Below are 72089 nucleotides of genomic sequence, written 5' to 3'. Positions count from 1 at the left end.
CCTCGCAAATGACGTTGCGCAATCAAATTTTATTGATGTGGTGTTGTCACAACATATCGATCCTGTCATGGATGGTCATTAACAAATCCGGTCTGCATGTACCGTTGTTCAAGAACAATTAATGAGATGACTTTCTGACGTGAAATTGTCTAGCAACAGCTTGTTTAGTTTATGCATTCCTATCATCAATATTCTTTTGGCCTGATTCAGATATTTATTGCTCCGTCTCGGCATACTTTTGATGTTTTATGACTAATGTTTTCTTCTGGTTTTGTTTGTAAAATGTATTTTGTGTATGTGTTTATGATTTGTCACAAACTTATTGTTCAAAATTTATATGACAATAAATATTTGAATTGAATTGAATTTAAATTTTTGAAATCTAACATTTATTACTGATAGTGTGGGTATGGTTTGACAGAAATGTTTCAGGAAGAAACAAAAACGTAAAGAAAAACGTTTATGGGTTTTCACAAATTCGCGCGACTGCAATAACCACAGGTATTGATTTTTCTAAACAGAAACAAGAATTACAATTAAACAGGAATATTATTTATACATGTATGAGGATAAATGATTAATCATGATTTGGTAAACAAAAAAATCACCAAAAGGTATGTTGCGGTTATATTTATTTTTTAGCTTAAATGGCCAATACATCCTAAATGAATCGAACTATTGCTACATGTATTTCATTCACTATTGCTATTTCATTCTGTCAGTTTGATGTGTCTGTTTGGTACCTTGAGATCACTCCCTGCTTTTTGGTTGGTAATGTGGTTTTTATATATATATATATATATATATATATATATATATATAGATTAGACCGTTTTCCTGTTTTAATGGAGATTCCGTATATCGTTAAGTTATTGGAATTCCAATGGGGACTAACTGTGCACCACTTATTGCGGACCTGTTTTTATATTGTTATGAGTTACAATTTATGACTAAAATTAGCAAAGACCCATCGAAACAACATTTGATACAAAAATCTAACTATACTTTTAGATATTTGGATGATATATTGGCTCTCAATAATGACGACTTCAGTAGGTATACTAAAGAATTTTATCCTGTTAAACTTACTTTAAATAAAGCTACTAACAATGACCACTGTCCTTTCCTCGATTTTGATATTTATATCATTACGGGAAGCTTAATACAAAAATATATGATAACAAAGATGATTTTTCATTTCCCATCGTTAATTATCCATTTTTAGATGGTGACGTTCCCTTGTCACCATCTTATGGTGTTTATATAGCTTAACTTGTACGATTCACTCGTGTATGTAACAACGTATTAGATTTTAGCGAGAGAAATTTATTTATCCTGATTTAGAGTAATTTCTCGCAATTTGATTGGCTGATATTGTCTCTAATAAATTTCAGTACAATTTTTTATTACGTCAATAGGAATTATCTCCCTTATTTATTACGTCTTTTGGGATTATCTCCCTTATACCATTGACCGAATAAAAAAAGAAAAAAAAAATGAGTTGCTTTTTAGTCGTAATATATTAAATTTTTCACAGTTTTAGATTAAATATCTAAAATATATTTGGTTGATATTGTCCTTGAATTTGAATATAATAATATGTAATATAACAAAATCAGGATAAATTCGTTACACAGTGTTCAATTGTCCTAATACGGAATTTATCGGGTCAATAAAATTCATATCGGGTTTGGCTTCGCCTCACCCGATATGAATTTGATTGACCCGATAATTCTCGTATTAGGACAATTGTACACTGTGTAACTAATAGTATTACTGAAAAATTATTACACCAGGGTTTTCGATATCACAAACTAGTCAAAACATTTACTAAATTCTATCATCGGTATAAGGAAATAATTCGTGAATATAACTCAACATGCAGATATCTTATACGTTCAGGTATTTCACATCCAATCTTTTATGGTAATATTCTTTACAAATCACAAACATGTCAGTATTCACCTCAAAAGCTTACAAAACCTTTAAAAAGACTTATTAAGAAGGGATATAGTTACGATACTGTTGTCAGGTCATTAAAGATTGCATATTTTGGCTTTAATATTGATTCACTTATAGGGTCTTTGCATCAGAACTAAACACATTTTTTTTACACAGTTGTTGGCATGGCACGGGTTATGTTCTTCTCATATATTTTATGATAGTATGATACTAAACCCCTAACGGGAGGGATTGTGCCTGATATTCATATGATGAAGACATAATATTTCAATCAGTTTAATTGAGGTCAGTTAACTGCTAGTAGTCTGTTGTTATTTATGTATTATTATCATTTTATTTATTTTCTTTTGTTACATCTTCTGACATCGAACTTGGACTTCTCTTGAACTGAATTTTAATGTGCATATTGTTATGCGTTTACTTTTCTACATTGGCTAGAGGTATAGGGGGAGGGTTGAGATCTCATAAACATGTTTAACCCCGACGCAATTTTGCGCCTGTCCCTAGTCAGGAGCCTCGGGCCTTTGTTAGTCTTGTATGATTTTTAATTTTAGTTTCTTGTGTATAATTCGGAGTTTAGTATGTCGTTCATTATCACTGTACTAGTATACATTTTTTAAGGGGCCAGCTGAAGGACGCCTACGGGTGCGGGAGTTTCTCACTACATTGAAGACCCATTGGTGGCCTTCGACTGTTGTCTGCTGTATGGTCGGGTTGTTGTCGCTTTGACACATTTCCCATTTCCTTTCTCAATTTTATCAAACATTCAAATTAGTCATTTTTTGGGTCCCTGAAATAGCTTGCTGTTCGGTGTGAGTCAAGGCTCTGTGTTGTAGGATGTACTTTAATCTATAATGATTTACTTTTTACTAATTGTAACTTTGACAGAGAGTTGTCTCATTTGCACTCATACCTCATCTTATCATATCTTATTATGGTCTACTATTCACTAAGCACGGGTTATAACCAAAGGAAGTGTGAGGTGCTAGTCATTCCAATAAAAGAACATTACAAACACTTTACTATTCCTTTATCTAGTAGACGAAAAGATTGATTGGTTGATTATTGCTTGTATAACGTCCAGTGGCAATTATCAAGTTAAGATTTAGGACAAATAAATATTAACAATTAGTACAAAAGGTAAGTTCTGCAATATGGGACGACAGGCATGGAGGGCAGGGTCCTTGATATGTCAATGGATAAACACTGGTATTTTGATAAGGGCCGACATTTCGAATCAAGCCACACACACCTCAACATCTAGGAGTTATTACATGGATACTGAAAAATGTAGAAACCATCTCATTCTCTATACAGGTTGCACAGATCGTAATGTCCAGTTTCTAACCGAACTTAATTGACCGAGTAATAACAACACCCCCACACAGCCAAATGGACACACTACTCTGGCAAGGGGTTTCCTGCCCATGGGACGAAGACCAAGATGATTATATTTCCATTCTCCAGTCACCTTTTTCTAAAAATAAAAGTGAAAATAGAAACTAGCAATACAACAACACAACAACTAAGTTATCTTGATCTTAACATACGGCGATTAGTTAAATTTTATACATTATAACAGGAGATGTTGTATGATTGCTTTTGGCGACTAAAGTAAAATTACAAAATAAAAAGAGAAACAAAGTTAAATAAAAATATTTATAACAAAGTAATTACAACATCGTTTTTCTGTCCTTTTAAGTTAAACAATGGCAGAGAACGGAAAAATGCAACGATTCTTGATCCAACTGACTTCTTATCCTCGGTTTTCTTGAACTCTTTCTTTGTTTTTATTTTCTTTTCATCTTTGTGTCCTTCTTTGTCATTATCTGTAAATTTCATGTTCTTCTTTGTGTCATCTTTATCCTTCTTTGTTGCTTTTCTATTCATTTCTGTAAATTTAAAGAATAAAGCATGTTGACATCTACTACTTTATCATACAGACTTCAGCATGGTAAAATGTTTACTTTTCCTAAATATGAAATTTGTATAGGTAACCGCTGACCCAGTACCAGTAGGTAACACACATCATAGAAAGTACTTCGAGCACAGCAACTTTGATGTGCTTGGTTCATATCAACTGTTACTAGGTCGGTACTATTATCGCAGAAGTTTGGTCTTTAAGGTGTCTCATGCCTCGTTCACACGTACGTTTAATTCGAATTCAATCGCATGCGAATCGAATTCGTTTATCACGTTCACACACTCTTCTTTTTTTAATTAGAAATACGTTTTTGTTGTTGATACGAATTAAAACTTAACGTCGTTTGGACAGTAAAGCGAATTTGACGCGCATTGCAATTCGAATTAGATTTGACGTTTGGACGTTAAACGTTTCGAATGCGGATTAAACTAATTCGAATTAGTTAATGCGAATCGAATTCGAATTACGTGTGAACTCAGCATCATATAACCATATATACTACGTTTGAAAAAAACTTTCAGCGCTCATTAGGATACATTATTAAGGAGCACGTGGGATTAAAGAGAATAAAATTGAAAATGGAAATGGGGAATGTGCCAAACAGACAATAACCCGACCATAGGAAAAAAACAACAGCAGAAGGTCACCAACAGGTCTTCAATGTATCGAGAAATTCCCGCACCCGGAGGCGTCCTTCAGCTGGCCCCTAAACAAATATATACTAGTTCAGTGATAATGAACGCAATATAAACCTCCAAATTGTACACAAGAAACTAAAATTAAAATAGTACAAGACTAACAAAGGCCAGAGGCTCCTGACTTGGGACAGGCGCAAAATTGCGGCGGGGTTAAACATGTTTGTGAGATCTCAACCCTCCCCCTATACCTCTAGTCAATGTAGAAAAGTAAACGCATAACAATACGCCCATTAAAATTCAGTCCAAGAGATGTCCGAGTCTGATGTCAGAAGATGTAACCAAAGAAAATAAATACCTTTTTCTAATTTCATTTTTTGTTTCCTCTCCATCTTTGTCACTTCTGTTCTCCTGTGCATTTCTTTCTCTACCTGCGTCTTCACATCTTTGGTGTGTTTTTTCAACATCCTTTCAACTGTTTGGAAATGCTTTTTAATCATTTTCTTATTTTCTTTAGCATCTTCTTCTATCTTTTTCTCTTCCTTCTTTTTTTCTCTTTTTGTCTTCCTTTTCTTGTTGTTATAGTCTTGTTCTCTAAGTACCCTCTCTACTTCAGCGTTCTTGACTGAATTCTAAAAAAAAAACACCATTCAGTTACGTTTGAAGTTGTAAATAAACCCAACAAAGACTTGAAAAATAATAATATATAAAAAAGAAGATGTGGTATGATTGCCAATGACACAACTATCCACAAAAGACCAAAATGACACAGATATTAACAACTATAGGTCACCGTACGGCCTTCAACAATGAGCAAAGCCCATATTTCATGTTTGAACAACAACTGCAAAATATATAAGGTACTGCTTTAGAAATATTTAAAAGTTCTAAATTCTGGCTACAGAAAAAAAAAATTATTTAGCGTCTGCGGCATATGAAAACGAAGAAATATTTAACAATTTTGCTTTGCTGCTATCAATGTGTTGCAGAAAGAAGAAAAAACTGCTGTAGGTAACCTCATATTATCATTAGCATTATTATTTTTTTACCTTGTTTGTTTTTTAACCATTTGATGTAACAAGCTTAGAGCTTGTGTTGTATATTTTAACTCAAAATAATGTTTCCTTATCTGATCTTAAAATGCCTTTTATAGGCATATGACTTGTTTTATAAAGTATTCGTATTTGTATATTTTTTTGTACCCGATCGACATTCTCCATTCCCTGACTATAGAAAAGGTTAAAAACGAATTATCATCCTAATTTCTTTTTAAATACGCTTAGAAGAGTCGTTGGCACTATTTTTTATACCCTTTCATTTTTTTTGTAATAATTTTGTAGTATGTATAATAGGCTTATCTCTGTGGAGATAAAACATGTAATTTCCTTAAACTGTATTGCGCATACCATATATTTACATTTTTTGTAATTTGTTACATGTTTCTGAATATAAGCTCCTTTTGTCTTTTGTCTTTTTTTGTTTTTGCCAGGTATTTGGAAGCATCTAGTTTTATCCATGAAGTGACATTAAAAAAGTTCGAGCTAACATCTACTTTTGTTTTGAGAATTTTGGTACATTATTTTTTTTTTAAAGCAGTATCTGAACTCCTTTATAAAAAAAACCCAAGAATTTTAACGAATTTTTCAAAGATAGCTTTTTGAATCTATAAAGACAGTGGCGTATCCAGAACTTTTCATAAGGTGGGAGGGGGGGGGGGGGGGGCTGACTGACCTAAGGTGGGCGCGCTCTCGTCATGCGTCAATGATTCCCTATATAATCAACCAAAATTTCCCCACCAAAAGGAGGGGGCGGGCCTCACAGGCCTCCTCCTGGATCCGCCTATGCTTGATCATTTCCCGACAACCGACCTTACGAGGGCTGTATAGCCAGTCAAGATCGCTAAAAACTCCAATCACCATTTCTTTACAAATGTTCAATTTTCATATCGCAAAAACTGACACACGAACCCTTCATTTTTTTCTACTTTTTCTTTACTATCAATTTATATCAGTCTTTTAAAAAGCTTGTTATTTTTAAACACAGTAGCGGTCATCCTGGATCATACTTTTTTTTTTTTTTACCTTACATCCAACTGCATCCTTGAGTTGATTATCTAGCAATTTCTCACCATGTGTCTTTGCATTTTCTATTTCTATAAAAGAAAAAAAAAAGATGACATGTGAATAACAATGGTAACACATAAGGTATATAGTTGTTTTCCTTAAGCAATTATATTGATTTTTTAAATGAATATAAGGCCGTTAGTTTTCTCGTTTGAATTGTTTTACATTGTCATATCGGGGCCTTTTATAGCTTAATATGCGATATGGTCTTTGCTCATTGTTTAAGGCCGTACGGTGACCTTCAAATGTATAGTTGCTAATGTCTGTGTCATTTGGTCTCTTGTGGACAGTTGTCTTATTGGCAATAATACCACATCTTCTTTTTTTATATTTACACATATTTCTATGGCCAATGTGTTTTTCAGCCTCGTGAAATAAATTGCGGTCTGTCGAGGTGATTAGTTGGAAACCATTTATATAATGCCTAAAGAAATATGTGGTATTTATGTTTTCTTCAAATAGAAGCGGTTCAAACACAAACTTAAATGTTATGCATATGATTGAGAACATCAGAAAGCAACATTGTTTGTTACGCGAGTATTTTGTTTCTATCAGTGACAGTGTTGCTATCTTTGGAGGACACAAAAGATTTCACAAAACTGTGATTTAAATGGATCAACAGACAATCTATAAAAAAAAACAAAAAAACAAAAAAACGAACACGATAAAAATTAAAATAAAAGGATTTTTTTATTATTATCAAATTTCAAAAACAAAAACTCAAACACATCTGTCGAATAGAAATAACTATCATAATTCTGACTTGTTAAAGACATTTTTCTTATGTAAAAATGGTGGATTCAACCTGTTTTGAAGCTCGATTCTATAATTAAATGACCTTCCGACATCATAATAAAAACAAATTTAAAGTAGAGTACATAATGGTTATGTTTAAAACAAATGGTGATTTTTCAAATCTATTTTTTGATTCAATGTATGTGTACCTTTATCTTTCATTAGAGTTTCATCTCCATGAGTTGCATCTGACTGAGTTGCATCTGCCTGAGTTGCATCTGCCTGAGTTGCATCTGCCTGAGTTGCATCTGCCTGAGTTGCATCTGACTGAGTTGCATCTGACTGAGTTACATCTGACTGAGTTGCATCTGACTGAGTTGCATTTGACTGAGTTGCATCTGACTGAGTTGCATCTGACTGAGTTGCATCTGACTGAGTTGCATCTGACTGAGATGCATCTGCCTGAGTTGCATCTGACTGAGTTGCATTTGACTGAGTTGCATCTGACTGAGTTGCATCTGCCTGAGTTGCATCTGCCTGAGTTGCATCTGCCTGTGATGCATCTGCCTGAGTTGCATCTGACTGAGTTGCATCTGACTGAGTTGCATCTGACTGAGTTGCATTTGACTGAGTTGCATCTGACTGAGTTGCATCTGACTGAGTTGCATCTGACTGAGATGCATCTGCCTGAGTTGCATCTGACTGAGTTGCATTTGACTGAGTTGCATCTGACTGAGTTGCATCTGACTGAGTTGCATCTGACTGAGTTGCATCTGACTGAGATGCATCTGCCTGAGTTGCATCTGACTGAGTTGCATTTGACTGAGTTGCATCTGACTGAGTTGCATCTGCCTGAGTTGCATCTGCCTGAGTTGCATCTGACTGAGTTGCATCTGCCTGAGTTGCATCTGACTGAGTTAAATCTGACTGAGTTGCATCTGCCTGAGTTGCATCTGACTGAGTTGCATCTGCCTGAGTTGCATCTGACTGAGTTGCATCTGACTGAGTTGCATCTGACTGAGTTGCATTTGACTGAGTTGCATCTGACTGAGTTAAATCTGACTGAGTTAAATCTGACTGAGTTGCATCTGCCTGAGTTGCATCTGCCTGAGTTGCATCTGCCTGAGTTGCATCTGACTGAGTTGCATCTGACTGAGTTGCATTTGACTGAGTTGCATCTGACTGAGTTGCATCTGACTGAGTTGCATCTGCCTGTGATGCATCTGACTGAGTTGCATTTGACTGAGTTGCATCTGCCTGAGTTGCATCTGCCTGAGTTGCATCTGACTGAGTTGCATTTGACTGAGTTGCATCTGACTGAGTTGCATCTGCCTGAGTTGCATCTGCCTGAGTTGCATCTGCCTGTGATGCATCTGACTGAGTTGCATCTGACTGTGATGCATCTGACTGAGTTGCATCTGCCTGAGTTGCATTTGCCTGTGATGCATCTGACTGAGTTGCATCTGACTGTGATGCATCTGACTGAGTTGCATCTGACTGAGATGCATCTGCCTGAGATGAGTGAGTTGCATCTGACTGAGATGCATCTGACTGAGATGCATCTGCCTGAGTGGCATCTGCCTGAGATGCATCTGCCTGAGTTGCATCTGACTGTGATGCATCTGACTGAGTTGCATTTGACTGAGTTGCATCTGCCTGAGTTGCATCTGACTGAGTTGCATGTGACTGAGTTGCATCTGACTGAGATGCTTCTGACTGAGTTGCATCTGACTGAGTTGCATCTGACTGAGTTGCATCTGCCTGAGTTGCATCTGCCTGAGTTGCATCTGCCTGAGTTGCATCTGCCTGAGTTGCATCTGACTGAGTTGCATCTGACTGTGATGCTTCTGACTGAGATGCATCTGACTGTGATGCATCTGACTGAGTTGCATCTGACTGAGATGCATCTGTCTGAGTTGCATCTGCCTGAGTTGCATCTGACTGAGTTGCATCTGACTGAGATGTATCTGACTGAGTTCCATCTCCCTCGGTTTCATTGTCTCTGAGATGATCCTCTGCATTTTTCATCTGTTTTTTTATTTTATCTGGAAAAGTGTTTATCAAAAGTAAGAGACCATTATTACAGATAAATAAACATAGATGGATCTTCACTGGACAAACTTTTAAAGGCAAACTATATTGTGTGTATTTGTGACATATAGGTGTTAAAATATTCGAATCTCTAAAGAAAGACAATGCATATAAAAAGGAGATATGATACGATTGCCAACGTAGCAATTATCTACAATAGTTCAAATGAAGTTGATGTAAGCAAATAAAGGCAACTGAGAGAACTAACGACTTAATTCATAAAATAGTTATTTACGAAAAAACATACATGTAAATATCGCCTAGTTTTATGATCTTTTATGGATACCCGAATAGTTGTACAGTTGTAAAAATAATAGATCGCCCCTTTAACAATTGACGAAAAATGAGATTCGTCCTCTATTGCATTACAATTGTTACACAGTTTATAATATAAATACTAGTAGTTCTAAAAATCATAGTGTGCATAAACCAATCATGTGTAATTGATCTACAGTATTTAAACCATACAATAATCATTCCTCTCCCATACACGCAGGGGCTTTATTTTTACTTCTTTTTTTTTTAAAGAGGTCTAGGATTTAACTTAGGGTTAGGCTTGGGTTTTTTACATGTTAGATTTAGGGTTAGGCTAGGGATTTTTTCTATGATAAACTTAGAGTTGGCTTTTTTCTATGTTAGATATAGGGTGAGGATATGGCTTTTTTTTATAAGTCTAAGGTACGGGCAAGGGTCAGGGTAAGGTACGGGCATGGGAGAGGTAAGGATAAGTGTAAGTGTTATGTACGGACAAGGGTAAGAGTAAGTGTTAGTTACGGGCAGGGATAAGGGTAAGGTACAGGTAAGGATAAGAGTAGGTGTTAGGTACGAGTAAGGGTAAGGGTGAGTGTTATAGGTACGGGCAAGGACAAGGATAATGTACATGTAAGGGTAAGAGTAAGTGTTAGGTACGGACAAGAGTAATTATATAAGGGTAAGGTAAGGGTGAGAGTAAGTGTAAGGTACGGGCAAGGGTAAGAGTGAGTATAAGTATTATGTACGTGTAAGGGTAAGTGTCAGGTACGGGCAAGGGTAATGGTAAGGTACATGTAATGGTAAGAATAAGTGTAAGGTACGGGCAAGGGTAAGGTAGGGATAAGAGTAAAATGTGTTAGGTACGGGTAAGGGAAAGTGTTAGGTACGGACAAGGCTAGGATAAAGGTACGAGTAAGTGTAAGGTACGGGCAAGGGTACACATAAGTGTAAGGTACGGGCAATGGTAAGGTAGGGGTAAGAGTAAGTGTTAGGTACGGATAAGGGGAAGGGGAAGGGTAAGAGTAAGTGTTAGGTACGGACTACTGTAAGGGTAAGGTAGGTGTTAGATACGGACAGGGTAAAGATAAGGTAAGGATAAGAGTAAGTTTAAGGTACGGACAAGGGTAAGAGTGAGAATAAATATATATACGTGTAAGAGTAAGTGTCAGGTACTGACACGGGTAAGAGTGAGAGTAAGTATTAGGTACGTGTAATGGTAAGTGTCAGGTACGGGCAAGGGTAAGTGTAAGGTACGGACAAGGGTAAGGGTAAGAGTAAGTACCAGGTACGGACACGGGTAAGAGGGAGAGTAAGTATTAGGTACGTGTAATGGTAAGTGTCAGGTACGGGCAAGGGGAAGGGTAAGGTACGTACAAGGATAATAGTAAGAGTCATGGTAAGGTACGTACAAGGGTAAGAGTAATTATTAAGTACGGGCAAGGGTAAGAGTAAGTGTCAGGTACGGACACGGGTAAGGGTAAGTGTCAGGTACGGGCAAGGGTAAATGTCAGGTACGAGCAAGATTAAGAGTAAGTATTGGGTACGGAAAAGGGTAAGGTTTAGGTTCAGAGATATTGTTATTTAAGATATAGCTTTACTGTAGTACATGGGTTGGTAACCCTTAAGTAATACAGTTCTTTTACACTTTTTTTCTCGTTTACACACCCAGTTTCGTCTTTAAAGTGGCTTCACGTGCCTCAATGACATATACGTATGCCTCAACTTTTTCCCATTCAAATTGAGACCAAGCTACGTTGAGAAGAACACCACCATACTTTGGCACAGCCAGCTGTTTCGCTGTCCTCTCCATATTAAACCTATAAACAAACGAGATTTTGATTAACAAATGATGAAATTAAATGTCTTCGAGACTTATTCCCTTTATGAATTTAGAAATTATTAAGAAACTAAGGTTTCAGGCAAAGTTGGCTTTTTATGAATTTGGCTATTTAGTTTAGGTATTTTTGACATATAGCTCTTCAACGGTTTCGGTACTTATATATCTTCGGATTTCAAATGTTTGGCTTTGAGCGTTGCTGATAAAGGTAAATCCAGAAAAGCGCATCGGACGCAAGAAATTATTAAACGTATTGTTTTCAATTTTTTATTGATAAGTAATGATTATCTTTGTTATTTTTACTTTGTAACTTTTTCTCATCTGGTCAAGTACCAAGAAAAAATTGAAGGGCTGACTCATAAAATATATTATAATCTGCCACAGTTTTCCGAGTCAGGAACCTCTTCGGTTATTATTCCCCCCTGAAAATGAATAGTCGTTGATGGTAGATCGTTGGTAATCTTTTCTCAAATTTCTCTGAACGTTTCAAGATTGCAGACATTAAAATGTACATTCACTTTTCTTGCGGGAGTAAATTTTACAGATTTTTTCATTTTCTTTCATATTTTAGAAAGCAATAACAAAAACAACTTACCACAAGCACTTTTCCGTTGCTCCAATTTCTAAAAAGTTGCACAAAAAAGAATTTTCGATAGTCGAAAAAAATCCTGCTGAGGTGAATCGACGATACTTCGACGATAACGTTGTCATCGGTGATGTTTATGACGTCGATTAGTGCATTCTGTTATCGGTGATTTTTATGACATGCATTTTCACTGAAATGTATGGAGAAAAATGCAGTTCCTAACAGTTATTTATGATCCATGATATCTTATGACTGAACAAAATAGATCAATTTTTAATTCTTGATTCGAAGATACAAATACTCGTAGTTGGTATGGATGTTTGGCTGTACCCTTACATGTATCTGATTCAACACGGTATAATTACAAAAACCTTTCAAACGAGATATCCCATCATAATGCTTAAGGAGATGTTGTTTATAGAGCTCATAAACTTAAGTTCAATCCATGTCTTTACACAGTATCCGTTTGGTATGTTCTAATTGATATATTAGTCATGGCAAACATTTTATATTATCAGTATAAATCGGATTTTAACTAGACTCTTAAATTCTGCTAGTACTCTTTGGTCCGGGGTTTTTTTTTTGAGTATTTTTTCCATTGTTTTGTGTTTTATTTTGAAGGGGCTCTTCGTGCCGATCTGAGGGATCAACTAATTCCCAATTGTTTTTTAGTCTGTTTCTAAGTTGTGATAAAACACCATTGTCCCATGTTATATATAGCGTTTGGATCGAATGCTGTCAACACGTTTAACTCTGCCATTCATTTTATGTTCCTATCTCAAGTTGGGACGTTCTAATGTACTGTTCGAACTTGGTTGCCATCTGCGATAGTTGCTTTATTTTCTTTTATTGTTATCATAAATTCGACCTTTGGTTTTCACTTTGGGATATTTTATTATTATTAATGTCGGTGTCTTAAAAAGAGAGGCAAAAGATACCCGAAAGGCATTCAAACTCATCAGTCAAAAAAAACCTGACAAGTGAAGTTCAGAACGCAATGGCCACGAAAGAAACAGACAATTTTTTTTTAGAAAAAACAAAGACAAAGCAACACGAACCCCACCAAGAACGTGGGATGATCTCAGGTGCTTCGGAAGGGTAAGTAGATCCTGCTCCACATGTGGCACCAGTCGTACTGCTCATGTTAGTTCAAACCCGGTAACAATTATAATGCGGTAGGTCATTTTTGTTAAAAGGAGATTGGATTTTAATTACGACATTAGGAACCTATCTGCCATCATCTATAAAAGAGTACTTGTATCCAATAAGGGTCAACGAACTCGTAACATTTATTTGGTACCCGTAAAATGTAAGAAGGAATGATTTCAACTTCATCATTTGGAATTCTCGGTTTGATAGCTTCCTTTTGAGCAGCAACCATCAAGGAAATAATACAAACCTGGAAATACAGTATCAATTGGAAGTAATATATACTCCGTATGCAGGCGCTGTTGGAATGTTGCTATATAGAAATTAAAATTTAACAAAAGGAAAGCTAAAATCAATACATCATTGTCAATTTTTAGATGCAAGTCAACATATGAGGCAGACTTTTAACTGTATATGTTGTATCCTTTACCTCAAGTTTGTTGAGAGATAGCTGCGTTCATTTTAGTCACTAAAAGAGAGAACATCGTCTTTATAGCGGAAAGTAAAGTTAAAGGATACTGCCAAATTTTTTTCTTACTTCATAAGAAATTCACACACCCTTCAAGTAAAGTATGAAGTCTATTTTCGCTGAACTAGTATACAACTTTTAAGGGGCTAGCTGAGGTCCGCCTCTGATTGCGGGTCTTTTCTCGCAGTGGTGAATACTCATCGGGGGCCTTCGGCTGTTTTCTGCTATTTGTTCATGTTCTTGTCTCTTTGACACCATCTATCGTTTTCATTTTCAATTTGATTTTTAACATTCAACTTTCTATTGAAATTAAAATTCAGGATTTTTTTTTCTTTTTCACTGGTTAATTTTGATTTCGACAAGAGTGCACATGATGATAATCCTGATTAACCAATCATATTTAACTCAATATATCTCACGAACCAGTATCAAACCTGTCAAAATATGGTGATGGTCATACGGACATGTCACCTCAGGTAGCAATAGGAAAAAAACATATTTTCTAAACACCCTCTTTCCCTTCCTTTCTAAAAGATAATGCTTAATATTTGTGTTATGCATGTGTTTTTTATGGAAAGAAAATCTTCCATAGATTTTCAGTAGTTATAATGGTGAAATATAAATCTTTTTGGTGTCACCATGGCAACAATCTGCATTTATTTGATACAAAAAAAGGCAAAAGGGGTCTGAGAATGTCACAAGAGTCCCCTAAATTTGGTCCAAAGGAATATTTCAATCAGTTAGAGTGATATCTTGCCTGAAATCATAGACATTTATCTATCAAGATGTCCCAAAAAAAAAAATCATATGCATTTCTGCTCCTTTTTCCATAAATTTGAATTGAAAAGATCGAGCGTCAAACCTTTGATGAAAAACACGTCAATTATTTCTGGACCTATGGGCGGTACGACAAGGAAAATACGGACTGTCAAACAGAAAAATGCCATGGCCATAACTAACTTCTAACTGTGTATTGCTACCTTGCAATTATTTTCAACACGATATATGGATCATAACTCTTTCCCTCCCCATAACAGTTATTTAAAAAAAAAAGGGAGTCACAATTATTTTTCAAAGAGAAGTAAGCAAATTCGAAATAATTTACTTTGTAGTAATTTTAATAAAATAAGTACAACTTATCGATTGTACTTTATATCTTGTATTTTAGCTCGATAGACCTATCAATGAAGTCCATCCATTGACTTATAGTAGATTTGCAAACCTCCCTCTGTTGTCAGTTCTTGTGGAGTACACCCTCAGGGTCGTGGTTAATCGTGCATGTGGTCCAGAGTTTTCCGCAAGAGGCAACTATTATTTCTTTTTCTTGTTTTTTTTTTTTAAACAGTATGTATATTTATTCAAATATGTAAATGACTTGGCTGTTGAGGTCAAATTGGAATGTTGTTTCTCTATTTAAGGATTATGTACTTTTCAATTATTTCAATGTTTAACATATTGAAATTTTATTAAAAAAATCCACATCATTTCCCTTTGTATTATAATATTTGACAGTTGGATACTTGACAGAAAGGGGATTATACCGTATGCAGTGCTATATATAAGATGTTGTTATAAGTGCCAATGAAACAAACTTGATAAGAGTTTTTTTGTTCAAAGAAAACTAATCTCAAAATAGGTGTTTTCTTGTACAACTAAAAATGATCTCAAAACTGAATTGTGTCTTTTTGTCCTGTGACTTTTTGTCCGTTGTCTGTGACTTTTTGTCCTGTGACTTTCTGTCTGTGACTTTTTGTCTGTGACTTTTTGTCCGTGACTTTTTGTCCGTGACTTTTTGTCTGTGACTTTTTGTCCTGTGACTTTTTGTCCGTGACTTTTTGTCTGTGAATTTGTGTCCTGTGACTTTCTGTCCTACATTCGAGTTCAAATTGTCAGTGGTAGACATAGTCCTATATTCTTTTTGTTGATTGTGACACCATAAATTAAGACTTGTCGCCCAAATGTGTACCTGACATGAGCAACACGATGGGTGCAACATATGGAGCAATATGTTTCAGCCTTCCAAAGACCGATCACCAAATGTGCACCTGCAATGACGAATGTGATGGGTGCAACATATGGAGCAAGAAGTTTCAACCTCAAAGAGCACATGTGATCATCTTTGGGACAGTGTATCGGTGGGGCATGTGTTGTTCAGTCTGTAGTTTTCTTTGTTGGGGTATGTGTTGTTGTAGTTTCATAGATTGAAAGAGACTTTGGAACAACTAAATGCAAATAAAAAAAACCAGATACAGACCCTAAAATCATCATTCCTACTCATTTAGTGAAGTTCGTAAAGTATATTCCTCAACATTTACTTCAATAAGTGCAAGACATGTGAAAAGTTACTCATCTTGAAAGTCCAGACTACAATAAACAAGCCGAGATGTAAGTAAACCCATCCTCAGTTCACCATTAATGAATCTTTAAAATTTAAAGTTAATCACTTAAGGAAAACATGAATTATAAAATTGAGAATGGAAATGGGGCATGTGTCAAAGAGACAACAACCTGATTAAAGTGTCGACAACAGCTGAAGGCCACCAATGGGTCTTCAATGCAGGAAAAAATCCTTCATCCAGAGTCCAGAGATGGTTCTCAAAGATCTATTACATCTATACTTTGTGTCATTTGTTTTCATTTTTCTTGTGCTTCTTACAGGTCTGATAATTCAAAAAAAAATTTGTTTGTTCTATGTTTTGTTGTGAATTGTTACATCATTGCTCCAGTTTAGGTTGTATGGTTGAGTGCTCACAAATATGTTTTAACTATGCCACCTTCTTTATTTGCCTGTCCCAAGTCAGGAGCCTTTACTTCAGTTGTTGTTCTTTGCTGTGTGTTAAATTTGTTTTTTGTTTGTTTTGTCGTAAGTGATGCCTATTTTTCATTGGAATCGTTGTTACATTTTGATATTACTTTTATAGCTGACTATATGGTATGGGTTGTGTTTATTGTTGAAGGCAGTATGGTGACTAATTATAAGTTATATTTGTTTAAAACAACATTATTTGGACTTTATTTGATACATTTCCCATTGACAACCATACCACATCTCCTTACTTGAAGGATGGTAGGAGGGGTCCTGATCCCGAAATCCTGGGCTTAAAAACACGAAATTCTGAGGTCCCGAATTTGAATAAATTGAAATCCCAAATCCTGAAATTCGAAAAAAAAATCCCGGACCCCATAAGGGTCAATCCTGAAATCCTGAGCTTAAAAACACCTGATCCCGGAGTCCTGATAAAGGTCCTATTCCCCCTCTTACTTTGCATATATACCAACACTCTTAACACATTGGTAAAGTTTGAAATAATACTTCTTCCAGAATGTTGATACCAATCAGGTCTGCATTTTATTTGAAGATGAAATTTCAATTTTGTTTCTTTTGGAAGAGTCTGGATTAAAGTGTGTAGAACATAGATGAGTTATTACACATATTTACATCTGAAGGACAGCAGAGGGACAATGGTAGACCATGATATGAAGTCTGGCTTTGATTGGCATATAATCGTGTTTCATAATGCTACATTCTGAATGTATGTGTCTGTCATGAAACTGTAATTAAGTGGTTGTTGTTTGTTGCTGTGTTACATAAAATGAGAATGGAAATGGGGAATGTGCCAAAGAGACAACAACCCGACCATAGAAAAAAACAACAGCAGAAGGTCACCAACAGGTCTTCAATGTAGCGAGAAATTCCCGCACCTGGAGGCGTCCTTCAACTGGCCCCTAAACAAATATATACTAGTTCAGTGATAATGAACGCCATACTAATTTCCAAATTGTACACAAGAAACTAAAATTAAAATAAAACAAGACTAACAAAGGCCAGAGGCTCCTGACTTGGGACAGACGCAAAAATGTGGCGGGGTTAAACATGTTTGTGAGATCTCAACCCTCCCCCTATACCTCTAGCCAATGTAGAAAAGTAAACGCATAACAATACGCACATTAATATTCAGTTCAAGAGAAGTCCGAGTCTGATGTCAGAAGATGTAACCAAAGAAAATAAACAAAATGACAATAATACATAAATAACAACAGACTACTAGCAGTTAACTGACATGCCAGCTCCAGACTTCAATTAAACTGACTGAAAGATTATGATTTCATTTACATATTTGTTTTTGTTCATTTTTTGGTAAATAAATTGGGCATTAGTTTTCACATTTGAATTGTTTTATATTTGTTAGTTATGGCCTTATAAAAATGATTATGTGGTACAGGCTTTGCTAATTGTTGAAGGTTATATGTGACCTATGGTTAATTTTGTGTTAATTTTGTGTCAGTTGATCTCTTGTGAAGAGCTGTCTCATTGGCAATCATACCTATCTTCTTTTTTTATATATGACAAGTTTCCTTCAAACTTATAATGCATGGATAAATTCAAAACATTTCACATAATTTGTTCTGTTTATTCTAAGCAATTATCACAGATATATAAAATATTTGTCAGAATCAGATCTGTTTCTATCTGTCTTTGTAATAGTCATTAAAGTTCAGTCTAAGTAATAATTCCTGAAGATGAGGCTGATATCCTCTTACAGACAGTTTATATACAACTGAAATAGAAAACAATAAAAACATTATTAAAATATCATCTTGTGAATGTGAAATATACATCATTACTATTAAAATATACAAACAATATACATGGAACCAGTTGTTCAGTTGTTGTTGTTTGCTGATGTGGTTCATAAGTTTTTCTCGTTTCTATTTAGATTAGACAATTGGTTTTCCTGTTTGAATGGTTTTACATTAATCATTTTTGAGGCCCTTTAAAATCAGGTGTTCGGTGTAAGCCAAGACCCTGTGTTGAAGGCCATACTCTGACCTATAATGGTTTACTTTTTACAAATTGTGACAGGATGAAGAGGTGTCCTATTAACACTCATACCACATCTTATATCAATAGTTCATACTGGATACAAAATTATAACCCTGTGTCTACTACTCTCCCATCAGGGTTAAATATTATTGGCAAAGAAGTAAAATAGATTTTATTTGACCGTCCCATTCTAGGCAAAGAAGCAATTTCAAGCAATAATCATAAATTGTTTTTGAGATACGACGCGACATGTAAAAAAAAAAAATCCCCTTTTTTACAAAATACTCAATAAGTCAAAAATGAAATTTTGAATCATTACCAAAGAGTATACAGATCTTTCGATTAATACAACAAAGAAGTGTGTAAAGTTTTAAGCATTAATCATAAATCGTTTTTGAGATACAGCGCGACATATAAACAAGAGTGCACACGCTGAAATCTCTCGCCTTCTATACTAATCACAGTGTTTATCAATGATATAAATGATATTATGTTGATAGTCCTAAGTATAAAGCTAAGCTAAGGTCAAGGTCAGATGACACCTACCAGTTGGACATGTACACCTTACAGTCCTTCCATACACTGAATATACTAGCCCTATTGCTTATAGTATCTGAGATATGGACTTGACCACCAAATTTAACCTTGTTCACTGATCCATGAAATGAGGTCGAGGTCAAGTGAAAACTGTCTGACAGACATGAGGACCTTGAAAGGTACGAACGTATCAAATATAGTTATCCTATTACTTAAAATAAGAGAGAATTCAACATTACAAAAAATTTGAACTTTTTTTTCAAGTGGTCACTGAACCATGAAAATGAGGTCAAGGACATTGGACTTGTAACTGACGGAAACTTCATAACATGAAGCATCTATATACAAAGTATGAAGTTTTTCTATGTTCTCCATTCTGAACACATATACTCAATCACTCCTGGGAAGCTCTATTATTAGGGAAAGGAATCATAACATTTTACCTGTTCAACAATCATGATAACAAATGAACGCACAATTTTCTAAATTTAAAAATAAATGGGGATTGTGCTCATGTGAAACATATGATGCCCACGCTTGCATATCATATAAAGTTATAAAGGGATATAACTGAAGAACGGTAAAATTGACACTAACCTAATGTGTAATCAATCTGATTTGCATTGGTATAAATAAGTTAGAGAACGTAAACGGAAAGCTCAGCAATTTTTCTATTTTACTCTAGAATAGTAAAAGTGACACCCGCAAAATTCATCTGTGTTTTGTGGTACTAAGCATAGTGTATAAGTTTCATATTATATGGTTGAGGCTAACTTGAGTTGGAGAAAAGGAAACAAAAAATTTAGCAATTTTTCCATTTGTAAAGGGGCATAACTCTAGAAAGATTAAAGTGACACCACCAAATTAAAATTGTTCTGTGTTTTGTGGTAATAAGCATTGTATATCATGATCAGTAACTGCTTCATTTGTATAGGGGCATAACTCTTGAATGGTTAAAGTGAGAGAGCCAAATTCAAACTTGATCTATGTTTTGTGGTAATAAGCATTGTGTTTAATTTCTAGTAAAAGTCAACCTAAAGTTAGAGAACAAAAAACAACTTTGTGACGTATGTACGTTGAGACGGACATGGGTAAAACTTAATGCCAACACTGCTATAGAGGGGGCATAAAAAAATCCAGAATTTTAAAATACTCACCTTTGAACAAAAACACAGAATATTCTCTAAAAGCTTTGTACAGAGACACCATGTTTGCAAAGTTTGTATGTGTTAACTGTCCAGATTCTGGGTCAGTATACCATTCAGCATTAATCAGCTGAACACGGAATTTCAGAATGAGGCTGAATATGTCCTGTATTATCTTCATCACTGGACTAGCCTTCTTGTTCAGTAAGCACCTATTAATATAAATATGACAATACAGATAGATTAATGGTGTTTTTAGCTCACATGGCCCAAAGGGCCAAGTGAGCTTATGCCATCACTTGGCGTCCGTCGTCGTCCGTCGTCTGTCGTCGTCGTAAACTATTTCAAGAATCTTCTCCTCTGAAACTACTAGGCCAAATACTTCCAAACTTTAACTGAATGTTCCTTAGGGTATCTAGTTTATAAATTGTATCCGAAGTTTTGATCTATCAACAAACATGGTCGCCAGTGCTAAAAATAGAACATAGGGGTCAAATGCAGTTTTTGGCTTATACAAAATGTAACTCAAAAACCGAAGCATTTAGAGCAAATCTGACATGGGGTAAAATTAATTATCAGGTCAAGATCTATCTGCCCTGAAATTTTCAGATTAATAGGACAACCCGTTGTTGGGTTGCTGCCCCTGAATTGGAAATTTTAAGGAAATTTTGCTGTTTTTGGTTATTATCATGAATATTATTATAGGTAGAGATAAACTGTAAACAGCAAAAATGTTCAGCAAAGTAAGACCTAAAAATAAGTCAACATGACTGAAATGATCAGTTAACCCCTTTAGGAGTTATTGCCCTTTATAGTCAATTTTTAACCATTTTTCATAAATCTTAGTTATCTTTTACAAAAATCTTCTCCTCTGAAACTACTGGGCCAAATTGAACTAAACTTGGCCACAACCATCATTGGGGTATCTAGTTTGAAATTTGTGTCCGGTGACCTGGCCAACCAACTAAAATGGCCACCGTTACTTAAAATAGAACATAGGGGTCAAATGCAGTTTTTGGCTTATATCTCAAAAACTAAAGCATTTAAAGCAAATCGGACATGGGGGTAAAAATGTTCATTAGGTCAAGATCTATCAGCCCTGAAATTTTCAGATGAATCAAACAACCCATTGTTGGGTTGCTGCCACTTAATTGGTAATTTTAAGGAAATTTTGCAGATTTTGGTCATTATCTTGAATATTATTATAGATAAAGATAAACTGTAAACAGCAAAAATGATCAGCAAAGTAAGATCTACAAATAAGTTAGTATGACCAAAGTTGTCAATTAACCCCTTAAGGGGTTATTGTCCTTTAATGACAATTTTTCACAATTTGTTCATCATATTTGCCAACTTTAAAAAATCTTCTCTAAAACTACTCAACCAAATTCAACCAAACTTCATTTGAATGACCAGTAGGGTGTATAAAATAAAGTTTGTGTTTTATTTTCTATTTCGTCAAAAAACATGGCCGAAGGCATTGTTTACCAGGTGAGCGATTCAGGCTCTTGAGAGCCTCTTGTTTGTATTATAAGAATCATAATTGAGGTTATTTTTATGGAATTTATTTCTTAACTCTGCATTTCACTCACATACTTAACATAAAATCATATAGACTTATAGTCGAGAAATGTTGCATACATTATTTTTTTTCAACATGCAGATTTAATGATTTTCTAAAAAGATGTGATATGAGTGTCAATGAGACAACTCTCAATCCAAGTCACAATTTGTTAAAGTTAACCATTATAGGTCATAGTACATTCTTCAACACTGAGCCTTGGCTCACACCGAACAGCAAATTTTAGGTTTACTTTAGTTTGTGGTGACTTTAAAAAAGAGTTTGATACAAAATCAACAACAAATACCAACCTGAATATAGTTTTGTTGAGATATTCTGAATGTATTCTGTGTAAATCATCCAGATCCTTGACGTCCGTCGTCAGAGATTCAGTGAACTCCTTCCATGATACATGTATTATCTGACTGGCAACGTACCCCTGCATCACCTTCACAAAATGCTGCATCTCTTGCCTGAAATAGAATTAAATGGGCATGAGTGAAAATGCTCCTCAAAGATAACAAGCTCTAAATTCTGTACTCCAGATACACATTTTGTTTTCAAAAGACTTATCCAAGATGCTTGTATAAAAAAATCAAGAACCAAAGTACAAAATTAAAGAGGCCCTGTAGTTCTAAAAAGTTTTGATAATGTGTTGTTTGAGCATGATCCAATTTTTAAATTAATTTATTTTTATTAGATATCCTTTTTAATGCTCTGACTTTTAATGTAAATTATATAGAAAAAGCAGGAAGTCAAGTCATTTAAATATGACAATTTGGTTTGATATAATTGGGTTGACAATGTTTTGACATCGCCTATTGTTGTAAAATATTAACCCTTTAGGCCAGGTGAGCTAATCATGAGTTAAATAAAAAGTAAAATCACAATAATACTAAACTCTAAGGAAAATTCATAACGGAAAGTTCCTAATCAAATGGCAAAATCAATAGCTCAAACACATCAAACGAATGGATAACAACTGTCATAACATCAAACGAATGGATAACAACTGTCATAACATCAAACGAATGGATAACAACTGTCATAACATCAAACGAATGGATAACAACTGTCATAACATCAAACGAATGGATAACAACTGTCATAACATCAAACGAATGGATAACAACTGTCATAACATCAAACGAATGGATAACAACTGTCATAACATCAAACGAATGGATAACAACTGTCATAACATCAAACGAATGGATAACAACTGTCATAACATCAAACGAATGGATAACAACTGTCATATAAATAACATACCTGTATAACTGTAGCTGTCTAAACTGGACACTGTTACCTGCCTTGTGAATAATTGCTGCAAAGAAAATTCTTGATTACTGTTAACTTTACAAATATTTGCTCTGTTAGGTTTTTTTTGTTGGGTTCCATGTCATTTTTCTTTTTGCCAAGGTGCTGTCCAATTATTTATAAAATGGCTGTTTTTGATGGCACCTTTTTAACTTCTCCCATTTCTCAATTAAAAATGTTGTTTTTTTTCAATTTTGTCTGAAACCAGCGATTTAACATTGTGCTACAATCAATCAAAGAACTTACACAGGGATTTTACATTTCCTGAAAATCTTTAGAAGCCACAGCATTACAAAACTAGAGGCTCTAAAGAGCCTGTGTCGCTCACCTTGGTCTATGTGCATATTAAACAAAGGACACAAATGGATTCATGACAAAATTGTATTTTGGTGATGGTGATGTGTTTGAAGTTCTTACTTTACTGAACGATTTTGCTTCTTACAATTATATCTATAATGAACTTTGCCCATTAGTAACAGAGAACTATATTTGGTAAAAATTTACATATATTTACCAAATTAATGAAAATTGTTAAAAATTGACTATAAAGGGCAATAACTCCTTAAGGGGTCAATTGACCATTTAGGTCATGTTGACTTATTTGTAGATCTTACTTTGCTGAACATTATTGCTGTTTACAGTTTATCGCTATCTGTAATAGTATTCAAGATAACCAAAAACGGCAAAATTTCTTTAAAAATTACCAATTGGAGGGCAGCAACCCAACAACCAGTTGTCCAATTCATCTGAAAAATTCAGGGCAGATAGATATTGACTTGATTAACAATTTAACTTCTTGTCAGATTTGCTCTAGATGCTTTGAATTCATAGTTATAAGCCAAAAACTGCATTTTACCCCTATGTTCTATTTTTAGCCGTGGCGGCCATCTTGGTTGAATGGCCAGGTCATCGGACACATTTTTCAAACTAGATACCCCAAAGATGATTGTGGCCTAGTAGTTTCAGTGGAGATTTTGTAAAAGATTACTTAGATTTATGAAAAATGGTTAAAAATTGACTATAAAGGGCAATAACTCCTAAAGGGGTCAACTGACCATTTTGGTCATGTTGACTTATTTGTAGATCTTACTTTGCTGAACATTATTGCTGTTTACAATTTATCTCTATCTATAATAATATTCAAGATAATAACCAAAAACAGCAAAATTTCCTCAAAATTACCAATTCAGGGGCAGCAACCCAACAACCGATTGACCGATTCATCTGAAAATTTCAGGGCAGATAGATCTTGACCTGATAAACATTTTTATCCCATGTCAGATTTCCTCAAAATGCTTTGGTTTTTGAGTTATAAGCCAAAAACTGCATTTTACCCCTATGTTCTATTTTTAGCGGTGGCGGCCATCTTGGTTGGTTGACCAGGTCACGCCACACATTTTTTAAACTAGATACCCCAAAGATGATTGTGGCCAAGTTTGGATTAATTTGGCCCAGTAGTTTCAGAGGAGAAGATTTTTGTAAAAGATTACTTTAATTAACGAAAAATGGTTAAAAATTGACTATAAAGGGCAATAACTCCTAAACGGGTCAACTGACCATTTTGGTCATGTTGACTTATTTGTAGATCTTACTTTGCTGAACATTATTGCTGTTTACAGTTTATCTCTATCTATAATAATATTCAAGATAATAACCAAAAACAGCAAAATTTCCTCAAAATTACCAATTCAGGGGCAGCAACCCAACAACCGATTGACCGATTCATCTGAAAATTTCAGGGCAGATAGATCTAGACCTGATAAACATTTTTACCCCATGTCAGATTTGCTCTAAATGCTTTGGTTTTTGAGTTATAAGCCAAAAACTGCATTTTACCCCTATGTTCTATTTTTAGCCGTGGCGGCCATCTTGGTTGGTTGACCGGGTCACGCCACACATTTTTTAAACTAGATACCCCAATGATGATTGTGGACAAGTTTGGTTTGATTTGGCCCAGTAGTTTCAGAGGAGAAGATTTTTGTAAAAGTTAACGACGACGGACGACGACGACGACGGACGACGGACGACGGACGACGGACGCCAAGTGATGAGAAAAGCTCACTTGGCCCTTCGGGCCAGGTGAGCTAACAAACGAAAGGAGTAGGTTCAGTAAGCCACCCTTTTTGGCCCGAAAATATAGCAGTTTTACCAAATTGTTAAAATGTAAACTTTTAGTTATTCATTGGAAATTAAAGTGTTTCTGCTACATAAATATGGGCTGTTTTTCGTCAATACAATGCACATATATCGGGTACTAGCATCATTAAGTCATGCTAAATTACTGAAATCTTCACAATTTTAGCATTTCAGTTTAATTTTAAACGGTTTCTGTCTTAAATGAAAGTGGCCGCATTCCTGTTCATTTTTAATATTGAAATGTAACTTGTATTTTATGATAATACATAACGTATATAAAGGTTGTGGATGAACACGGATGCCACCACTTTCATTTTTGACAAAAACCATCTGAAAAGTGACATTTTGGGGCATATTTAATAGATTTTTCATATCTAAGCTAGAATCGGAGCGTTTTTAATGAGTAAATCATTTAAAATCTTTCACATAAACTTATTGAATCAACTGAAATAGACACTTAAGTGTTTAAGAAGTGTCTAAAATCTTTCGTCAGATAAACTTGAAATTTGAGGCCAATATCGGCCCTTACAGGACCTACTCCTTTGATAAAGAACAATGTTTGTTAATACCAATATAAATCTTCTTCATCACTTATTCTATTTGTCCTGACAATGCATGAAACATTTGCTACTGTTCATTAAGCAAACAATAGTCAATCAATCTTACGTCTGTTTGTGGATTTCAGATGTAATAGGATGGGAGATAATTACAAACAATATTAATTTACCTCCCCTTTTTAGTCTGTGCCACACGTCTTTAAGACTCCACACAATTCTTTTGAGTTGTAACATGAAGGAGAATACCTTACTGTACTTGCATATCAAACTGTCTGTGATCACAATATTTAATGGCCATACAACCTGGAAAAGATAATGAAATAGTTCAGAATGGTAATACTCTTGGCCTAGTATTAGAAAAAAATGTTGTTAAGAGCCACTTTCAGCGACGTTGGCTATATTATGGCAATAGACTTCCTAACTTCAGCTGGAAAAATGGGAATCCAAAATTTGTAAATTAAAATTAGTGTCAAACACACTCATATGAAAAGAGAAACCAATCTATAAAATAATTTTGCATTAAGTTTTTTAGACTTTTTATAAAGTTGAAATTTATTTACAGTACATGTCTTAGTTTCCTCAAACAAGCAAAGAACAAGAATGTGTCCCGGGTACATGGATGCCCCACTCGCACTATCTTTTTCTATGTTCAGTTGACTGCGTGAAATTGAGGTAAAAACTCTTATGTGGCATTGAAATTAGAAAGATCATATCATAAGGAACATGTGTACTAATTTACAAGTTGACTGGACTTTAACTTCATCAAAAACTACCTTGACCAAAAACTTTAACCTGAAGCGGGACAGACGAACGGATGGACGGACAAATGAACAGACCAGAAAACATAATACCCCTCTACAAGTGTAGGTGGGGTATAAAAATGTGTCTAATTAAGCATACATGATAGATTATAAATGTCTAAAAATATTATTATCATTTGTAATCAGTAAAACTTTTTAAAACATTTTCATTCTTTTTCAATAGGTCAATGAGTCACTGGTTATTTTTTCAGAAAAGTTTCTTCATAAATCTAGCACTATTAAAGGTAACTAACTCTGCTTGTTCTTTGAATATTTTCCATAACATATTTATCTATTTCAAACTTACCTACATATAAGCAGATTTATCGGTAATTCATATATTTTCCCTTTGATCTTACTGCCTAATATTTTCTAGTATCAACATACTGGCTGTATCACTGAAAATATTAGGCAATACATTGTGTGACGTCATAATTACCGTTAAACAGAATAATAGGTAGATTGGTTTTTGATACTGACTATATCATGTGGAATATCTTAACTCGCCCTAACGGGTTCGTCTAGATATTCCACATGATATAGTCAGTATCAAAAACGAAACTACCTATAATTATATATATATTGTAAGAAATGAAAGCCTACCTTATATCTCAATTCTAAACAATCTAGAGTATCATGTGCTGTAAAAATAGAAAGTATATTATAATATATAAATATCAGTTAGCTGATTGAAATAACTTCCAACTACTATCGATTAGTTTATGTTTTTAGATACCAATCTTCATGGATGAGGGTCTGGATTGGGGGGGGGGGTCTGTTATTCTGTAAACATTTAATTTTTACCCCTTTTTTCTCTAATCTTCATTTTTTAAGGGCATTATTTTTTAATCATTTAACCCCATCCAAACCCTCATGGATCGTGGAAACCTTGTTTTTCTGTGGATATTTAAATTTTGTAGTAGTCAAATTCTGCATACAATACGATAAGGAATTGGAATATCCTTTAACACTTAAAATATCTGATTCACCTATAACAAAGAAAATAAGTCTTCAACCAATAATGAATCATTGGTATCCATAGAAGCCACATTCTAATGCACCATTTTGTTTGATTAATGTGACCAATTTTCATGGCATCAATTCACAATGTATAGTCACAGTAAACTTAATTTGCAACCATCAATTCACCAATTGATGCTGTCAGAGCTTAAAATACAATACAGTTATCTCCTAATAGTAAATCTGATGATCCATAAAATTACAGGGAGGTATGCAAGTAATAAATAGAACAATCAAAATTACAGGGAGGTATGCAAGTAATAAATAGAACAATCAAAATTGCAGGGAGGTATGCAAGAAATAAATAGAACAATCAAAATTACAGGGAGGTATGCAAGTAACAAATAGAACAATCCAAATTACAGGGAGGTATGCAAGTAACAAATAGAACAATTTACACATTTGAATCCATGGTATTTTATAGACTGAAACACACCTGTTTGTTGTAGAACCTGTGGAACATATTTTATAGCAAAACTCAGATTATCTGCATAAACATCATCAGCATGCATAGAAGATCTAAGTGATTTGGTCAGGACACCATTCAAAAATACTGGGTTCAGCATCTCTCTTGGTTTGGGGTTTGATGACAGCTGAAATCATACAAAATAAATATCATGAAGTCACTATATAATATAAATACTGTAAAAGCAGAAATTTTCATGGAGGATTTAATTTAATTTATTTCGTGGAAAGATTATATCCACAAAATAAAACCTCCCACGGAAATTTAATCTACATATAACATCACTTCCATTTACTGGAAACCACAAAATTAAATCCCATCAAATCTTATATAGACACAAAACCACAAAATGTTAAACCCACGAAAATTAGTGTTTCTACTGTGACAGCATATAAATTTTTCTGCACATTCATACAATTTCCTTCATTTTAACGATGCAGTTATATCAGGTTTAGAAGTTTTTGTCAAATGTTCAGACTCATTGGTTTTTTTCCTATGATACAGGGTAAAATATTTTGCCCATATCACCAACTTTTCTTTTCATATAAGACTTCAATAGCTCATAAAGGAAGGTTTTTTTTTAATTTAAGCAGATTCTAGATTTCTTTTCTAATGATTTAAAATCCAAATAATGCCAATGCTAAATATAAGGTAAAAGTCTGAGTCAGCATTTTCCTGCCATTTAAAAAAAATGAAATTTCTCAAAAAAGGAGAAGTTTCATGACCTTTTAATTTTTTTAATGCCTATTTTGTTCCTTAACTAAAGGTCTTCTGATTTACCTTATCAAACAGTAAATCACTAAAAAATTGTGAAAAGTCGCCATCCCCCATCAATAAATATCTTCTCAGAGCCTGGAAATGTTCTTCTATCTGGAGTTCTACTGTGAAATAATCTATAACACTCTTGTTTACTAGGGAAATTCTGAAATATACAGAAACATTGGAATATTAAATGAATTCACACACATATATATATATAGATATGTCTATTATATATTATATGTTTTATTCTAATATGACGTGCTTCTTTCGCTTTGTAAACAACACCGTAATAAAATTCTCGATATATCTATACTTAGCGCAGACTCCAAGATGTACACAAATGGCTGTTTAAATATGCCTCCCACGTAAATCCACACGTATCGTAACCTATGTGTAAACGGTTGTGGATTTCGCTGTGTCAACAATTACAATTGAATAAAACCCTACAGAACATTTATTCTGATTCTGACGCATAACAAAAAGAATTTACACATTAGAGAACGGAAAAATGGACAAAAACAAAATAAATTAAAATTCCGCGAAATTCCAGTAATGATTTTGGCGCATTAACGTCATTTCAAAACATGATGTCAAACAAATGAAAACGTCAAAGCTGAAGGTTTTTCTATTGCGTTTACCTTCTAAACTCGGATACAATTGCATTAAAATAAAGTATTGAGGTAGGTGTTGCTTGTTTTCTGTTCTATTGCATTATTCGCACATTTACTAATTTCAGCAAGTCAACATGGCGGCTCCTTGGTTACAACATGTCAACAATGAATTTAACGGTAGCTTACGATAAAAAATGTAAAATTTAAAATTGCAAATGTTGGGTTTACTGAGAAGTAAAAAAAGTAATTACATTTTTTTTTCTAGCGGTTAGTTAAGAAATCATTCATGCAGGTTTATTAGATTTGTTTTACATTTATCGAACAGTGGGTAAAATAGAACAGCCACAAATCTATGGCTTCCATGAATTATTTTTAATCAAAGTTGTACAAAAATCGAAAATATAAAAATGTATATTTATAGTTGACATGTGTTTGGTTACTTATAGTAAGGTCGGTTCGATTGGGATATTGAGTTCATGCACGAGTGAACTCAGGTGGTTTAAAGTCATTCAAGCCATTGCAGTCAAAGTGTACAATAGCATTTTGCCAAATAAATAATATTATTAAATATATTATAATACATTTTCAGATTTTTAGACCACTAGTATGGGGAATCCAGTACAAGCTGCTTAATACCAGTGTATTTATATGAACTTTCCACAATATTATACTCATAATTATAATAAACTGTTATCACAGAGATACATTGTATGTGTTGTTTTTTGTAATTTTGATAACAAATAATCTCCATGGTAATGAAATGTGCCAATACTAATACAACTGCATACCAAATATATTTGACTTACCACTAGTGGTTCACCATAAACTAGACCTAATCACAAACTAATACATTGTTGACACCGTAGCCAGAAACAGCATACCTTTGTCTCGCTTTTTGACTCCATCAAGCGAGACAATAAAATGTGCTCTTGTCTCTGCAAGTGGCGTCTCCCATGGAATAGTTTGTGGTTATTTGATAAATATTTTATGTTTGTTTTTAAAAGTTACAAATTAGAATTTAACTAGGACAGGTACCTCGAAATCTTGACTTAGGTGATTTTTTTAAAGAGAAAATGTATGGGAAATTATGCAATTGCCTCCGATGTTAGTACCTTGAATGTTTAAATGGAGCAAATCTCAATGATATGAAGATCTTTTTTGATGATTAAAAAACTCTTCTGCTCTTTTATGTGTAGTAGATCAGGGGTTCATAAAAAATCAAGCCAGGTTGATGAAAATGTGCATTCAATTTTAGTTACAAGGGCAGGTGATTTATAACTTTCAATAATTAGCTTCCATCTTTTTTTTTTTTTTTTTTACAAATAATGTTTTTTTGACAAAAATTGGTCCATTTGAACACTTTTATCTACTGTCTGTTGGCTAATCAAGTAGAAATCTTATAATGTGAACGCTGAACAAATTATGAAACAGACAGAAATACGTTGACTTACTGTGATCTGAGAGGCTTTGTTACAGAATGCTTAAATAGTTCAGGTAAGGGCATGTATTTATAGATGTCCACATTTGACCGTAAATTGATTCCGTAATCTCCAAATCCACCGTACAACGTAGAAACAGACGATGACAACAAATCCACAGCTGGTTCATGCTCTGGAATAGATTTATTCAAAATTTATAAAGTTGTAAAAGTAGAAGAAAAAACTTATTTTCATGCATATATATATATATGAGCTATGTCAGATGAAAATTGACCTTATAAAAGTGCATGTATATATGTACATGTACATACTTTAGTTGATCTTGGAACATTCAAATATGTATGCAAAATTAGGTCAAATCACTAAATGAAACACCAATGAAATACAATTTTTGCTCAAGACACCAAAACTGGTATCCACTAAAGTAAATCAATCAACAGTAACAGTAAGTAAGCTAAGGTGGTACCTAACACTACAGGGAGATAACTCTGTAAAGCCAGCTAAACGTTTTAATTACATTGTGTTGTAAACAGAATATTAAGCTTCTCAATGATCAAAATAAGTGTTTGTCAAACTGTTATATAACCAGTGTAATTTTTCTGATAAAACGGTTGGTTCAAATTTTTTAGAATTTTTAAATTTTTGTCAAAAGATCAAAGTAAATACTTTATCAAAATTTCAAGAAAAATAAACGAGCCAAATTAATTTTAGTTAAAGTGATGGGTACCACCTTAAGCAGCACATATTTAGGAGTAATTTTTTCCACATTGGGATATCAGAGTACTGCTAAATAGTACTTTATAATTAAGTTTTAAGTTATAGTTCTATCAACAAATAAATTACCTAAATGGTCAAACTGGTCCTCATAAGTGAATTTCTCTAAAACCTGCACTTCTGTAAAAACTACAGTAAAACCTTTTGTGTCTGAAAAAACAAAAAAACAAAACTACAGTAAAACCTTTTGTGTCTGAAAAAACAAAAAAAACAAAACTACAGTAAAACCTTTTGTGTCTGAAAAAACAAAAAAAACACAAAACTACAGTAAAACCTTTTGTGTCTGAATAAACAAAAAAACAAAACTACAGTAAAACCTTTTGTGTCTGGAAAAACAAAAACAATCAAATCAATAGTAAAGATAGTTTTCATCTTTGTTGGTATTTTAAAATAACATGTTGTTTGTTGCTTTGATCATATATGTTGTTTGTTTATTGTTTAGTACAGGTCTTGCATTGTTCTGCTGCACCACTGTACCAGAATTAAGGGGGCAATGTTGGGCCCCCACTTACATATTAACCCTAAAATATTCTGTATGTGCCTTTCCAAAGTCAGGAGCCTGTAATTTAGTGGTTTTCGATTGTTGCTGAGTTATATCATATAATTTTTTTTCTATTTTAAACCTAAAAATACAATGAAATAGAAGATTTTGTAAAACTTTAATTAATCAGTCTCTTAACATACAATTTTTTCCCTGATGAATTAGTTTGCTGAACATTATAGACTATAGAATCTTAAAAATCTGGTTTGAAATAATCTATTGTAGATAATAAGTTTAACCAAACAAGTGAAACTGCGAGCTACTGCTCACTGATGATACCCCCGCCGCAAGTGGATAATATTAATAGTGTAAAAATATGCAAGTGTCTGAAAACGCATCACACGGTATAGCTGACTTATAAAAATCCTGAAACCAAATTTCAGAAATCCTTGTATTGTAGTTCCTGAGAAAAATGTGACGAAAATTTTTAACTTGGTTATCATGTGTAAAATCATACAAGTGTTCGGTAAACAGGAAGTAGTCGAGTGATGAATCTGAAAACGCATCACACGGTATAGCTGACTTATATAAATCCTGAAACCAAATTTCAAAAATCCTTGTATTGTAGTTCCTGAGAAAAATGTGACGAAAATTTTCAACTTGGCTATCATGTGTAAAATCAGACAAGTGTTCGGTAAACAGGAAGTTGTCAAGTGATGAATCTGAAAATGCATCACACGGTATGGCTGACATATATAAATGTTGATACCAAATTACAGAAAGGGTGGATGTGTAGTTCCTGAGAAAAATGTGACGAAAGTTTCATGGGACGGACCGACTGACGGACGGACTGACAGACAGAGGTAAAACAGTATACCCCCCCTTATTTAAAGCGGGGGTATAATTAATTCTGAGAATACTTTTTTCCCATTAGGCTCTTTTAAGCCATTCAAAGAAATCTGAATCGTTATTTTGTTTGATAGAAGTATTCATATAAGACCATATTCGATTTCTCATATTCAAAGATTTATATTTGCTTTAATTTTCTACTTGCAAAATTTATTAAAATAAATTACTCAAGACCAAGATGCCCTAAAAAAATCTTTGTAAAAAAACACCTCATTACTATTACAAGCATATATTTGTGAGTAGGAAATTCTTGTGATGTCAAGGGCTAATAATGAACCCTATTAAGTTTTGCATTATCTCTAAGATTATTCTTGCTAAAGGTATCTTTACCATAGATTTTCCTTCTTTTTATAAAACTAGTGTTAAAATAAATAGAGAATTGAATTGACTGTGAAAAACAAAATAAGTTACCACATGTTTAATTTCAGTGGTCCTTTAACCATGTAAACACAATTGGTTACCAATGGTTTGATTTCAGAAGTAAATTGTTCATAAACAAAATAGTAACCCCCTCATTTGTATAATATGCAAATTACCTGTTTCGTCATATGACCTGTTATGTTTATCTCCATACAACAGTTTCTGTACAGTTGAGTCTGAAGAATGGCCGTATACATTAATGGACTTAAACTTCTCCAATCTCAGGGCATCATGGTCAATCATTTCCGATTCCTTCGTTGCCCACATCTGTTCAGATTTTTTAATTCTCAGTCTTTTAATAACAGAAGGCTCAGACTCTTTAGAGGCATACATGTTTTTACTTATCCTTATTCTTGGCTTAATGCCAAAATCTCTGAGCTCCGATTCCAATGAAGCATGAAAATGCAACGAGCGTTTTAATTTTGGCGCTGCTATTTCAACTGAATCTAGTTTCGTCATTTGAGATGGATGACCAAAGACACTTTGCTTTTTAATTTTCCATACAGCAGCTTCTGATTCTGTATTAGAATCCATGTCTTTATTTCTCTTTAATTTTGGAAAGTTTGTTTCTTGTACATTTGTCGACTCCATCGTGGATGACATCATAAGATTGGGTTTTATATGAGGACGGATTTTATCATCGTTTGATTCTGTTTCTTTCGTAGCATGCATATCTTCCCGTACTTTTATATGACTCTTATACTCTGCTTCCTGCTGAGATTCTTTGGTAGCATGCATTTCTCCGACCAGCCTGACAGAATATTTATCTTTCTCAACTCCTTCCGTTTCTTTAGTAGCGTTAGCATGCTGGTATGTCTGAATACCAGATCGACTATCAATTTCTTCCGTTTCAGCACTGGCAGAGAAAGAATCATTCAATTTTATTCCTGTTTTAACTCTTGGTGAAGGCAGACGTTTCATTCTTGGTGTTGAAGGCCTTCCTGCTGTTTGTAACTGTTTTGATGGAGATCTTTCTTCATCAAGATTTTCAAATACACTTTCTTCACTATGGTAAAAAAAAATATATTATTCAGTAAAATGAAACTTGACAAACAATCTATTGAGGCCTATTGTTGATTATATATTTTCGTAAATTTTTTTGAGGTTACTCATTTAAAATAATCTGATAATATTCAACATATTTTGTAAATATTTGAATATAAAGAACCAATTACAGCAGATTCCACTGACTGTGTAGCGAAAGGTAATATCGTTGGTTAGCTTGCTTGTTAGCTGAACCGTGAAGTCGTTATAAGGTCAGGTATACTACCCTCCTTTCCAAGTAGCATAGTCCAACAGACAGATCTATTGATTTTCTGTCAGATTAGTCTATTCTTAAAGTAGGGTTGTTTACCTTACCTTACAATGACTTCATGGTTCAGCTAACAAGCAAGCTAACCAAATATTTTACCTTTGGCTACACACTCAATGGAATCCGCTGTAAGGGGTTTGTGTTGCTTAGTCTTTAGTTTTCTATGTTGTGTCTTGTGTACTATTATTTGTCTGTTTGTCTTTTTCTTTTTCAGCCATGGCGTTGTCAGTTTATTTTTTATCTATGAGTTTGACTGTCCTTCTGGTATCTTTCATCCCTCTTTTAAGGCACTTTCTGATATATAAACCAAGTCATGCAAACTTAGAATAAAATGTTTATCTACATCTTTTTGAATTCACGACTTCAGTGGTGGATCCAGAAATTTTCATAAGTGGGGGCCCACTGACTGCCTAAGAAGTAGCCCCCTCCAGTTACACTTCAGTGATTCCCAATATAAGCAACCAAATTTTTTCCAAAAAAGGGGGGGCCCGGGACCCCTGCCCCCCTCCCCTTAATCGGCCTCTGGCCTTCATAATCTGATGAATTAAAGAAAATCAAACTCAGATAGACAACAAAGGTAATAAAGTCTGATTGGTCCACAGAAGAACTAATGGATAGGCTACATGTATTGCTGACACTGAGTGTATAATCCACTTCAATAAAATTCAAAAATTTCAGTTACTTGTACTGGAATTAATTTTTTTCCGATATCAAAGTCAAGGCTTATATGTATATTATACACATCTTTCTGTAATTGTATCTTTTCTTATTCATTTTCTATTTAATTCCTTCATGTACATTTATTTCAACAGTAATACTAAATATACTTGGAAGGAAGAAAGGGTTACATAGTGCTTTATTTCTTCCTGGAAAAAAATGTATATATTGGTGGAAAATTAAAATTTTATCTGTCCATGCTCTCGTGTACATTGTAACATATTTCTATATAAGTAAATTTCAGCTATGAACATATGTAATAAGGTTAACCTCAGAGACTTTGTACATTTTAAATCTTTCCTTCCCCTTCCTCCCTATCTCAAATTTTATCTTTTTCACAATTTTAGCTTACTCTGCCAGTTCATCTTTTGCCCAATCAGGCATCTGTACACCTCCCTTTACTGCCCACTTAGGCAAAGTCCTATCCCCAACAACTATAGGTTTTTGACTTGATAATCCTTTATCTGCCCAGGCTGGTAAGGCAACTGTATCAGGAAAATCTTCTGCTTTCTAAAAATAGTATAGCAATATATAGTTCTAGCCATTTGATATGATTTAATTTCACGGTTTTCAAATTTACTTGATGTAGTTTAATATGGAAAGATCCAAGTTTTACATGACTATTTATATTCATGTTATTTTTCTACTCTGGATAGTAGTGAAAATAAATCGCACAGGAAAATTAGTTGGTTTACAGTAATAATTTTAATTTCTTTTTACTATAAGAACATTGTTTAAATACAGTACATCATATTTCATCAATATCATCATACCAATGAACAAAACACCAATCCCTGTACTTCAATCAATATAACATAAATTGTCCTGATGATGCATTACTAGTAACAAAACATTGATCTATATAGTCTAATTTGAAAAGCAGTGAGGTCGTTTCTTTTTTATATTTCTTTATCAAAATCTACTTAAGGCATGACTGTATTATTTTTTCTGTCTATGAAGGAAAAACATCAAAAATGTGGTGCACACTGAATAACCGGCGTAGTGGGTTATGTTAAAGTGTGCACCACATTTTTAAAGTTATTTCCAATAGACAGAAAAAAATATTACAGTCATTTCTTATAATTTGATTCTAAATTCCATTTTATACGGGAGTAAACCATGAAAAAATGTTGATGACGTCACGGTCACATGACAAAATTATATCTATGAGCTGATAAACACAACAACATCATCCAATCAGAAGACACGTTACATCCAAAATTAAATTATTTGAATTTAAACAGACCTTAGGTTCTGGATTAGCCTCCATTTCTGTTGACCAGTGAGTGTTATCATGTTGTAGAAAGTTGATTCTGTTCAGATCTAATTTAGCTCGTCTGACCCGCCATAATGCTTTCTGTTCTCTAAAGGCAGCTTCTTCTGTAAGCTTGCTGTAGTATTCTTCTATTTCTTCTCTGAAATAATAATAAAATATTTCAAAAGCTAGAATATATCCACTTCAAGAAATCAGACCGGAATCATTTTGAGCATTAGGTAAAACCTGACTTAAACTAACGGAACACCAGTAATGAGCCAAAACCTGTTTTGTAAGACTATTCATGTTTGATGAGAACACTTTTTTGCTTTCCCTTAAGTGGTCTCTTAAAACAGGGTTCACAGTAGTTACAATATATATGGACACAGAGAATAGTATATATCATACTAAATTTCATTTGCAACTTCACAATTTCATAAACTGTATTAGGAATTTTGGTCCTCAATGCTCTTCAACTTCGTACTTTATTTGGCCTTTTTAACTTTTTTGGATTCGAGTGTCACTGTTGAGTCTTTTGTAGACGAAACGTGCGTCTGGCCTATATACAAAATTTAGTCCTGGTATCTATGATGAGTTTATTTAAAAGTTGTATTGTGTACTGTTACCTGCAGAAATGTGTAATGAGTAAAACTACAAGGAGATAACTATGTAAAATTCAGCTGAAAGTTTTAATAATCATGTGCTACTATTAAGGAAATATTTAGCTTCTCAATGATCAAAATTAGTGTTTGTCAAACTTCTATGTATTCAATGATATTTTTCGGTGGTTCAAGTTTTTTGAAGGGGGTCCCATTGGGGGGTTCTGATCCCGGATTCCGCTTACTGATTTCTTAGATTCCTGTATCCCGCTTACACTATGTACGTAAGCAATTCTCATTTTTTTGTAATTTTCCGTGTCCTGCTAGACTTGAATTCCTGTTTTCACGGCATAATAATTGGACTTTCACGCGTCACGCTTATAAAAAATCGGCAATTCCACGTCACGCTTAAGACCCCAATGAGACCCATTTTGAAGTTTTTATTTTTTGTCAAAGTAAAAGTAAAAAATTTGCCTAAATTCTATGAAAATTAAACATGCCTTATTTATCTTTCTACAAGGTGTTTCCCCTTAAAGGTCATTCAACATATTGAAAGTATTATATTCAATATAATCAAAGTACAGCCAACCAAGAAGTAGATGTCTGACAGATAAAAAAAACCTCACACATAACAACTTCTAACTGCAATTTTGTTTAGTAGTAGCTGAGAAAGGGCACCTCTTCATGGTGTTTTTGATTATGTGATTACTTAGCCATTTTTAAAGTGATTATTTTATTACCAGACACAATATTTCATGATCATTTGATAATAAAGGACTGCATTTTTTATTATCTTGTTAATAAATGACTGTGATTATATCGACAAAAATCTTTTTGATTATGTGATTACTTGGAGACCTTCATGAGAGTCCTCAAAAGTCAGTGTGACAGAAATCTTTGACAAACAGATAAAAATACTGAGAATTAGGATGAATGCAACATTTAACTGTCTGCACCTACTTTGCTTTCTTTTCCAGTTGTATCTCTTTCTCTGTGAGGGCTTCTTCTGCTCTTGTTACCCTGGCAATAAACTGTCTATCTTCCTCCTTGTTTGCCTCCTTTACAGATGCTCTTCTCTGTAAAGATAAAATAATGTCCTTCACCAGTAATGGTTCTGTTTTCAAAAGGTCTTTAAATTCAAAAAAACACAATCAAATATTTAAATTTGTGCAATCTTTTTCAGCAAGAGACTTTTAAGTTCTAATAGAATTAAGAAGTGGTTTTAGTGCCAATGACACAACTCTCCGTCCCGCTAACATGGTATAAAAAGTCAACAATGATAAGTCAAAGTATGGTCTTCAACAAGGAGCCTTTGCTCACACCAAACAAAGCTATTAAATGAATCAAATCTACTCATGAAGTCACGATAGGAAATAGAAGAAACCCAGAAAATTTGACTTCATAATTAAATTTTGATCAATCATTTGCTGAGAACATATATTTTACCAGTGAGGAGAAATATTCTTCTCAAACCAATTAAGAAGTGTAAAAATTAGAGAATATGTCAGTGAACAGGGTTTGTTCTCACTCAGGTATATTTTTCTTTCGACCTAAGCCTCCTTTTGGTAGTCAACTACTGCCCACTAAAATCTAAAACTATTGATAAAAAAAATTATTTTATCATGGTATTTACTTAATTGTATGCATAAGTTTTATGATGCAGAAACAATATAAAAGGAGAATGAGTTTATGGGCCACAGATGCCTGTGCTCATTAATACAGGCCAACTTCCACATACAAATCAAAGGTTCACACAGTTAAGAACCTCTTGATTTAGACATTTTTTTCCATTTTTAAATGGGCATAACTCAAGAACTGTGATTAAACACCATCAAAGCAGCATGAAATCAAGAAATGATAAGAACAAGAGATACAGACTTAAGATCCTACCTGTAAATCTGTCTTCATTTGATCTTTCAAAAATTCAAATTGTTTTCTTTTCCTTGCATCTACTTTTTTCTTTACAGCAAGAACTTTCTCTGCAAATAAATGTTGTATTCATTATAAATGTGCAAATGCTGTTAATTCTGTGCACTTTATCAATTCAAATAATTAAAGAAAATTTGGATCTTTGAAAACTGAATTTATTTAGTCACATGGTATAAATATCTGGTATGTCTAAAAAAAAAAAAGACAACATTTCTTGGCATGACAGGGGTTATGTTCTTCTCATATATGTTATGATGGTATGATACTGAAAGCCTAAAGGGAGGGATCCTGTCTGATATTCATATGATGAAGACATAATCTTTCTATCAGTATAATTTAGGTCTGGAGCTGGCATGTCAGTTAACTACTAGTAGTCTTTTGTTATTTATGTATTATTGTCATTTTGTTTATTTTCTTTTGTTACATCTTCTGACATAGGACTCTGACTTCTCTTGAACTAAATTTAATGTGCATATTGTTATGCGTTTACTTTTCTACATTGGCTAGAGGTATAGGGGGAGGGTTGAGATTTCATACACATGTTTAACCCAGTCACATTTGCATCTGGCCTTTGTTAGTCTTGTATAGTCTTTTATTTTAGTTTCTTGTGTATAATTTGGAGTTTAGTATGACGTCCATTATCACTGAACTTGTATATATATTTGTTTGGGGGCCAGCTGAAGGACACCTCTGGGTGCGGGAATTTGCTACATTGAAGACCTATTGGTGACCTTCTGCTGTTGTCTGTTCTATGGTTGGGTTGTTGTCTCTTTGACACATTCCCCATTTCCATTCTCAATTTTATTTAATTCTAATCTGACAGCCATTATTACAGTTTTGTGTTTCAACCGAAACATTTCAATCGTAACTAAAGTACCAACACACAGACATAGAATGTATTGTCTGAAAGTTAAAGGAATATTCAATATCTTGCAAAAAATCACTTAACAGTAATTCCCAATATAGTTTTTGTAATAATATATATGAATCGAACAGTAAGCATCCTTCTTTAACAACACTAATCTTTAGGGAAACTTAAATTTTAGCCCAAGCTTCATCAGGGAAAACATATAAAAAATATTGTGAGGAAAATGAAGACACAGAACAAACTTTTGCTATAAGATGTAGACATTCCTACAAAATGTTTGTCTATAAAAAATATACTTTCACAGGACTTTGTAATAAAACTTTGTCATTTATCAGTCAAACCATGTTTCTATATATGAAGGTTACATCTCTTGTTATTTCAAACTACAAACCATAGGCAGACAACTTCTGTTTACCCAAAATAATTTAAAAAAAAAATGTATTAAAAAGAAAAGCTTAATTCAAAGTTTTATATTGTATGTTCAATTCTTATGATACAATGTAATACAAAAGAAATGTTTATATCCACTCCATAAGAAAGGGACAGGGCATGGAATAGCCTGGCTTATCTGCCACTTTATTCCCTTCCAGCCATAGATGGTGGAAATGCAAAAACCACTCAGCTATATTAAAATTAAATAGTGAAATAGGTAATGTGTTAAAGAAACAACAACCCTACCAAAGAACATAAAACCACTGAAGGCTCCAATGGGTCTTCAACACACGCAGCGAATAAAAATCTCGCACCAGGAGGTGGGTGTAAACATTATACCTTGATATTCTTTTAGTTCTCTTTCAGCCACTTCCCTAGCTTTACGTATCAGATCTTGTTTAGCCTTTTCTGCTCTAGCTTTTTTCTCTTCTCTAGACATTGTAATTTGATTGGCTATCTGTTTCATTTTACTGACATACATATCACACTGCACTTTAATAGCCTCCATTTCTTCACTAGAATACGTCACCATGATCCTAGGGATCTCAAAGTCTTCTAACTGACACAGAAAATGCTGCAATATACAAACCGAGTTTTAAACTAAGCTTATGTTTGTACTGTTATATGTGAAACAAATCAAAATAAAACTATTGTATTCATATCAAATGACAAAATACAAGAGGCTGTCAGAGTGACAGCAAACAGGAAATTCCTGCATGAAAATTAAAGTTGCAAATCTGGATGCTAAAACATAATCAAGTCAAAAGATAAATGAATTTTTGTAGGGTTCTGAAATGCCACAATCAATCTAAGTATTACTTTTTGCTCCTTTAAAAGTCTAAAACTAATGGATGATAAAAGCTAAAATTGTGAAAATCAAACTTGAGTTTCATTTAGTCACAGAAAACAACATATCTAAATTAGAAAAGATTTTGTCAAGCAATTGCACATAAATGAACAGGCACTGTTTTTTTTTCTATGGAAGACAGGTTAAAAATCAATAAACTGTCTTTTACTGATATTACAGTGAGTACTATGGTAATAAGATGAGCAAGTTTATTGAATGTGTTTGCTTAAGGCCACCTGAACACATGAATCTGTGATTTGATGTTTTGCCAATGTCTTTATACAACCTGATAGAACATCAGTGATTCTTGAACATTTAAATTAGTGGTTAACATGTACCCTCTAAAACTAAGAAAAATTGGTATCTAACGAATAATATTGAATAAATAGTAAATGGTTTTTTTTCTACCAAAACTTACAAATATCAAAAAGAAGTTGTTGCATGATTGCCAATGATACAACTCTTCACAAGAGACCCAATGTCAGAGAAATTAACAACTATAGGTCATTGTACTGCCTTCAACAATGAGCATTTATATATGTTATAAGTTTTTTTTTCTACAATAGCTTACATCAGGACAGCATGTCTTTAGAAGATTGACAGACTTTCCACAACTGAAGATTTTCTTGGCGTAATCTCTGAGGAACAAAGGGACAGAATCCATCACTTCACTGGTCGTCAGGGTAAAACCATGGGTCCAATAATGCTTGTCTAAAAAAAGAAATCAAAGACTTAAATAACAAATCTGTTTTGTTTTTTCTCCATTTCTGAAGTCAATTACAGTTGGATCATTGGTATATATTTAAATAGATAGAATTTTCTTATACTATGCAAAAATAAAGATTTTTAATCCCTTTTTTTCAAAAATATAGTTTTAAGTATGCTTTTCCCTGCTATTTTTCAAAATACAAGATGTGAAAAAATGAACAAATTTGCAGATTGTCTACGAAAAAAACAATTGTGCAAATAAAAAGAAAGCTATGAGATAGAATTGTGAAAAAAAATATGAAAATAAAGTTTAATACTATGATTTAAGAAAATAAAAAATAAAAATAATGGCTCCAAATTTGTTTTCTTCCTAGAAGAAAAAAAATTAAAATTTCAATATCATTCCAGTATACAAAATTTAATACTTGAGTTATCTCCCTTTAAATGGCTCAGTTGAAAAATTTATTAACATAGTAAACATACACACATCTTTGGTATTTGTTTAAATATTTTGGATATGCAATAAATCACTTATATTTCTTTTATACAAATAAACTTTTTGTAAATTCTACCTTAAATTTAGCTAATCTAGGCAAAGAATTAGACCGATTATGTAGTACTGCTATCGTGCAATCCAAGATGGTGGTATACCGTAAATCTACCTTAATACTACAGATACAATACATACTTTTTTATGGTTGATATAATGAAACATAACTGGTCCCTGAGAAGAGCCCTTAATTGCAATATTGGAGACATGTTTATTTTTAACTGGCATTTATATGTACATGTACAATATAACGTTTCCACTCATCCATATTAACCACTTATGAGTTAACTTCCCTGGGTGAAATGCATGTTTTATGGAACAGCACTGATAAATTAAACAACAAGTTGATGGAGTCTTAACTGACATTGGGGGACTGTGTATCATTTTGTCATATATATATGCAAGAAAGTGTATAATGTGAAATGGTTAAACTCAATATTTTCTGGTCTTTTAGTGTTTCTGCAGTTATCGCAGAAAATACTGCTATTTAAGGTGGTACCTAACACTACAGGGAGATAACTCTGTAAAATCAACTAAACATTTTAATTACGTTGTGTTGTAAAGGGAATATTAAGCTTCTCAGTTATCAAAGTTGGTGTTTGTCAAACTGCTATATAACCAGTGTAATTTTTCTGATAAAATGGTTGGTTCAAAAATGTTGAAGTAAGTTGTTATAAGTGGTTAATATGGATGAGTGGAAACGTTATGTTGTACAAATTTTTAATATATTTTTGTTAAAGGGTCAAAGCAAATACTTTGTAGAAATTTTATGAAAATTAAACGAGCCAAATTAATTTTAGTGAAAGTGTTGGGTACCACCTTAAGGCCTGTCTATTCATTTAAAAACTGGGCTTTTTTTTATTGTTGGCAAAACACAATCAGTTATACTACCATCAAATTAATTTAATACTGTTTTATAATTTACAGAAACTCATATAAGTTAACTATTCTTAATTTATTTTGATGTTTATGGACAATTGGTAGGGTTCAACATTATTAAATTTTTTTGCTTCAGTCAGATTTTCTCTATTTATTAAAGTTTTCAAATTAATAGATAGAACTTTCATTTTACCCCATGTTCTATTTTTAGCCATGTCTGAATTCACAGTAGTCATCTATATTTACCTCTGAACTGGATGTAGTCCTCATTAACCTGAATCATAAATTCTCCATATATATCTCTATAGCGACCATGATATATCCAATCTTCTAAACATCTGTTGATAAACAAATTGTAAACAAGAATGTGTCCAAAGTACACGGATGCCCCACTCGCACTATCCTTTTCCATGTTCCATGGACCGTGAAATTGGGTAATAAATCTAATTTGGTATTAAAATTAGAAAGATTATACTATAGGGAACATATGTACTAAGTTTCAAGTTGATTGGACTTCAATTTTATCAAAAAACTACCTTGACCAAAAACTTTAACCTGAAACTCCCACTTTCATTTTCTATGTTCAGTGGACCGTGAAATTGGGGTCAAAAGTCTAATTTGGCTTGAAAATTAAAAAGATTATATCATAAGCAACAAGTTTACTAAGTTTCAAGTTGATTGGACTTCAGCTTCATAAAAAACTACCTTGACCAAAAACTTTAACCTGAACGGACGGGCGCACAGAGTGACGAACGGACGCACAGAAGAACGGAGCCACAGACCAGAAAACATAATGCCCCTCTACTATCGTAGGTGGGGCATAAAAATATATATGTATCCGCTCCTTTCTCAAGTAGAAAATTAACGCAAATATAAAATGTCACAAAGATGTACAACTTGATTCTTTGAATATTATCAAATGAATTTTAACATCACAAAATTACCGCAAAGTAAGCTAGAAAGGACTAGTTTCAAATCAAAGTATCCACGAAAATAAGTTGGTTCAATAACAGTATTTTTTTTTTAGATTCACAATTTACTCTTTATATAAACAAATGAAAAACTATTATTTGTTAAATAGATAATGTAAAAGTTTCATTCACATTAATATATTATGGCCCAGAAAATATACCTGTCTGAATACTACTTCTAGCAAATACCAGTACTATTCATAATATATCTTTTCAAAATACTTCTTCTTCGTTTTAAAAATTCCAATACTTCTTGACATGAATATAAATAAAAGGGGTCGGGTCACCTGAACCCAGCTTTCCTATATTTTTTTTAGTGCAAAAGTATTTCACTTACAACAAATAGGGAGCACAAGTGGTCTGTAAGATTGATAACATCATCGGGTAGCTGTCAGAACTGGCTGATTCTAATGTCTCTTTGTAAACATAACTCAGTAATTCAATACCCTGAAAAAAGAATGAAAACATCATAATTAGATATAGGAAGATGTGGTATGAGTGCCAATGAGACAACTCTCCATCAAAAAGTACTTGAAATTCATAAATTATTGTGATGTTATTATTGCAAAGCAAAATATATAATTGCAATAATTTAGACTTGCATTTTTTTATTTTGTGTATGAATTTAAGAGGATTTTTCTCAATAACTTAAAAATTAAAGTTGCATTAATAAATTCACATAATAAATTTCGAATTTCCAGCATTAGGTACGACGTCAAAAGTTCAATGTAGGATAAAAAACTTAATTCATAGTTTTTTCACTGACACCCTATCCTCCATCCCCTCTTACCCTCTTAACTTAATTTGGAAAAAATTGATTGACCAATTATGAATAAGGATATATATAAAATCGATGTCAATTAAACAAAACTTGCAGCAATTTTTGACCCCCCTCAAAACTATTTGAGTTAAGTTTTTTATCCTTCATTGATTTTTGAAGTCATCCCTTTCTGTTGATTCAATTTTTAGTCCGTAACAATTTTTTGTGTATTGAGGACATTTATAAAAATTTTATGGGCACTTGATTTCTTGGTGTTAAGGTGGTACCTAACACTACAGGGAGATAACTCTGTAAAATCAGCTAAACGTTTTATTACGTTGTGTTGTTAAGGGAATTTTAAGCTTCTCAATGACCAAAATAAGTGTTTGTCAAACTGCTCTATAACCAGTGTAATTTTTCTGATAAAACGGTTGGTTCAATTTTTTTTTTTTTTTTATTTTTGTCAAAGGGTTAAAGTATATACTTTGTCAAAATTTTAAGAAAATTAAACGAGCCAAATAATTTTAGTTAAAGTGTTAGGTACCACCTTAATATTACCACATTACCCCCTTCGGAATTTTGTAATTTCAAAAATGTTAACATTGTTTATGTCATTTACAAAATTGTGATGAGGTTTTTCAAAAATAAAAATTTTAAGTTTTGGTAACATTTAAGAGTCCAAATGACATATTTTTCAACTACATGTACCAACATTTTTTTATGAATCAGAAAAATAATGAAATATTTTTTTCCCAGTTCATGTGCCATGTTACAAATTCTTGTCTTGGTCAATGAAAGTTTTTTTGGCATTTTGATCTCAGTTAAGGTTTTGTAAAAAAAAAGTAATAGCTTCTCAGGAAATTTTCATTTTTAAGAAACAAAGTTTCTTTTTATTCCCAGTACAATACACCTTATCGCTAATCCCGGCTAACCCAGCCGCTTGAACTTTTGACGCATACAACAATCACTTTTTCATTGTGGCGTCAGATATTTTGTTATTTTACGTCAAAATTTTACGGGAACCTGTGTGATATCCAGTCATGGCGGATTAATAGCGATAAGGTGTATCATTTCCCCCACCAGAAACTTCCTAACATATTTTTTGCATGGCCAAACTGGGATTATACAAATACATTGAGACATTGTAATTTTTTTTTCAAAACTTCAAAATAAAACTAATGAATATCATGAAGCTCTAGCTTTTGATTGGAACTCTCTTTGAGCCATAGTTCATTTTGGAGGACAAAAACCTATCTATAGTAATCTTTGGCAGTTGCATCTTTCACAAAAAATAAAACCAATTTAGTACTTGTTTTGAAAAATATGAATATTTCCTTAAAAATTCAATCACATTGATAACCAATAAATTTAGAAAAGTGATAATGTTAATAATTAGCATATGATGAAGTACATACTGAAGGAAACTGCAGTTCTGCATGCGGATCAAACTGTTCCTCACATTGGCAAAGCCTTGCTAAAAATCTGAAAGAAAAAAGAAATTTCAATTATATTCTTTTACTTATTCAATTTTTATGCTTCATGGTCCCTCTGCATTTGTTTGCATACATTAGTAATGAACCTGTTGTTCAGCCGTTGTCGTTGATTTCTATTTCACTAGTCATTTTGCGGCCCTTTATAGCTTGCTTTTTGGTTTCTGTGTTGAAGACCATACTTTGGTTTACTTTTATAAATTGAGACTTGGATGGATAATTGTTTCATTCACACTCATACCATAGATTCTAATTCATATTTGCTGGTACAAGTAATTCTAGAAACTTCAGCCTCATAGCAAGAAGGCCAAATCACTCCTCTGTTTAACCCTTCAATACATAGTCTTATGTGTGAGTTCTTTATGAAGTTAAGCATTTATAGTTGGTCAATTTGAGTTTTTAAGTATTTATTTCCACTATCAACTTAAAACTTTCCTTAGAGTTTGGCATTTTTGGTATTTTACTTTTAACATGAATGTAATACATGTCTTTGGTGGCCTTTGGGTGTTTTCTTTCCTTTGGTGGGGTTGTTGTCTCTTTGACACATTTCCCATTTTCTTTCTCAATTTTATCATCTTTTTTTTTTACCTCATTTGTTTGAACAGCTGATGACACTGAAACTTCATTCTCAGTACTGTCACATTCTCTCTTATTGACAACACAACAGCTCTATAATGCTGTAGTACTTTTCTTATGGCTCCAATAAAGGCCTGGAAAATTAGTCCTTTCTTATAGAATGAGTCCATGGTCTGTGGCAAGGAGAAATAATTGAGTCTCATGTAGATGGCGCCACATTCCATAAAATCCTGACAGATATTATTCAGACTTTGTGGTGTGATTCCAGTAAAATGAGTTCCTTCCTTTATGTCAAATTTACCAACAGCCTGAAAAAATATAACAAATGACTCCACATGAACACACTGTAGCATGTTGTATTTTAACCAGCTGTCGATTTAGAATGAAATTCAAAACAGTGTGGCTGTGGCCATTGATTGACACATTAAGGTGGTACCCAACACTTTCACTAAAATTAATTTAGCTCGTTTAATTTTCATAAAATTTTGTCAAAGTATTTACTTTGACCCTTTAACCAAAAAAATAAAAATTTAAAAAAATTTGAACCAACCATTTTGTCAGAAAAGATACACTGGTTATATAGCAGTTTGACAAACACCAATTTTGATCATTGAGAAGCTTAATATTCCCTTAAGAACACAATGTCATTAAAACATTCTGCTGATTTTACAGAGTTATCTCCCTGTAGTGTTAGGTACCACCATAAATTCATCCATTGACTGGGACAATTTACGTGAACGTTTGTCTGTAATGACCACTGTTCACGATGTACCTACGATAGAAATTCAAACTGTGGGGTCACCAAAGGTTTCTTAACGCCTTCAATTATAAAATAATTCGAAAAATTAATCAGGAATAACCTTTAAGTTTTGATTTATATAATTGATATAAATCAAAACATCGTGTTATTTCTGATTAATTTTTCAAATTACTTTATTAAGGTGTTGAGAACCTTTGGTGACCCCATAGTTTAAGTGTCTTTAAAAAGTACATAGTGAGCAGTGGTCGTTACATACAAACGTTCACCTAAATTGTCCCAGTCAATGGATGAATTTAATGTGTCAATCAATGGCCACAGCCACACTGTTTTGAATTTCATTCTATTATTATTTCTTGGGAACCAATTTGAGAGGATTTCATAGGTTAATATAAAACATGAATTAAAAGGTTCAAAGAAGTCTCAATTTTCAATAGGCTAGTATGCACGAAATCAAATATCCATAGATACACTATTTCTCCTCAATTAATGAAAATTTGAAAATGAAAATGAGTACCCACCAAAATAAATGAATTAAGTGTACTTAGCACAACAGTGGTGGATCCAGAAATTTTCATAGGGGGGCGGGGCACTGACTGTCATACTTTAGTGATTCCCTGAATAATCAACCAAAGTTTTTTTTAACAAAAGCCCCCCCTCCCCCATTAAACCCGCCTCTCGCAGAAGTTTGTGCACACATTAAGTTAGGAATAATGTAAAATTTATTGTGAGTTAGCATCATGCAAGCCATATTTGTTGACATAATCATACGGTGAATCAACTCCTTATCTTATGACATAAGTTGTTAAAAAACACCACAGCAAGTTTTTTTCTTACGAATCTCACGGCAAAACAGCATCAGAGTTGACTTTATAAATAAAAAAAATGAATTCCTTTCTTCCCAGTGATTTAAACTATCTTGAGACCTGTACCTTAAGCCCTCTTTATCTGTAGGAGCTAGGTCAAAATGGATTGAACAGTCAAAGATAATTTCATAAGAATTTTTTACCAAAATATGAAATTTGGACCTAAGTTTTAAGTTTGAATTTGGGCTTTTAGATATATAAATACTATATCCCACTCACTGCATACAGTTCAAAGGTCACTGACGGAATCCCTAACATGACACTTATGATATTTTGGCACAGTTCCCGTTGTGAGACAAGTCTTCTTGGCGGCAATGTTACAGAAGGACATAGTATGTTGATCTCTCGTCTTTTCATATTGTACCACTCGTCTAAAGCCTCAGGTCCAGCTTCTGTAATGTAGGGCCTCTTTTCTGTACTTCCTGGTCCACTGTAAACATAGGTATAAGTCATTTTTGTTAATGTTAAATTTATTCAAATTTGCAGTTCATTATAAATATGTTTTTTGAATAATTCCTACTAGTGTTCAATCTGTAATGACCATTTATTAAACATACATACAGATTAACACTGAATTACAAAATAATACTTAATTCATAATAACATAATTTAGGATGTTAGACTTATTTCATAGGTTACAGACTTGCCAACCTTCATGATTTATGGGGGATTTCCTCCATAAGAGTTCTTGACCAAAATTTTGAATTCTTTATTATATAAACTAAACACCTCAAAACAGGCAATCAAATGAGTAAAAAGGATATTTAAGCACATACATACGCATTCAAACAATATAGAAGTAGATTAAAAACACTGATGACAATATAAGAGGAGCACTTGGTCCTCTTGCTCTTAAAACCCCCCATGGAGATTTTAATAAGGTGGCAGGTATAAGGTTACAATAAATCAAATGTTATACATTTATAGGGGAAAGCCCTTGAATTTCTAAATTTTATTAATCTAATTATAATATGCAAGTGCCAATCAATAGTTGTCGTATTGGCAATCACATCTCCTTATTTTTATAATAGTAATGTTTATGTTAATATTTGTACACCAGTTTGAGACATACCATTTACTCGACTCCCATGTATAATGTTTACTAAGAACATGAGATAAGCATTCCTCCCATATTGATGTCTCTTTAGGTGTAATACCACCAAATCATGATACGTCACATCCGGTTGTATACGAAAGTAGGTCTAAAAAAATATTCCCTTGAATTTGACAGTTGTAGGTAATTAATCCTACATTTTATTGCAATAAAAACATTTCTGTGTCATAAACATATGTCTTGGGTATTTCAAAACACCATTATTTTTTATTTGGAATTTCTATAGAAAATTTTGTAATCTTGAGGTTACATGGTGACTAAACCTTGTACACAGATAAAATAAGGGGAGACATTTGATTTGTTAACTTCCAATGATGGTTATTTTCTTATATGCAATGAAATGTTATGTGAATTATTTTCTATAGCACTGGACAGGATAAACTTTTACTCATGCCAAGTATTTCTTTATTTGAAACAAAGATAAATTCTGCACATTTTTTTGAAAAGTGCAAATTTAACAAAGACTAATAGGGGAAAATCAATGGTGGTATTACACCTATACCAGAATCCTGTGATACAATACTACAAGACATAGTATCTATACATACCATTTACTCGACTCCCATGTATAATGTTTACTAAGAACATGAGATAAGCATTCCTCCCATATTGATGTGTCTATACCAGAATCCTGTGATACAATACTACAAGACATAGTATCTATACCCGTTGAAGCCTTGTCATCCAAAACCTTTAATAAATAAATAATTAATCAATTCCCACAGTCATATATAGATTCTGCTACTGTATCAAATGTGGTACAATATTTTTCAACTTGAGAAATTTAAATTTTCAAATGAGTATTCTAATGTTAAAAATTTAAGTGTAGAGAGTGGAGAAATTTCGTATTGCACGAGATTTTATATGAATTTGGTTAAATATACTTACCATGAAATTACATTTATATTATATAGAATATGTTTGCTTTCACAACATGTTCTCATCGCAATTAACTAGGTGATTAAAAATTACATCCATGAGATGTACTCACCTACGTCATAGTTCACCTGTGTAACATACACTAGCTTTAGTTTTAATTTTTGCGTTCAAGAGAACGCATGTTTCTCGTCGGCAAGGATTTTTAACAGTTTACTGTTGAAAATCCTTATGTTTTATAAAAGACATTATTTGTTTTCGGAATATCAATATACGATTAATTTAATGTAAATCAGAATACAGCGCTTCTGCCAAGTTTCTGATATGCACGTTTTCGTCATTTTTACAGCTTACGAGTCTGGAAATACGACGACATAGAAAATGACCTTTGTTTAGCCGCCATTTTCAAACATTTAATCGGGTTCGAGGAAAGGCAGAATTTAGCTGTCAAAATCGGACATGTTACGTGAGTGCTACGTTTTTAAAAAGATATATATTTAAACGGATGTTTATTTCTTTTTTCACGCTCAGCTGACCGGATTTTTCACTGCATTAGAGCAATGCTACGAAACGGGTCGAGTGTAAAGTTTGGATAAAGTCGATTGTTTACAATTTGCAGTCTGTACACGAGACTGTGTAAACACATCACTATATTAAAATGAGAATAGGTATTATGACCAGATCTGATTGTTTTTCATGTGGAAAACGTCCGTATGGGAGCGTATACCACTATTGTCACTAGAACCTCAATTGGTTCGATTGTTTACAATTTGCAGTCTGTTACGTGTACACCTGGTACACGAGACTGTGTAAACACATAACTATTAAATCAGAATAGGTATTTTGACCAGATCTGATTATTTTAATGTGGATAACGTCCGTATGGGAGCGTATACCACTATTGTGACTAGAACCTCAATTGGTTCAATAAATTTCAATCAGAAAAGGGAATCTGCCCATTTCTGATTGTTTTACTTGGAAAACGTTCCATACAGGGAGCGTAGACCAACAGTGATACTGTTTTAACAGTTGATAAATACATCACAATCAGAATAGGGATTTTGCCCACAACTGATGATGTTTATTTGGTTAACATTTCATTCAGGGAACATAAACCATATTTATTGAAAATAAAACGTGCTCAATGGATCACTATAGACTTAAAATAGAATAGGGATTTTGCCCAAGTCTATTTGATTAATGTTGACATGTTTCATACAGGAAACATAGGAACTAGAACAACATGCATGATTTAGAATCTGTAAGTTGCATTCATTCTAATAAAATACAGATTTGATATCTTACATAAAATTAGATCATAACTATTTATTTATTGCACATTGATATTTATGGAGCATAGAATTGCACGTGGATGATTGTTGCAAATAAAATAAATTAGAATCAGACTAGTGAATTTAAGTCCAGGTCTATCTGACTTTTCTAGACATCCTTTCACCCAGGGAACATTATGTCTATTTTTATTATATTTTAAAACACCACAAGCATAGCTAATATTTGGTTGCACATTGTTTTTTGTGATGAACCAACAGTTTAGTCAATTAACATATTTGCTCATATTGATAATATATTGAGCAAGTGTCTGGAAATAGTCAAGACAGATATTAAAGACACTGAAAATGATACATTGTTATCTAGTACAATACAAATGTGATTGTAGTTTAAGCATACCAATACATACTTCTTTTAAATATGTCCAGTTTAAATCAGGACAGTAATTCTTAGAAGCCTGAAATATTTTTCCAGAACAGCAAATTGCTGTAAATATTTAATTATTTTTTTACTGATAAATAATTCTCCAATGCTCTAACAGACATGGAGACAGTAAGAATGGAGCACTGTTCTAAATACAGTTGATAGCTTGTGACAACTCTTTTTACTTATATTAAATTTCATGGTCAGTTTACTTATGACAAGAAGAACATGAATATTATAAGTATGAACTGCTATAACCAATTGTTTGTTTTTGTCGGCAGTAAGGAAACAAAGGCTTTTATATGTTTTTATGTAAACATTAGATTGTCTATTGAATAAAGAATTTAGGGGATGCCATGATGCATTTCAAAAAGACTCATTCAAGGTAATGGCTTATATATTGATTACATAATTCAGAGTGTACATTGCCAATGCATTTATTAAATATAATATGTACTAATTCTGTTTTGTTTTGAGTACAAAAAAAAAAAAAGAAAAAAAAAAAAAAAAAAAAAAGAGGTGATAACGTAAGACTTAAGAGACTATCTTACCCTCACTATATGGGAATCACTGTCAAATTATACATATATCTTCCAATCATGAAAGCAAAAGGAGTTTGGATGCTCTTTTAAAGATAGAAAATTATGCCTTAATTTACATCTTAAGTTTTCTAAGCAATGCCAACAGATGGGCAAGTTTCTGCTATAAGGATTCATTCATTGGGTCCGTTTTATTCTTATTGTGAGATTGGTAGAACCCAACAGTTTATGCAATGGCTACACATTGTTTTTCTTAGAGTTAAATATTGATTCAGAATTCTGATGTATAGAGGACTCAAATATGCTGATTTATAGAAACAAGATTATCATTAATTTAGATCTTGTAAGAAAATTAGTAAAATATTGGTAAATAAATAAATAAGATTTAAAGCATTGTGGATGCAGGATTTATTTAAAATGCTAGCCATGGTCTAGGAAATTGAAGTAGTTCTCAAGATTTGAAACTATCTATTATACAGCTCTTTATATAAACCTTTTATTTAGTCAGTCTTTACAAGATGCAGAAAAAAAGAAGAGTTTTTTTTTTTTGGAGTAACACATGATGTACCAATATAAACATATAATATATATACATTTTAATTGGTTCTCAAATTTTAGCACCAGTGTAGAAGCAGTTAATCTTACAGCAAAATGTAGGAAAAGCAATTTATTTAAAAGACTGATTAATAGTTAGCAAATAGCTTTCAATAGTCTAAGAATAGTACTTGGAAGTAAAATATAGTATGATAATTCCATGATTATATCAAATCAAATGCGAGACATTTTCTTAATATTATACCTAAATATTAAAATGTCACTGTTTATGTTTATTTTTGCTCATTATAAGCATAAAGTTACAAAAATCTAGTCTGGTCAAAGTCAAGTTGTATATTATCTATATGCAGGAAGGTTTTCCGAATGCATGTGATTTTAACCTCGGAATTGATGGTAATTATTCACTTTTCAATTTCCATATTACCAGCCAGAATAATATAAATATATAGCATACAGTTAGTATCTTATGCAAGAATATGCTACACAAAATTGAAATGTGTTTATTTTAAACAATTACTTTGAATTTTGATTCAATATTGTTTTGAAAGATGTGATTATTTAAATCACATTAATTTTGTTTTTGCCAAATCTGGGGACAAATGCAAAATTCTTCTGAGTGACTAAGTTAACCAAATGACTGGGTTGAATTCACAAAATACTACCAAAAGCTGTTTGGTTGATATATACATGTATTGAATCGTATCAGAATGTATAGGATTCAGATGAGGTGAACCAAGACAGAAATAAAATGAACATTTTTGATAGTGAAACCATTTCTGAAATAACTAAGAACACTTAAGGATACTGCAAGTTGGTACAAGTGTTTTCCATATTGCCAAACAAGTGTTTTTCTTTAAATACAACTATAGAACTATATTTGACAAGTTGCATTTTAGTATTTCTGATAGCGAAATAATTTCTGAAATTAATATAAACAATTGTCAAGAGCAACATACAAGAGTTGTTCATTATGTCAAATTTTTGTTTCTTTAAATTTGGAACTGTACATGGCAAGATATTCTAGAAAGTTAACCGTTGTGAATGTTAATTAGAAATATCAAAACATTTCTTTTTAGACAGATTTTTCATAGCTGGAGAAAATCATCTGTTAGCATTCTTTTTGGACTTATAAGGACAACAATCATGGCTTTAATTCAGCTCAACATCCAAATGTTCTGTGGAAGCAGTATATCAATGGAAACATGTATACTGAAACTTTTCCACTGATTTGTCCATTTCTGTATTTTTAAACTTGAGTAGTCCAATAAAAAACAAAAATATTGTTCATGGTTGAAATGGTAGACATTGTATTCAAAGGTTCTACCACTCATAGAAATTTTATCAGATTTTTTAAATTTAGTCAGTTTAGAGAATTGTCATTATACAATAGTACAAGACTTCTCTTGATGAAAATATTTTATTCTAAATCTATGAAATATTAAAAGTAGTATATCTAGCAGAGAAGCAAATTCTCAGGGACTATAACTTTAAAAAAGTTTAAAGATGAATCCAGATTTAGCATAATCATGAAACAACTTTGGTTTGAGTCTTTAATAAACTTTGATTGTATTAAGGACACCTATTTACAAAGTATATTTTAATGGTTTATAATTCTTTAATTAAGTAGAAAAGAATTTATTTCGAAAGATGTGATATTGATCAGGTTATCAAAAGACGACAGCAATCATATATTATCTGTTATTATATTAATATAGAGAAAACAATGGAAAGTTAAAGAAAGGTAATAATGTTTCCAAATAAACTTAATTTTCAAAGTGGAAAGTAATGAAATTAAGGTTGGATTAGTTCTTGTCGATTTGTACAAGCAACAAGAACAACCTATTCAGAAATAAATGCTTATTTACTGTTGCATAAATATTACAACACATTTAGCTCATAATGAAGGAGCTTTAATATAATTATTTCTATACTGACCTGCAGATTATTTATTCATCAGATATAGAAATATGGGGTATATATATACATGTGAGTGCCATTGAGACAACTCTACATCAAGTCTATTAATTTTGCATACTTGTATTTATACAATCTGCAAAGTTTGCCATTGATACATATAGTTATGCAGCATAGCTTCATTGTATAATAAATTCAGTAATTTCGGTTTTTACTAATATCCGTATTTACAAAATTTAATGGAGTTACTTTTTAAAAAATTTCACATAATTTTTTATATGTTGAAATTGTATGTGTGTGAGAGAATTTATCCTCCACCAAAAGAAATACTGCTTGTTAATCAGTAAATATTCTATATAATATAAATGTAATTTCATGGTAAGTATATTTAACCAAATTCATATAAAATGGTAATTTTTGAAATCTCAAGAAGAGATTTTATATGAATTTATAGGGTTAAATATACTTACCACAATCCACCACCACCCCTGGAATAAATTCAGTTTTTTGTTCACTTAATTGAAATTATTCAATTAAACGACAAATTAAAACTAAAGCTAGTGTATGTTACACAGGTGAACTATGACGTAGGTGAGTACATCTCATGGATGTAATTTTTAATCACCTAGTTAATTGCGATGAGAACATGTTGTGAAAGCAAACATATTCTATATAATATAAATGTAATTTCATGGTAAGTATATTTAACCCTATAAATTCATATAAAATCTCTTCTTGAGATTTCAAAAATTACCATTTGGTGGTAGGATCGGTTTTTCTAAGGATTTTTAAATGATATACAGACAAAATGAAATCCTTCTTTTGTGAAGATTATGTGGGATAAACTAAGATTTTTATGCTATCATATGAAATCTTAACATGGCCCCTGTTGTCAATATATTAGCAGCTTCCTTTAGCGTCCTCATCTCATTGTTTAATGTTAAAACTACTACATATGTCTCAAATGTAATACAAATTAACATGCTTTATTTATATTTTTGTGATAGAAAATTACTGTTAGATATGACAGCATTAATATATCTAATTACATGCTATTCCTACTTGTATTTTATAATCTAAATGGCTCATGAAACAGACATAATGTTTTACATTGTCTTATCGGGGCCTATTATACATGTAGCTGACTATGCGGTATGGGCTTTGCTCATTGTTGAAGGCCGTACGTTGACCTATAGTTGTTAATGTCTGTGTCATTTTGGTCTTTTGTGGATAGTTGTCTCATTGGCAATCATACCACATCTTCTTTTTTTATATAAGACATTGCAACTTCACAAAACAATTTGTCAATTTAAAATTCTGTTTAAGGGGTTAGACCTTGGTTCAGGGAGATAACTCTTTAAATCAGTTAAGCGTTTGCAAAAGTCTAGTTCATCAATGTATTTTAAGCATTTACCTGAAACAGATTGAAAATAATCTATGTAACCTAGAAGCTTAGAATGTATTTTTAAAAATGGTTGACACAAACGTACTGATGATTTTAAGAGTTACTTCCCTTTACCTAGGTCTACCTCCTTAAATAGTTCATCTACCCAATCAACATCTTACCATTTTATCAATAGATTGAACACTTGGAATTCTTATTTCAAACATTCTGAAATAAAAAAGCTAGCATGTAAACAATGTAAACCGAATCATGTGTAAGCATCTCTAAGTATAACTCCTGTATAAGGACTTGCAATAAATATTTTGTAGGAAATTAAAATCAACTTGTACAATCTGAACACATGTCAAGTTTGTATAAAATTTCAGTCCCAAAGGAGTTTAAACTCACAGATAATAGTCACATCACATCTTAATTGAGTTGTTACAGACATGTACTACTAAATTTAACTTTAAAACGGGCAGTAAAAACTTGAAGCAAAAAAAAATATCACTAATCTTCATTTGATTTGCTCTGCTGTAAATATATTACCAAAAAATGGTTAGAGAATTTCCCTTTATTTCTAAGGTTGGTCCTGAAATTAAAAGCAATGTTAGTCATTTGGTCTCTTGTGGACAGTTGTTTCATTGGAAATCATTAATGCATACCACATCTCCTTATTTTTATATGACTATAACAAAAAAAGAGGTTCCAAGTTCTTTTCCTCCTGTAACAAAAATTACATCAGTGCCCAGCTCTGAATAAAAATAGACTAGTATGCTAATTATATTCTGTTACTGAGAACACTTTTTAAATAGATACATTGTTTTGTAAACAAAAAATAATAATTCATCATAAATTTTTTATTACAGTCAATTCCATAGAGTGTGTAGGCAAAGATACTATCTTTGGTTAGCGTGCTTGCTAGCTGAACCGTGAAGTCACTATTAGGTTTATGTTTACTACGCTCCTTTTAAAGTAGACTAGTCCAACAGATAACCAATCTATCTGTCTGTAGAACTATTCTTCTTCAAAAGGAGGGTAGTATACCTTACCTTATAATGACTTCACGGTTCAGCTTGCAAGCAAGCTAATCAAAGATATTACCTTTGCCTACACACTCAATGGAATCGGCCGTAAACATACCCACTATCTTCGTCATCTGGTAAATCAGGAAGTTCTAATTTGTCTTCAAGGGAGGTAAACTTTCCTTGTACCAGTCCACCAAACAGGGTACCAGTTGTCATTCTTTCATGTTGATCATTGAGATACCCCTATAAATGGTCAAAATAATGTCAAACATCAGGCAAAGTATAAGAGTAAATATATCAAATAATCTGTATAAACTGGATTTCAAGTCAATCTTAATTTACCTTTTCCTTTTTGTCGTTCATAATGCAAAGTATAAAAGAACATGTATTAAATGGTATGTAAACTGGAAAGTTATCCTCAATTTTCTTTTTCCATTCTTTCTTTATTAATTTTCAAAATCTTCTTAACTCTTTTGTAATTGGATCATAAAATAAGCAATATACATCTTGTTGCTATTCAGAATTCTAAGAAACTTAAGGGCATACAATAATAACATTCGAACTATGTCACAGGTATTTTCTCTTGAGGCATCAATATCAGAAAGTGACATCTGATATCTTGTTAAGATGGACAAATCGAGATAAAGTGTATTGGAAGTGTACTTATAGATATGTGTAATATGCATTAAATACCTTTACATTAAACAAACTGTTTCCTTGGAGATCTGTTCCTGGTGTTACTTGAAAGATCTAGAATTGTAATTAAAAAGATAAATGTATACCAGTGTGAATTCATATTCCCCTAACATTTATCCTTATAATTAGTATTTTTTGTTCTCTGTTTGTATTTAATGATAAATCTTGGGAGAACAGCCATTTTTTTTTTTGAAGAATTGACTGAACAACACTTTAATTCACCAATCGGGCAATGAGATAATGATCATGGCAGCAAGTTAAAATATTTTCTCAAACCCATTTTAAAAATCTTTCTTTTTTAGCAAGGACTCCAAATATCTCTTTTATCTCCTATAACTTTAATAAATATCAATTACCTTAGTAAAAGGTTCAGGTTGTCTCACTGGATCAGCCATAAAAATCTCCCTAAAAATAGAAATAATACACTTCAGGGAATACCACAAATGTTACCTAGTTTTTGGTGGGGTTCGTGTTGCTTATTCTTTAGTTTTCTATGTTGTTTCATGTGTATTATTGTTGTCTATTTGTCTTTTTCATTTTTAGCAATGGCGTTGTCAGTTTACTTTCGATTTATGAGTTTGACTGTCCTTTTGGTATCAGAATGAGTATTCTAAGGGAAAAGTCAATAGCTTTGTCTTTTGTAAGTCAGAGACAATGTCAGCTGCTAATCTAAAACGAGTGGGTAAAAGAACTTTTGATTTGGGCAGACGGTAACAGAAATGCAGTTGCAGAAGTTTTACCTTCTAGCTGTAATTTGTCTAAATGGTATATTTTCTTATTGACAATCTATTGCCACACCTCTTATTTTCATGTACAACTTGATGTGTGTTGGTCTCAATTTACAATTTTCATATCACAGTGATGACAATAGTGACAATGGAGTCCTGTACTATAAACTGACAATACTATAAAATCTTACAGTGGATAATGCATGTAAAACTTGTTGTCTGGTTGAGTCACATGACAATCTCCATAACACTGTGGTCCCCATGGTAACACTAGGGTATCTGTCTGTAAAAACAAAAGTTTGTTTCTCTGTAATAAAAACAAGAGGCTGTCACAACGACAGCAAACCGGATTTATTAACATTTATTTGTGTCCTGGCAATATCACAAGAACCATTACTGATAAATGGTGAAAGTGAAAATCGTCAATATCAAATTTGACCTCCATTTTGTCATCAGTATCAACATATTAAAATTTGAAAAGCTTAGATTGAATGGTTCATGAGTAAATGCAACAACGTGAATGGAAACACCATTTTACGATCTTTCAAGAACCATAACTCCTGAACGGTAAAAGTCAAAATCGTCATTATTGAACTTGACCTCTATTTTGTCATCAGTAACAACATATTAAAATTTCAAAAGCTTTGGTTGAATGGTTCATGAGAAAATGCACGGACACGACAGGAAACACCATTTTTCAATCTTTCAAGAACCATAACTCCTGAACGGTAAAAGTCAAAATCGTCATTATTGAACTTGACCTCCATTTTGTCATCAGTAACAGCATATTAAAATTTCAGAAGCTTTGGTAGAACAGTTCATGCATAAATGCACGGACACGACTGGAAACTCCATTTTTCAATCTTTCAAGAACCATAACTCCTGAACGGTAAAAGTCAAATTCGTCATTATTGAACTTGACCTCCATTCTGTCATTAGTAACAACATATTAAAATTTGGGAAGCTTTGGTAGAACAGTTCATGCGTAAATGCACGGACAACTCCATTTTTTCAATCTTTCAAGAACCATAACTCATGAACGGTAAAAGTCAAAATCGCCATTATTGAACTTGACCTTCGTATAGTTGCCAGTAATAACATATTAAAATTTTAAAAGCTTTGGTTGAACGGTTCATGAGTTAATGCACGGACAACATTTGATTGCCGCCCGCCCGCCCGCCCGACCGCCCGCCCGCCGTACATCCCCAAATCAATAACCGACATTTTTGTCACAAAAATCCGGTTAAAAACCCTGAGGTTTAGTTCTATTTCTTTCCGCTATGTTTTTTGTTTTGTAGCATTTGATGCCACTTTAAATTTTAAGGTATTGCTTGATAGAAACGGACAATATTTATACTATAGGGAATATTGCAAAGGTAAAGGAAAATATTAAAATCAATCAATATTCAAAATACAATGACATTGATTTTTTGTAATTCATTCTTTAGAAATGTTTTAGTTGTTAAAGCAAATACTGTAAAATTGTCTTTTTTAAAGAGGATCCACAATTGAAAAATACCTATATATAGTTTCCTTTATTGCAAGCTGACCTCTTCAAGTCTACTGGGTTCCTGTTCAGAATTCTTCACTATTGATTCTCTTATTTTTAAGTAAGACTTATATTGCTGCTAAGATGTACTAGTTTAAAACTGGGTACCTGTTCAGATTATCTCTTTACTTAAAGGATACCCGTTTGGATTATCCTCTTAAAGCATACATGTTTTGACCTGACAGCTTGGTACCTGGTCAGACATGTCAGATGATCCAATTACTTTAAGCAAACGTAGTTTAGGTCTGACAACTGAATAAATATGTCGGATTCTCCCTTTTAAACCATTTTTGTTTAGGTTTTACAACTGGATCCCAGTTCAGATTATCCCTTTAAGCATACCTGTTCAGGTCTGACAACTGGGTACTTTGTCTCTCCATATCCAACAACTTCTTTATCTGTCTGGTTGGGAAATTCTGCCAAAGCCACAAGTAATGTTAATACTGATCTGATGGATTCCTGCTCAACACTGTCTTCTTCATCTGATAAAAAAACATCTTATTTTTAATCCAAACACTTAACAATTGGAGATCGAGCACTTTTTCGATCTCCTACAACAAGATTGGTTATCCTTGTGATTACAATTTCCCTTTACATAACATTGTAAAGGTATTAAAGAAATATGCTGTGTGCCTGTTTAATATAGATAATTTGCACATGATTGCCATTTTGACGAAGTTTCTGATTGTTGAAGGTCATACAGTCATGACAGTTGCATATAATTGCTTACATAATAATATGGACAGCAATTCAACAAAAAGGCTCAACAATTTCTCAATTGAACTGTTTCTAATTTTTATGTCAGGGGCCATTTATAGCTGTCAGATCATATGGTATGTGATTTCTCATTGTTGAAGGCCATACAGTTGCCTGTAAATGGTTACATAATAGTAGGGACAGGAATACAACAAAAAGGCTCAACAATTTCTATATTGAACTGTTTCTAACTTTTATGTCAGAGGCCATTTATAGCTGACCATATGGTATGTGATTTCTCATTGTTGAAGGCCATACAGTTGTCTGTAATGGCTCACATTTGACCTTTGGTGGATAGTTGTCTCATTGGCAATCTTACGTTATTCACACCTCCTCATTCTTATATTATAAAGCTGTAGTATACAGGTGAAATATTGGATTTTTTATTTTGATTTTCATGTACATATATTATATATATTCTAGACAGAATATTTTTCGGAAAACAATCTAAAATGAGACACGACAGTCGTTGACACATGTACATTTTAGATACCGGTAGATAGTAAAGGAGATATCTAGATATCTATATAGGCAAATATATTCTTAATTTTTGCTTTAAGCATACATTCAGTATTCTCCTTAAGAATTTTTTATATCACCCTGGTAAACAGGAAATTTTGAAATACCATCTTGTTTCTAGAAAATATAGCATCACATCCATAACAATATCTATCAGAAAATAATTTCAGATAGCATCACATTCTAGCAATATAGCATCATATTACTATGATGCTAAAAGACCCTGGGGAGAACACTGTACATGTATATCAAGTAGTTTTGGCTGACAAGAGGAGGGGTAAAATTCATTTCTCCCAGGAGCATAAGAGATGGTATAGTCTATTTATATGGGGACCATATTTGACACTTTCCCTTCAATAATATGTTAGGGAGTCTTGGCTAACATGAACTACATGTAATATATATGTCAACAACTTCTTATTTCTGAATTTGGTGTGGGTTATCTGCCACCCATCCATACCTCCCAGTAAACTGTCAAATAAAGATTCTAGTCTGTTAGCCTCATCAAACTTTCTCTTGTATCTCAGCTGAAGAATGAAGGATAGTATGTTGATTCTTTCATCCTTTCCTTTGTCATCAATTCTATAACAAAAACAGAAAGTAAAATAAACATGTTTTTAAAAATGGCTGACATACATGAAACATACATGTACAAATATACCATGTATCATTAATCAGTTATCTAAATAAAAAAACATTTGGTACAATTTATGACAATGCTCTTATCTTTCTCTGTAACCATGTATAGTAAATGTTGAGTCTACCACTGAAGCAGATGTGATACGATATTTATCCACTAGAGACAGTTAAATTTTCATATTTAAAATGTGATGCTCGCCGAGCATTTTAAATATTTAAAATCTAACTGTTGAGAATATCATATTACACGAGATTTGGTGGTGAAATCTATTTTTCTAATGATTTTCATACGATATGAAAACAATCTTAAGTCTTTCTTTTCAAAAGACCTGCAAAAACATGTGTTCTTTCTAGGCAATATCATCAGGCATGGTCACCTTTTTCCATGACTTCACAATACGAATTTCAGAGGAAAGCAAGAAAATTCATAATCAAATATTGACCAATGAAGAACTGAAATCAAACCGATCACATGTTGATTAAATAAAAATAGTCAACAGGTCAGGAAAAGGATAAATCAAGTAAGAATTAGAGAAATTTATTTAACAAATATGGCTCTGGTTAAACATTATTTGATTTTACTAAACATTTCTGCTCTTTCTCATGTTCATATCTAACCTCCTCAATTTTTTTTTTTAAATCTAAAATAATAATCAAAAAGCTTGTAAGCACTGAGGGTAAAGATTGCTTCAATTTATCAGTGGGAAGTGAAATTAAATATTGCATTTGTTGTAGTGGATTTAACAGCAATTCTAGACAAAGGAAGATAACTCCAATTTTTTTAAGATGGCTTTAACAATGACATCAGGCCAACATTAAAAATATCTTTGTTTCCCCTCTCCCGACTGGGGTTGTTAGGGTATGGGTAGGTAGGTAGGCAAATTATTTTATTTTATTTCTTGATATGGTTTTCTATATTGAATTTGTACAAAATTCAACAGGTAAGGCTCAAGTCAAGAAAAGTGGGGTATTCCCTGTATTCTAATTCAGTGGACACCCCAGTTTTCTGGTGTTAAAAAAAACAGTATACAGGAACTCCTTTTTTTTCCTATTCATTTAATCTAATAAAATCTATAAAAGCGCACATTCTACTTGTGATAACAATGCTTAATGATAGCAAGTGTTCTTTTAGTTAAAAAATCAAGCTTATTTCAAGTCTAATTTGATGCATAACTCACAACAAAACAATTCCTTTGTTCACCAATGAATACCTTGATCATCAATTATGAGATGACAAAAAGATACAGGTATGTTAATCACTTGGAAATTAAAATTCAATGTATAAATTTTTTCAATTGAAGTGAACATAAATCAGTTATGTTCAGTTACACCTGGATCATGCAGCTTGGTCAATTGATTCCTAAACAAAGATTTGTATGTTTTTTCGAGTTCTAGAAGAAACAAGGCTTCACTTTGTATTCATGTTTTGTATTTCCTAAAATGCTTTTAATAAGTATTTACGAATTCTACTGATGCAGTTATAACGTCCCCCTTTGTAATTTTCATGCCATAAATGAAAAAAAGGAAACCCCATTTAAACTGGGTTTGTTTTACACCAGAAAACAGGGCCCACATTTCCTGACTTGTGCCCAACCTGTTCAAAGATAAAGTAGATAGATTTTAAAGCACGAGTCGGGCCATTTTTACTCAAAGTCTTTAAGATTGTATCCTTTAAACAGGAACAGAGGTTAGACACAAAGCAAATATAGATGCAATCAGCGGGTTGAAAGATGCTTCAGGTTTTTTTTTTTTTTTAAAAAGATCACCCTTGCACACAAACAAATCGTGTGGCAAAGCATTTTGTTTGTTTTCCTTAATTCCGAATCATGTAGAGGCTTCAATGCAAAAATACCTTGATTTAAAACGCTCGTTGACTACAGCATCGGAAAGATATCACAAATAACCAACATAGCAAAAAAAACAAAAAAATAGTGTACAAGAATGGCCAATAAAATTTTTCGGGTCGCGGTGATTTTACCGGGTCGGTCGTGTGAGGGGAAACAAACAATATTTTATTTTTGGCCTCATTTATGTTTTTAAGAACAGATATTAGATTCCTGCACCTTGCAAAAGTCATGTAATTTTCTTGACAAGTGTAACATCATTTTGTACCTTCACTACCTTGATTATCTGAGCAAATATTACTTCGATAAATTTGTGGAAATGTTCATGGATAGGATGTATAAAATGTTATGATCAATGCACTATATTTTGTGTATCAAAAAAGGTAGTGATAAGTCTTGTAAGGTTAGATATCAAGTCAGTCCCATAAGGTTTTGATTGCATTTCATGCAATCTTTACCTTAAAAAGATTAAGATACTCATCCTGCTCATAACCACATGATTATTCAAAGAAACTTTTGGTTAAAATCTTATGTCAGATGAAAAAAAAGAGAACTTGAAAGGCAATGCCACAGTCTACACCAACAACTGTTCAGACCAATATTCCTCCATTTTCCTTATATTTCTAATCAAAGTTTGGCAAATATTTGCTAGTCAAAATAAAATTTTACTAGGCTGGGGTTTCAGACTAGTGGCTAATGGTGCAGACTGATGTCATCTCCATTAATTGACATGATTGAATTTGAAGGTTGTGATAAAGCTGAAGTGTAAACTGAAAATGTGAAACAATAATTGAGAGCTATACAAACATAACAAGTACCTCTGTTGACTTCTGAGATAACCAAACACAGTATCATAAACCTTCCTCTGTAACGTCCTATTGATGTGCTCTCTCGTTTCTGTCGGTTGTGTGAGAAAAGCCCGCTGTGGATCATGTTTCAGACAATTTTCACATAGCTCTTTTATTAGGCTTGGTACACTCTCTGTACAAGTTGTCATCTTTCTGCTTTACATTGTTATCTGAAGTTAAAAAAAGAGTTCATTTTCATATGTACATGTTTACATGGTTCATGTAAGCCAATAAATGTATCTGCTTTTGAAGAAAAGTCCATTTCTGATCTGCATTTAACCCTTTCCTCCATGCAATTTTGTTTCTTACATACATGATTTGCATAGAATTTATTCAATAAAAAAAAAATCATCAATTTTAAAGTATTTTATGCATTGTGAAAATAAATATTTCATCAATGTAATTCAAATTAGATATTCTCGAGAATATCCTTTTCATATTGGATACATTTTTTTGTATGCAGACATTTTGTAGTCAAAGCATTTCAACTAAGGTCCTACACAGGGGTCAAAAGGCGTCATTATGGAGTAAAAGGGGTGGCGTCAAAAAGCGTCATCACTGACACTATTGTTTGTAGTAGTTTTGAACTGTTTTCGTCATATTTGATATTAATTTTCATCAGAACTTTCAACAATTTAGAAATAAAAGAAAATGCTCAGAAATGATTTCATGAGTCAAACAGGTGCTTCAAGTTCCTTTAATATGTACATGTACTGCACATGCATACGTGACTGTATGAAACCATTAAGTATCAATTACACATTGTTACACTAGAGATACAAATATATATATCCCTTAGGCCAACATTAAAAATATCTTTGTTTCCTCTCCCGGACTGAGGTTATCAGGGTATGGGTAGGTAGGTAGGCAAATTATTTTATTTTATTTCTTGATATAATTTTTCTATATTGAATTTTAACAAAAAAGTGGGGTATTCCCTGTATTCAGTGTACACCCCAGTTTTCTGATGTTAAAAACAGTATACAGGGAGCTCCTTTTTCCTATTCATTTTATGGTATGAAATCTACAAAAGCACACATCCTTCATGTGACAACAATGTTTAATGAAAGCAAGCGTTTAATTAGTAAAAAATCAAGCTTATTTCAAGTCTAATTTGATGCATAACTCACAACAAAACAATTCCTGTGTTCACCAATTCATACCTCGATTATCAATTATGAGATGACAAAAAGATATATGTTTATGACTTGGGAATTAAAATTTAATGAATAAACATTTTCAATAAAAGTGAACATAATTCAGTTATGTTCAGTTGCACCTGGATCATGCAGCTTGGTCAATTAATTCCTAAACAAAAGATTTGCATATTTTTTCGAGTTCTATAAAAAACAAAGCTTCACTTATATGTTTTGTTGTTCGTAGAATACTTTAAGTATTTACAAATTCAACTGATGCAGTTATAACGTAAAACGTGCCCTTTTGTAAATTTCATGCCATAAATTGAAAAATAAAAACACATTTAAAATGGTCTTGTTTACACAAGAGGTGAAAGCAGGGAATTCACGTATCATAGACACTTCAATGCAAAAATGCCTTGATCTAAAACGCTTGTTGATTACAGCATCGGAAAGGTATGACAAAAAACCAACGCATGTTTACTACAGCATGGGAAAGATATCACCAAAAAACCAACATACAATGTAGCAACAAAAAAATTTTTGGACAAGACTGGCCAATAAAAATTTTCGAGTCACAGTGATTCTACCGGGTCGGTGGTGGGAGGGGAAACAAACAATATTTTATTTTTGGCCTTACTTGTCAAATTTATCTAAAAAATTAAACATATGAAAAAATCTGTGGAGAATCGGGATTCATTTTGAATTTATCATAAAAATGTCACTTACCGTTTTCATTTCATTTAAACAGTGAAAATCGAAAGTAAAAGTGATTTACTCTTGATATATTAACAACAGAATGGTTCCAATAAGGATTTGCACAAATCCTTGGTTCCAATTTAATAGAAATGATTTCCAAATTATTGATTAAAATGTCTTATATAAGGAAAATGATTAAGCAGTGAGTAAGTCATAACAAGTTCATTTCTGTTGTGATTCCTGGTTTTAAAAGAATGGAATCAAATTTCTGTTGATCACAAATGTCCCCTGGAACAACTTGAAGTGAAGAATCTATGACAAATTGCCCCACTGGCATATCGCCCCACTTTTTCACCAACTCGACCCACTTTTTAAAAAATTCGCCTCAAACTGGTTTGCCAAATTGCCCCACTTGCATTGACTTGTGAAATGGGTTAAATCCCATTAATATTACTACTGCCAACTCACCCCACTTATCTACACAGAATACAAAAAAGCTAAAATTTAATTAATTATTATTGTTAACTAGAAATGGGCACATTAACTAGAGGCTCTAAAGAGCCTGTGTCGCTCACCTTGGTCTATGTGCATATTAAACAAAGGACACAAATGGATTCATGACAAAATTGTATTTTGGTGATGGTGATGTGTTTGAAGTTCTTACTTTACTGAACGATTTTGCTTCTTACAATTATATCTATAATGAACTTTGCCCATTAGTAACAGAGAACTATATTTGGTAAAAATTTACATATATTTACCAAATTAATGAAAATTGTTAAAAATTGACTATAAAGGGCAATAACTCCTTAAGGGGTCAATTGACCATTTAGGTCATGTTGACTTATTTGTAGATCTTACTTTGCTGAACATTATTGCTGTTTACAGTTTATCGCTATCTATAATAGTATTCAAGATAACCAAAAACGGCAAAATTTCTTTAAAAATTACCAATTGGAGGGCAGCAACCCAACAACCAGTTGTCCAATTCATCTGAAAAATTCAGGGCAGATAGATATTGACTTGATTAACAATTTAACTTCTTGTCAGATTTGCTCTAGATGCTTTGAATTCATAGTTATAAGCCAAAAACTGCATTTTACCCCTATGTTCTATTTTTAGCCGTGGCGGCCATCTTGGTTGAATGGCCAGGTCATACACATTTTTCAAACTAGATACCCCAAAGATGATTGTGGCCTAGTAGTTTCAGTGGAAATTTTGTAAAAGAGTACTTAGATTTATGAAAAATGGTTAAAGATTGACTATAAAGGGCAATAACTCCTAAAGGGGTCAACTGACCATTTTGGTCATGTTGACTTATTTGTAGATCTTACTTTGCTGAACATTATTGCTGTTTACAATTTATCTCTATCTATAATAATATTCAAGATAATAACCAAAAACAGCAAAATTTCCTCAAAATTACCAATTCAGGGGCAGCAACCCAACAACCGATTGACCGATTCATCTGAAAATTTCAGGGCAGATAGATCTTGACCTGATAAACATTTTTATCCCATGTCAGATTTCCTCAAAATGCTTTGGTTTTTGAGTTATAAGCCAAAAACTGCATTTTACCCCTATGTTCTATTTTTAGCGGTGGCGGCCATCTTGGTTGGTTGACCAGGTCACGCCACACATTTTTTAAACTAGATACCCCAAAGATGATTGTGGCCAAGTTTGGATTAATTTGGCCCAGTAGTTTCAGAGGAGAAGATTTTTGTAAAAGATTAATTTAATTTATGAAAAATGGTTAAAATTGACTATAAAGGGCAATAACTCCTAAACGGGTCAACTGACCATTTTGGTCATGTTGACTTATTTGTAGATCTTACTTTGCTGAACATTATTGCTGTTTACAGTTTATCTCTATCTATAATAATATTCAAGATAATAACCAAAAACAGCAAAATTTCCTCAAAATTACCAATTCAGGGGCAGCAACCCAACAACCGATTGACCGATTCATCTGACAATTTCAGGGCAGATAGATCTTGACCTGATAAACATTTTTATTTCGTCAGATTTCCTCAACATGCTTTGGTTTTTGAGTTATAAGCCAAAAACTGCATTTTACCCCTTTGTTCTATTTTTAGCCGTGGCGGCCATCTTGGTTGGTTGACCAGGTCACGCCACACATTTTTTAAACTAGATACCCCAAAGATGATTGTGGCCAAGTTTGGATTAATTTGGCCCAGTAGTTTCAGAGGAGAAGATTTTTGTAAAAGATTACTTTAATTAACGAAAAATGGTTAAAAATTGACTATAAAGGGCAATAACTCCTAAAGGGGTCAACTGACCATTTTGGTCATGTTGACTTATTTGTAGATCTTACTTTGCTGAACATTATTGCTGTTTACAGTTTATCTCTATCTATAATAATATTCAAGATAATAACCAAAAACAGCAAAATTTCCTCAAAATTACCAATTCAGGGGCAGCAACCCAACAACCGATTGACCGATTCATCTGAAAATTTCAGGGCAGATAGATCTTGACCTTATAAACATTTTTACCCCATGTCAGATTTGCTCTAAATGCTTTGGTTTTTGAGTTATAAGCCAAAAACTGCATTTTACCCCTATGTTCTATTTTTAGCCGTGGCCGCCATCTTGGTTGGTTGACCGGGTCACGCCACACATTTTTTAAACTAGATACCCCAATGATGATTGTGGCCAAGTTTGGTTTGATTTGGCCCAGTAGTTTCAGAGGAGAAGATTTTTGTAAAAGTTAACGACGACGGACGACGACGACGGACGACGACGGACGCCAAGTGATGAGAAAAGCTCACTTGGCCCTTCGGGCCAGGTGAGCTAAAAAGGATAAAATCCCATTGAAAATAGATGGCATAGCTTGCCCCACCGATGCTAAGGGTTAAAATCCCGTTGAAATAAGGTCTGGCACCTTGCCCCACTCATGACAACTAAACATGCTAAATAAACCGATTTTTTAAAAAGAAGGGCGATTTGGCAAACCTGTTTGAGGTGATTTTTTTTAAAAAGTGAGTGGAGTTGTTGGAAAAAAAGGTGGGGCGATATGTCCTGCTTCCAACATTTCCAAAGTGAAAATGTGAATTAGATCAATTTATTTATAAAATGTCTGGGATTTTAAAATGGGCTAAATCAGTCAAATCATGCAATAACTGCCTAGCATGTCTAAGTCCTTCAAAATGTGACAAAGATGTATAGCTAGTAAATAAACAACCATGGTCCCTTGCTGATCATGCTGATAGTGATACACAAAATAATGTTGATTTTCATATCGCATGAAAATGACTAAAGTAAAACCCTCAGGCCACAATTAAAATCATTTTGTTTGCCCAAACCCTACCCAAAGGTTGAGACAGTGGGTAGGTAGGTAGGCATTTTCTTTTCTTTTTTTTCAGAAAGAGAAATTGAAGTATCAGGTGTTTATTAGTCTTCATTAAATTGAGAATGGAAATGGGGAATGTGCCAAAGAGACAACAACCCAACCATTGAAAAAAACAACAGCAGAAGGTCACCAACAGGTCTTCAATGTAGCGAGAAATTCCCACACCCGGAGGCGTCCTTCAGCTGGCCCCTAAACAAATATATACTACAATGTAGTTCAGTGATAATGAACGCCATACTAATTTCCAAATTGTACACAACAATGCACAACATGCACAAGAAACTAAAATTAAAATAATACAAGATTCATGCCTATCTGATTAAGACAAAACTTCTTCAAATCAGGACAATAAAAGAATTTGAGTAGGCAGCTTTTTTCTGGGTAGGTAGCGTTTGGGCAAACAAACCTATTCTTTTTCATAGCTTAAACCCTGTTTTAAAGTTGTTTGAAGGCTTGTTTTTAATATTTATGAATGTATTTTTTTAGAAAAAGACAATAAGTGCAACTATGGGTCCAATTAAATGACAAAATTCGCTGTAGCTGTAGTGTAAATCATGTTGAAACTGGATACACTTTTGACATTTAGCTTCAACGTTTGAAATTCCTTTATCTTCGCGATGTGAAGAAAAACAAACGAAATATTCATGCTAACCATTGATTATTATATCTAATCATACTTTAAATATGAGTAAAGATTTATGAATTGGAAGTAATCAAGGATGTTTTACGAAATAAAATCTTTGTTGATCATTTTGTCGTCCATCTTGAAAATTGCGCCAATTCTAATAGTAAAACACGTCGGTGACAAACATGTTTATATTTCCGGAAAATACAATGACTGAGACATCGTCATATAATTTCTTTATAACACGATCTAATCCATTAAAACAGGAGGGGGGGGACAAATTCACTTCACTGAAATTAGAAAATAGAAATCATTACTTTCACCGTCAACAACGCACAAACATAACCAGTGGCGGATCCAGAACTTTTCCTAAAGGGGGGGGGGGGCTCCAGTCATGCTTCAATGATTCCCTATATAATCAACCAAATTTTTCCCACGAAAGGGGGGCCCGGGCCCCCAGCCCCCCTGGATCCGCCTATGATAACTTGACTTGACATTTGAATCCCCTTTCCC

At 33.1% G+C, this 72089-nt stretch overlaps 2 protein-coding genes across 2 annotated transcripts; both read right to left on the bottom strand.

The window, feature by feature from the left end:
• Positions 1 to 3271: 3271 nt before the first annotated feature.
• LOC139497659 (serine-rich adhesin for platelets-like) lies at positions 3272 to 12256 on the bottom strand. The gene is made up of 7 exons (XM_071285889.1): positions 12155 to 12256; positions 11388 to 11539; positions 7589 to 9424; positions 6603 to 6673; positions 4880 to 5153; positions 3640 to 3854; positions 3272 to 3439 (listed from the first exon to the last, which is right to left on the bottom strand). Exons 2-7 carry the CDS (start codon positions 11530 to 11532, stop codon positions 3272 to 3274), a joined length of 2709 nt encoding a protein of 902 aa, XP_071141990.1. The 5' UTR covers positions 11533 to 11539; positions 12155 to 12256.
• Positions 12257 to 18154: 5898 nt separating this feature from the next.
• LOC139498697 (gamma-tubulin complex component 6-like) lies at positions 18155 to 65826 on the bottom strand (the record flags this gene model as incomplete). Its single annotated transcript, XM_071287221.1, is given in 31 exon segments — positions 18155 to 18322; positions 20283 to 20482; positions 22143 to 22304; positions 23104 to 23158; positions 26015 to 26147; positions 27248 to 27285; positions 28101 to 28257; positions 28911 to 29052; positions 30955 to 31114; positions 31786 to 31866; positions 33643 to 34532; positions 35908 to 36065; positions 36802 to 36970; positions 38370 to 38485; positions 39300 to 39388; positions 40978 to 41212; positions 42057 to 42196; positions 43869 to 43960; positions 44931 to 45040; positions 46769 to 46835; positions 47432 to 47727; positions 49262 to 49472; positions 50705 to 50847; positions 57320 to 57365; positions 58281 to 58408; positions 58859 to 58915; positions 59218 to 59266; positions 59781 to 59872; positions 61481 to 61620; positions 62874 to 62995; positions 65715 to 65826. Coding segments are annotated over 31 exon segments (4682 nt in total), but the record flags the coding sequence as incomplete, so codon positions are not given.
• Positions 65827 to 72089: the final 6263 nt, after the last annotated feature.

Source organism: Mytilus edulis, chromosome 12, assembly GCF_963676685.1.
Source record: "Mytilus edulis chromosome 12, xbMytEdul2.2, whole genome shotgun sequence".
Lineage (NCBI taxonomy): Eukaryota > Metazoa > Mollusca > Bivalvia > Mytilida > Mytilidae > Mytilus > Mytilus edulis.
The sequence above is the reverse complement of the archived record's forward strand: the minus strand, read 5'-3'. Positions and strand labels throughout refer to the sequence as shown.

Bases quoted from the DNA above. Each gene is read 5' to 3' on its own strand.
- LOC139497659 (XM_071285889.1), bottom strand. From the start codon at position 11,532: ATGGAGAGGACAGCGAAACAGCTGGCTGTGCCAAAGTATGGTGGTGTT. The intron at 9,425-11,387 runs GTGTGTAAACGA...ACACTTTTCCAG, and splicing joins CACTTTAAAGACGAAACTGG to ATAAAATAAAAAAACAGATG. The intron at 3,855-4,879 runs GTATTTATTTTC...TTAAATTTACAG, and splicing joins AAAAATGAAATTAGAAAAAG to AAATGAATAGAAAAGCAACA.